The sequence below is a fragment of the Monodon monoceros genome, unplaced genomic scaffold (assembly GCF_005190385.1).
Source record: "Monodon monoceros isolate NGI ecotype Baffin Bay Population unplaced genomic scaffold, NGI_Narwhal_1 Super_Scaffold_15, whole genome shotgun sequence".
NCBI classification, from domain to species: Eukaryota; Metazoa; Chordata; class Mammalia; order Artiodactyla; family Monodontidae; genus Monodon; species Monodon monoceros.
Genome location: NW_021703771.1, coordinates 86,399,081 through 86,470,030, shown reverse-complemented (window position 1 = coordinate 86,470,030; position 70,950 = coordinate 86,399,081). Strand labels below are relative to the sequence as shown.

The 70,950-nt window shown below is 43.4% G+C and overlaps 1 protein-coding gene and 1 pseudogene across 1 annotated transcript; one reads left to right on the top strand and one right to left on the bottom strand.

Annotated features, from left to right (window-relative positions):
- The first annotated feature begins 18,101 nt into the window (after positions 1 to 18,101).
- Positions 18,102 to 19,152, top strand: LOC114896218 (annotated as a pseudogene).
- A 6,003-nt stretch (positions 19,153 to 25,155) lies between these two features.
- On the bottom strand, positions 25,156 to 51,966 carry FGFR1OP (FGFR1 oncogene partner). Its single transcript, XM_029223467.1, is given in 14 exon segments — positions 25,156 to 27,075; positions 28,638 to 28,734; positions 29,634 to 29,673; positions 31,069 to 31,137; positions 32,535 to 32,595; positions 32,597 to 32,648; positions 34,668 to 34,894; positions 42,660 to 42,719; positions 45,120 to 45,200; positions 47,570 to 47,707; positions 48,160 to 48,248; positions 48,728 to 48,782; positions 50,962 to 51,015; positions 51,764 to 51,966. Coding segments are annotated over 14 exon segments (1,200 nt in total). The 5' UTR covers positions 51,866 to 51,966; the 3' UTR covers positions 25,156 to 27,000.
- Positions 51,967 to 70,950: the final 18,984 nt, after the last annotated feature.

Sequence of the window (70,950 nt, the reverse complement as noted above, 5' to 3'; positions counted from 1 at the left end):
GCCCAACACCGATGGCTACTTCTGCTCTCATCTTCACCTCCAGACCAAAGCCATGGTGGATTCAGGAACTCATGGCAACCTTGTCTGCCCAACCCTGGCCCCAAGGAATATGCTGCACACATGACCCAAACCCAACCTGGGTCCCTGAAGAGATACTGCTGATCTGTGACCTCTGTCTGGAGGAAAGAGGGCAGTGGGATCTCGCCATGACCCAGAGCCTCGTATTCTGAACCACACAGAGACCCACACCAAGAGGCTGCTGTGGTCGACCACACTTGGCCCGCAATTTCCATGGTCCCCAAGTTCCTAGATTCATCAAGGACACCCAGTTGTTCCCAGGGATCCTGATTTCTCCACGCTGACCACTGCAAGATACGACTCCTTGTTAGAAGGAGGGGGTTTTCTTGACGTTAGCCCAGGCTGTAGTCTCTCAGCAGCTAGAACGTCCGTTTGCCCCTGGGTCTGGCCTACCCTGACTCGGCTCCATAACCAAGGACGCAGCACCTGTTCCCCTGAGGGTCGCCACCATGCGCTACAGGAGGACACACGTTAGGAGGGTCCATGTGAAACAGGAGGCCTTGCCTCGGGGAGATCCGCAGCACCGGGCCCAGAAGGTTCCATTTTTAAACCAACTCTTCCACATGATTCTGATGTTGGCTGAACTGAAGAACCACTGAACTAAATGATAACAAGTATTTTTTTTTTGTTTCCCCCAAATTTTAAGTCTCAGATTGACCCTCGTACATTATACTTTTCCATGTACAACAAGGTTCATTGATACTAGCAACTGATCTGAAATGACTACTTTAAGCCTACATATTTTGTTTTGAAAATTTCAAAGTATCGTGTCTTAGTAGTTTGCGTTTACCTTATACTTACAACTCCTCCCCCTCCCAACATCTGTGCAACTATTTTCATACATTTTACTTCTACATATGTTATAAACCCCATTTACTATTTTTGCTTTAGTCAACAATCTTTTGAAAAGCTATAAGAAAAAATACTTTAAATATTTATTGTTATTGTTTCTGTTGCTCTCCATTTCTCTGTGTAGATCCAAATTTCCATCTGGTGTAATTTTCTACAGCCTGAAGAACTTCCTGCAACACCTCTTGCAGCACAGGTCTGTTCACATAGTTATCTCAGCTTGTTTGTCTGAAGAAGTTTAATTTTTGCCTTCAGTTTGGAAAAATATTTTGACTGGATACAGAAGTCTGGGTTAATAGATTGTTTCTTCCTTTGGGTACTTTAAAGGTGCCACCACACTATTACCTTCTAGTTTGCTGAACATCTGACAAGAAATCTACTGCAATTGTTTTTCTTCTGTTTGTAATGTTCCCCACCCCCATCCCCACCCCCGGATGCATTGCATATTTTCTCCATGTCTTTGGTTTTTAACAGTTTAGTTATTATATGTTTAGGCAGATTTTTGTGCTTTTTGGGTTTAAGGAGTCTACTTATTTATTTTTGTGTTTCTACCGTCAGGGTTCTCTGAACTTCATGGATCTGGAGTTTGTTATCTTGCACTATTTTTCGAAAATTTTTAGCCATTATCTCTTTAAATGTTTCTTCTGCTCTATTCTTTCCCTTTTATTTATTATACTGGGACTCCAACTGAATGTGTTAGATTATTTGATATTGTCCCAGAGCTCTTGTTGGCCCTGTTATAGTTTTTTTCTTCAGTCTTTTCTTCTTTTTGTGTATCACCTTTTACAATTTCTGTTGACCTATCTGCAAGTTCATTCACCTTTCCTCAGCTGAGACTAGTCTACTGGTAAGCCTGCCGAAAGAATTGTTTTATATCATTTCTTTTTAGTTTGTAGCATTCCTATTTGTCTCTTATAGTTTCTGTCTCTCTGCTGAAATTTCCCATCTGTTCATGCATACTATATATCTTTTTCTCTAGATAATTTAACATATTTATCTTGGTTATTTTATTTTTATTTATCTATTGGCTGCACTGTGCAGCTTGTGGGATCTTAGTTCCCTGACAGGGGATCGAACCTGGGCCCACGGCAGTGAAAGCGCCGAGTCCTAACTCCCAGGCTAACCAGGGAATTCCCTACCATGGTTATTTTCAAGTCCCTATCTTAGACTTCCAACATCTGGGTCGCTAGTTCTGGCTCTGTTGGTTGCTTTATCTGTTGGCAATGATTTGGTTTGGTTTGGTTTTGCTTTGCTTTTTAAAGTATCAACTTTGGATTGACTGCTGAAAACCATGCATAAAGAAACAGTAGAGATCAAAGTAAGTAGTTTTTATGCTCATAACAAATCATTTTATGTGTGGTTCCAGGGGTGAGGAGGTTGTCTATCTAGTCAGGAGTCGGGCTGGGTTTGAGATTTTTGGGTCTTTAATCATTACTTCCGGTGCGCTACAGGCTGCCTTCCCTTACAGTGGGTAACGCGCTGGTGGGTTTCTCTCAGTGTCCCTGCTCCATCCCCCCCCTCAGCCATTCCTGGGTCCCTGTGCCAGACCGAGGTTCTGTCTCCTGCCCCTGCCCCTCCTGCAGAAATAGACGGCTACTGTTTATGATTCGTGCTCAGCTCCTGGTGGTAGGAGGAGGAATTTTCTGTTGTCCTGAGTCTTAGGTAAGCCCTATGAATCTGGGCCTTGACATAAGGCAGGGGTCCCCAACCCTGGGGCCACCGACTGGTACCGGTCCGTGGCCTGTTAGGAACCAGGTCGCACAGCAGGAGGTGAGTGGCGGGTGAGCGAGCCAAGCTTCATCTGTATTTATGGCCGCTTGCCATTGCTCGCATTACCACCTGAGCTCCGCCTCCTGTCAGATCAGTGGCATTAGATTCTCATAGGAGCACAAATCGTAGTGTGAACTGCGCATGCGAGGGATCTAGGTTGCGTGCTCCTTATGAGAATCTAATGCCTGATGACCTAGGGTGAAGCTGAGACGGTGATGCTAGTGCTGGGGAGCGGCTGCAAATACGGATTATCATTAGCAGCGAGTCTGACTGCACAGAGACCATAATAAATCAATTGCTTGCAGACTCATATCAAACCTTATCAGTGAGTGGCAAGTGAAAACAAGCTCAGGGCTCCCACTGATTCTGCATTATGGTGAATTCTATAATTATTTCATTACATATTACAATGTAATAATAATAGAAATATAGTGCATAATAAACGTAATGCGCTTGAATCATCCCCAAAGCACCCCCCCACCCCCACTCTGTGGAAAAATTGTCTTCCACGAAACTGATCCCTGGTGCCAAAATGGTTGGGGACCACTGACATAGGTTTTCAAAGCATTCCTGCCCCTCCTTCCCATGGAAGCTCCACTCTGCCTATATTTGCGGTTGGTCTTGTGTGGGAGAAAGTCTCCTGTCCCACCCCTAGCAGCAACAGATCATTGTCTGTCCTTGGACGAGAGATTTAACAGCTCTTCTCTCAGTAGCTCAAGGCTTTTGCTTCCTGGCAGAAAAGGGTAATGGGAAAGGACAGAGTTTTATGTCTGCTTCCCAGGAGTCTGAAGTCCTCGTGGGAAACTGTGCCACTGAGTGGACTCTCTCCAGGGTCCTGCCCCCAAGCACTCCTGTGATCACCTGGAGAGGCTGAAGAAAAGAGCCTGCAAGCAAGTATGAACGTCCCTGTGTCCCAGGCCCCGCTGTCTGAACCTGATCTTCCAGCCCATCTCTGGCCTTTAAGGATCCTTTGCAGTCAGCTGCTCTCTTTGCCACGGTAAGACAGCCAGCTCTCTCTCCTTCCCGTGCCAAGCCTGGGGTGCTTCATGCATCTCATCTCTCTTCTACGGGGCTCTCCCTCTCTTCGGAATTCGGCCCACAGAGCTGTCTTGCACCTGAAGCTCTCTGAAGGGCTTAAGAAATGCTGTGATTTGACAGATGACTTGGAGTCTCCTTGTTGTTAGGATGGGAACAAATCTCTCCTGAGGCTTCCTTCGTCGTAAAAGGAGGTGGACGTCTAACATCCGGCATTTAATACTAAACACTTGCGTGATTCCAGGGGCTGCAACAAACAAATTCAGCCCCTTCACGGAAGAAGTTCACGTTTTAACGTGTGTCCAAGTTCCCGCATCCTGGGGTCTCGGTAGAATCCAGAAGGGCCCTGAGCAGGCTGAGGAGATGATGCACCAGGGTCAAAGCTTAGTGGGGTTGGGAGGCACCTGGGGTCACCTGGCGAGGGTGACCAGAGGCTGCAACCCAGGACGGGCAGAAGGTGAAACCAGGGGCTAGCTCTCCGGAGCAGGGCCAGATACACGAGAAGCAGCAATGAAAGCTATGAATCAAAGAAAGGAGGTGCGGTCCATATACACAATGGAATACTACTCAGCCATAAAAAAGATTGAAATCCTGCCAGTTGCAGGAACATGGATGGACTTGGAGGGTATTATGCTAAATGAAATAAGTCAGAGAAAGACAAATATTGTATGATATCACTTACATGTGGAATCTAAAAAATACAACAAACTTGTGAATATAACAAAAAAGAAGCAGACTCACTGATATAGAGAACAAACTAATGGTCACCCAGTGGGGAGAGGGAAGGGCGGAGGGGCAAAATAGGGGGAGGGGAGTAAGAGGTACAAACCGTTAGGTATAAAATAAGCTACAAGGGTATATTGTACACCATGGGGAATACAGTCAGTATTTTATAACTATAAATGGAGTCAATAACCTTTAAACACTGTGAATCGCTATACTGTATACCTGTAACATGTAATATTACAACTACACTTCAGTTAAAAAATTAGATTAATGCATAAGATGAAAGGAACAACACAAAACAAAGACAGCCCCCAAGCAGACAGTTAAAGGACTGGCCACGTCCTAAGATGGAAGCCCCTCTCACGCGTGCTGCTTCGGGAGGGTACGCTGTCCTCGGCTGGCTGACTTAGAGCACTGCAAGTGCTGATATGCGGTCAAGACAGAGCCAGGGTGGCCGGAGAGGACGGGGCCTACGGACCCGTCTAAGCAGCAGAGGCGAGAACATTCTCACGTGGTTGTCCTCCGGTCATCTGTTACGGGCTGAGCTGTGTGTCATCTCTCTGTTCCATGAGGAGCCCCGAGTGTGGTCATTAGAGATCAAAGTGTGGAAGAAAACAGAAGACATGTCTCCTCCTACCAGAAGTTTAAGATTCAGGGCTCGTGAAGCAGCCTTCTTTGATTAGCTGTGCAACAGCCCGTTCTTAGATGAGAACCCAGAAAACCATCATTTCTAATTCTGAGAGTCTCGTGCTTCTCAAATTTAAGGAGCACATAAATCCCCTGAAATCTTGTGAACGCACGGACACTGGGACCACAGCCCTGGGGTGGGCCCGAGAGTCTGCATTTCTAACGAGCCCTGGGAGACACAGTGCTGATACAGTGCAGGGACCACTCGCTGGGCAGCAAGTTTCCAGAACACAGACCGGGCGCTGATCTAGGATCCACCGAGCGCTCCTAGAAGGTCTGCAGCCCTCCCAGCTCTCCCACCACTAAATAAACCCTGGGAGGGGCAACTTGTAACTCTGCAAGTTGACTAAAAGGATGTCTCAACTTGAGGACCTGAAACTGAGGCTTTTGTGAAGGGCCTCGCTGTAGCAACCGGGACTTCCCCAGGTTTCCAGGACAGAGCTAACACACAGCAAAAGCGCTGATGGAGTTCCATCAAAGCAACTATCAAGCACCCACTCTGAGCCAGGCACTAAGCATTTTAGGTATGTTGCTACCCACCCCCCCCCCCGTGTTCATTATTTACTTACTTTTCCACATTAATACACTCTACCAATGAATGTATTACCATAAGCCTGGGACAAAATACAAGCCTATTGTTTGTCAATTTCAGTTTGTCTGCACATCTCTAATCCTTCCCCTAACCCCTGGAATCTACCCTCCCAGCAGAAGGACGTACCCTTGTCACTCCATTACTCACAATCCCTGAGTGCTTCTGCTGTGTGTTCTTCTATATTAAGTGACATCTCAGTCAGCGGACACAGTTTATGCTAAAGCCAACTAGACATCTGCTGCTACCGGTGAGATCGTCTAAAGTTACCACTTCCTTGAAGACGTGTACACTGGGCACACATCTTAAGACCAGTTCCCAACGTAACACAGAACTCGTGGGGTCTTATTTAATAACAGATCTGTTGGCATGGAAGTTGTCACCAAAAAAAAAGTTCCTGCTGATACTTTAAATGGGAATATGATCCATATGAACCCCTTGTCTTTTCCTTAGAGGTTTTGTTATCAGCCTCTCCGTGGCAAAAATTATTGAACACTTAATTTCTATTAGGAGCAATGATATTCAGCTTTTCACTTTAGATAAAATCACGGTTCCAGGCTCCAAGTCTCTAGGTCCCAAATCCATCTTTATCTGATCGTTAGTTCCTCAAAAAAGCTATTCCTAAAAATCACTGTAAATTCAACCGTGAAATGGTGGGTCTTGTTTGGAATTTTCCTCTGGGAATCAAAGAGGACCACGTACCCTGCCATCCCCCAGTGCAGCGCTGCCTGAAATGCAGAGTTCTTTCACGGGCGAGGTGGAATTGGTGTGCTCAAACGCCCTGCTTCTCTATACATGTCCGTACACATGCACAGGGCAGATTCCAGCTCCCCACCGAGTTGGTTTCCTTCGTGAACGAGACTGGAGGCGATCCCTCGCACTTTCAGGCAAGCCCCTTAAGTGCTGGCGTCCAAGTAGCCACATCCTCTCTCCTCTCGTGGTGCTCCAAACGGGGGAGCCCTGTCAGCTTGCCTCCCCAAGTGATGGCAGTGTGGGCCACGCCTGGGAGGGACACGGATCTGGGCGAGACATGAGGCTGCCACCGTAGCAGAATCTAGCCTACCCTGAGTGACCTGTTTGGTTTATCATAAGTGACAAGTTTGGAAAACTCAAAAGGTAAACAAAGATCTCCCTGAAGAGAAATGATCTAAAAGTTTCTTCTTAGAACACTTCTTCAGGAGGCGTACTTCAATGGCTCTAAAGCAGGGTTATTTTAGCCCTTTCTTGCCCTTTGAAGAGAGTGGGCTCCACCTCCTAGAGGGTATTAGAAAAGCTGCACTCAATTCTGGGTGCCATGCCTGGGTCCCCACCTCTGCACCCAGCAGCGTGCTAATAAACACTTTGCATGGGTGATCTGCTGTTTCCTCCACACACCTACGAGGAGGAAACATTACAACCGAGAGCAGAGAGGAAACGTGCCCACAGTCACATGGCCAGGAAGTAATGAAACCAGGATCGGACCCCAGGACTCCGTTATGTTCTTAGTAAACGGAGTACTTACAACATACTGACTTATCTCTATCCCCACACCCTACGTACAGAAGACATACCATCTGGAGATGCTGACTTTATACTGGTGGCCCCACAGATCTTTGTTAAAATCCACACATATTGCTTAGGAAGAGTAAGTCTTCGAAAACAGAGGTGAGGGGGAAGACGATGAATTGAGAACCCACTGTGTGCTGGATGCTGCTTTCCTGCTTTGTATTCACAACCTTTATGCCAATGAGGTGCTATCTCCATTTTACAGATGCACAAACTGAGGCTTGGAAGGAGGTTAAATAACTTGGCCCTAATACATGTACTGCATATCAGAATTAGATTTCAATCCAAAATCTGTCCTTTATGTGGCCCGTGCTCTCCCCACACGTGACGGTACAAGGTGTTTCAGAAGTGGATTACAAGAAAGCCAAGTTTTTCTGGAGGTTGCTAGAAAGATCCGGTGCCTGGCCAGCTGCATCATGAGGAATAAGGCCACGGGACACACCAGGGAGGAGAAACGCTGTAAAGGGAGCTGAAGAAAGCTCGTCTGCTTCGTCTTTCCATCCCACGGCCAGGCCCAGGCCAGAGCAGAGCTGCTTTGTCTCCCTCTCCGATCTGACTGAAATCAGAGTACTTTTAAGGGGAGTACTCAAATCGGGTACTCTTAAGGAGAAATCAGAAATTTAACTGGTTTTTTGATAAACTGATGAAGTTTTACTTTGGACAGAAAAAGGCAATTTAACTGATGGCCAGTTTTCCCACTAATTCTATTCTCCCCTTCTTTCTGGACACAAGGCACTCAGCTGGGGAACAAACTTTCAAAAACTGGAGAACCAAACCTGATTTCTATCATGATTACTTTTAACTACGAATCAAGTAATGTTAACTAAACTAACTAAACTAACTAAAACTAAACTTAAAATATGTAAAATCGCTTATTAATATTTTTATACTTTTTGCATGATGAAGTATATTGGGTTATATAAATATGTTTTTGCATGTTGGATCTGTTGTGTTTGAGAAAATCTATTATTAAAATTAGTTTTACCTGAAAAAAACAAGAAGCGTTATTATAGTAGCTACTTTGACGTCTTACTCTGAACATTCAGATTATTAATTAATGGATTTGCATTTTAAACATTTTCTATGTTAAAGTTTCCAAATCTTTTATTTAAAGGTAAAATTTAATTAACGAGAGCACTCCACCTATGAGTCATCTTACTAAGAAGGGCTTTACCTCATACAAGTGTGGCTGAATAAAGGCTGATGGACAAGGATACCTACAGTATGGTTGCTATTATATAACAGAACACGCACTTAGCATATAAATTATTTCTAAAACCACAGAGGCCAAACCACAATGGAAAAGTCAGCTACTCTGGAGAGAAATAGCAAGGTTAACTTCTGCAAAGTTTCCTATTCAGGTATGCATTCTAAGGTGGCCTATATTTCTAATGCTTCTTAAAGCCCACACGATGAGTTAGTCTCTATGAAAAAAATGTGTATTTTTGGAGAGTTTGCCTCTCTGGTCCTGTATTCAGTCTCACAGACAGGCTTTAAATATTGGGAGATATTTAAACTATTTCACAGCACTACAGGTCTCACTCCTTTTTCAACATGCAGAGATAGACCTCAGAGAATCCTGGAGTTTTTTATCAACTCATTTTTTGAGAATTACTTAAGGAGTAGACATCACCTATAAAAATAGCCTGATATCTATATATACCTCCCTCCCTGCCTTTCGGATTCTAGTAACCTCAGAACTGGATGAGGGAAAATCTGCTGGATTTTATATCTTGAAGCAAGTAATTTAGTAGATGATTTTGTCCACACCGCAGCAGTTGAGAATATTTCTTCCCAGGAAGTTTCTGCGGCTAATTGATCCCGAAAAGTCAATCACTGATAGAAGTGATAAGACAACTGTGTATGGTGGGTCATTACTGTATCAGCTGATGGCCCAGTCTCCAAAGAGGAAGACAAAGACAGCTTCACATTCCTTCCCTGCAGGAATCATCGATCCCCCCCCGCCCCCCCCACCCCGCCCCATGGTCACTTTCCCTCCTGGGGTCCAGTCCTTGCGCTTTCCTGCCCCCTCCTCCCGCCTCCCTCCTCCCGACCCATTTCTCTTTTTCACTTTCTCCCTTGTCTGTCTCCTGTGCTCTCCCTCTCCATCCTTACTTGACCATAATGAATCAACCAACATTTATTTCTTTGTTCTTATAAAGCTGGCCATTTTATAGACTTACAGTGTTATAAACTTACAGAGTGTTTACACACTGCATTGCCAAGTTTTTAGAGTCTTCTATTTTCTCAGTAGGAAGTTTTAAAGGTTCTCTGCTCTTTCTTAGGAGACCCGTTGCCGAATGTCTGTATAAGCCCGTGGTGATTCTTCTTTTCTTTTTCAGAGAGCTGGAAGTAGCTGCAGATGAACCGCCCCTCCTCCTCTAGCGCCGAGACTTCAGAACGCATGCTGGGTAAATGAGCTAGTTTGACTCGCTCCTACTACTAGGCATATCACAACAGATGATGTTATTTAATACCTAAACATGACACAGAACAACATGACACAGTTTTAGGTGGGTGGTTTTTTTGGGGGCGAGGGTTGCTTCTAATACATTAATTTTAGTAATTAGTCTCAGTAACTTTGAGCAAGACTCACTAGACAACAGTATGCACGCAATGTTTTCTTAGAATATGCTGGCTGCTCGCTGAGAAGTCCCATCTGCTTTCTCTACAAAACATTGCTTTCTTCTGCCCTGCGGTTACACCTTCTGGGCAGCATGCTGACGGAGCAAGAGAGGCACGCAGCCCAGCAGCTTCCCCCAGGGCAGTTGTTAAAGGGAAATTCTTCTTGTCAAATATTAGAACTTGATTATGTGTCATGGGCGGATAAGTGGCTTTCCATTCCCCCCTCCTCAGCCCCTGAGGCACCCTGAGAGGCCTGGGCTCCTACAGCCCAGTGTGAAAACACGGAACCAAGCGTCCAGCACCCTCAGCTGACTCGTGAGAGGCAAAGTCCACAGAAGGGGCCGAGCTGAGAGGTCCAGAACCCAGTTAGTTTGACTACAGCCCAGGATTCCTTCTTTCAAACAGACCACTTCCAATTTCCAATGAGCATTCGTTCCTCATTATGTTTGTTTGCTAATTCCACCTAAAGTACATATCCTACTGGGCAAAAATGGACCAGTTCTTTTTCCTGAGGCTCATTTGAACACCTATGTTAACACCTAAATATTTTGACTTAGCACTTAAAGCTCAGAATATTTTGGTCACCAACTTTCTAGAAAATGTCCAGATTTCATTAAACAATCATTTGGTAATGGTAAATGGTAATGGATAGGTCAATGAAGCCATTTAAATGTTCATTTACTATGATTTACCTTGATTATATACAAACTCCTTCTCCACTGATACAGAGTACAACCAAAGAAAATTACTAAAGCTTCACTTTTTGAAAGACATTTCAATAAGTTCACTGGCAAGTCAGCAGGTTAACATTCATTTTTTTTGTAGAAACATGCGTACAGAAGTGTAGAAAGCAAGGGGCCAACCTCCAAAAGTCGGTTCATCTCCTAATTTACTATTTCAACTCTGCTTCCTGCTCTGAGGCTCTGCAGCACATATACCACATCACCCTTTGGATTCATAATTCTGTACATGTTCACCATTTCATGAAAGATCATAGACAGCTATGAAAGGTTGCTGCCTAAACTTTATTTAAATTCAAGTGGAGTAATCCAAATTGTGAGAAATCACAGTAAATGAGACAGTATATGACAACTTCAACAACGTTTGAGGTAAAAATGGGAGTACTCTGAGTCACTTTGAGACACGACCCCTAGAACAGGCGGCCTGGTAATAGGTAAGGAATGAATCAGGATACATTGTTGACTAACAGATGCAGGGTAGGGGGGTTTCATTCGTTGCAGAGTTGTCAAGTGGAAGTTCACAGATCCCCCTCTAGAAATAGCTCAGGGTATCCTATCCACTAAGAGAGGCACAGTTCCCTTTCCATATGTTTTCCTGCCTCTCCACCTCACTTTATGGACATGGGTTCTCTAAAAGACATAAAATTGTATAAAGTAAAAATTATAACAGGCAATTCTTGGATTTGTAACACATATAGAGGTAATAACAATAACAGCACAAAAACAAGGGAAGAGGGAATAGAGCTAGGCAGGAAACATGTTTCTATATCTCAGTGGAAATAATTTAGGATAAACCTAAAAAGATTCTTATAAGTTGAGAAGTATATTGTAAGCCCCAGAGCAACCACTAAGAAAATAACTTTAAAAAGATACTGATGATACACATGAAGGTTGTTAAGAGAGCAGACCACAAGAGAAATTCCTCATCACAAGAAGAATTTTTTTCTTTTTATTATATCCATGAGTTGATGGATGTTAACTAGACCTACTGTGGTAATCATTTTACAATACATGCAAATCAAACCATCATGCTGGACTTAGCACCTTACACTTACATAGTGATATATGTGGAAAATACACACACACACACACACACACACACACACAGGAATCACATTTACACTAGAAAAGATAAGGAATCACAGTTACACTAGAAAAGATACACTTAATGCAAAAGAAAGCAGCAAAGAAAGAACAGAAAAACAAAAAATACATGACACATATAGAAAACAAAAAATTTAAATTGCAACCATAAATCAAACTATATCAATAATAATGCTAAATATGAATGGATTAAACAATCCAATCAAAAGGCAGAGGTTATCAGACTGCACTGAAAGAAAACAAAAAAGATCCAACTATATGCTGTGTACATGAGGCAAACTTTGGATCCAGAGATACAAACAGGCTGAAAGGAAAAGGTACATCATGCAAGCAGCTACCATAAGAGCAAGAATGGTTATACTAACATCAGGCAAAACGATTTTAAAAGGACAAAAAAAAATTGCTAGAGATCAAGAGGGACATAATGATAAAAGGTTCATCCATCAGGAAGATGTAACAATCACCTAATAAGAGAATTCCAAACTACAGGCATTTTTGGACAGAATGAGAGAATTGAAGGAAGGAATAGATTGTTAAACAGTAACAGTTGAAGATTTCAATGCCCCTTTTTCAATAATGGATAGAAAAACTAAGAATAAGATCAAGGAAACAGAAAACTTGAACAGCACTACTAACTAACTAGACTTAAAAGACGGCTATAGAACATGCTACCTAACAGCAGGAGGATACACCTTCTTAAGTGCACATGAAACATGCTCCAAATGCAAACCCAAACCACACTGTGATACGACTTCACATCCACCAGAACTGCTACACTTAAAAAGAGAAATAGGGCTTCCCTGGTGGCGCAGTGGTTGAGAGTCCGCCTGCCGATGCAGGGGACACGGGTTTGTGTCCCAGTCCGGGAAGATCCCAAGTACCGCGGAGCGGCTGAGCCTGTGAGCCACGGCCGCTGAGCCTGCGCGTCCGGAGCCTGTGCTCCGCAACGGGAGAGGCCACAACAGTGAGAGGCCCGCGTACCGCAAAAAAAAAAAAAAAAAAAAGAGAGAGAGAGATAATAATGAGTGTTGGTAGAAGCTTTTGACAAAATTCAACACCCATTTATAATAAAAACTCTCCAGAAAGTGGGCATAGAGGGAACCTACCTCAACATAATAAAGGCCATATATGACAAACCCACAGCCAACATCGTTCTCAATGGTGAAAAACTGAAACCATTTCCTCAAAGATCAGGAACAAGACAAGGATGTTCACTCTCACCACTATTATTCAACATAGTTTTGGAAGTCCTAGCCACGGCAATCAGAGAAGAAAAAGAAATAAAAGGAATACATATTGGAAAAGAAGAAGTAAAACTGTCACTGTTTGCAGATGACATGATACTATACATAGAGAATCCTAAAGATGCCACCAGAAAACTACTAGACCTAATCAATGAATTTGGTAAAGTTGCAGGATACAAAAGTAATGCACAGAAATCTCTTGCATTCCTATACACTAATGATGAAAAATCTGAAAGAGAAATTAAGGAAACACTCCCATTTACCACTGCAACAAAAAGAATAAACCTACCTAAGGAGACAAAAGACCTGTATGCAGAAAACTATAAGACACTGATGAAAGAAATTAAAGATGATACAAACAAATGGAGAGATATACCATGTTCTTGGATTGGAAGAATATTGTGAAAATGACTATACTACCCAAAGCAATCTACAGATTCAATGCAATCCCTATCAAATTACCAATGGCATTTTTTACAGAACTAGAACAAAAAATCTTAAAATTTGTACGGAGACACAAAAGACCCCGAACAGCCAAAGCAGTCTTGAAGGAAAAAAACGGAGCTGGAGGAATCAGACTCCCTGACTTCAGACTATACTACAAAGCTACAGTCATCAAGACAATATGGTACTGGCACAAAAACAGAAATATAGATCAATGGAACAGGATAGAAAGCCCAGATATAAACCCACGCACCTATGGTCAACTAACCTATGACAAAGGAGGCAAGGATATACAATGGAGAAAAGACAGTCTCTTCAATAAGTGGTGCTGGGAAAACTGGACAGCTACATGTAAAAGAATGACATTAGGACACTCCCTAACACCATACACAAAAATAAACTCAAAATGGATTACAGACCTAAATGTAAGACTGGACACTATAAAACTCTTAGAGGAAAACATAGGCAGAGCACTCTTTGACATAAATCACAGCAAGATCTTTTTTGATCCACCTCCTAGAGTAATGGAAATAAAAAGAAAAATAAACAAATGGAACCTAATGAAAATTAAAAGCTTTTGCAAAGCAAAGGAAACTACAAACAAGACAAAAAGACAACCCTCAGAATGGGAGAAAATATCTGCAAACAAATGAATGGACACAGGATTAATCTCCAAAATATATAAACAGCTCATGCGGCTCAATATTAAAAAACCAAACAACCCAATCAAAAAATGGGCAGAAGACCTAAATGGACATTTCTCCAAAGAAGACATACAGATGGCCAAGAAGCACATGAAAAGCTGCTCAACAGCTCTAATTATTAGAGAAATGCAAATCAAATCTACAGTGAGGTATCACCTCACACCAGTTAGAATGGGCATCATCAGAAAATCTACAAACAACAAATGCTGGAGAGAGTGTGGAGAAAAGAGAACCCTCTTGCACTGCTGGTGGGAATGTAAACTGATACAGCCACTATGGAGAACAGGATGGAGGTTCCTTAAAAAACCAAAAATAGAACTACCATATGACCCAGCAATCCCACTCCTGGGCATATACCCTGAGAAAACCATAATTCAAAAAGACACATGCACCCCAATGTTCACTGCAGCACTATTTACAATAGCCAGGACATGGAAGCAACCTAAATGCCCATCGACAGACAAATGGATAAAGAAGATGTGGCACATATATACAACGGAATATTACTCAGCCATAAAAAGGAACGAAATTGGGTCATTGTAGAGACGTGGATGGATCTAGAGACTGTCATACAGAGTGAAGTGAAGTCAGAAAGAGAAAAACAAATATCGTATATTAACACATGTATGTGGGACCTAGAAAAATGGTACAGATGAACTGGTCTGCAGGGCAGAAATGGAGACACAGATGTAGAAAACAAACGTATGGACACCAAGAGGGGAAAGTGGCGGGGAGGTGGTGGTGATGGGATGAATTGGGAGATTGGGATTGACATGTATACACTCATATGTATAAAATGGATAACTAATGAGAACCTGCTGTATAAAAAATAAATAAAATTCAAAACTTCAAAAATAAAATAAAATCATATCCACCTTCATCTCACACACACACAGAAATGAGTGTTGGTGAGCATGTGGAGAAATTGCAAGCTTCACAGGCTGCTGGCAGGGATGTAAAATGATGCAGCTGCTGTGGAATGCAGTTTAGCAGTTCCTCGAAATACTAAACATGGGGTTATCATATGACTCAGAAATTCCACTTCTAGGTATGTACTCAAGAGAAAACGTTCTCCCAGAAACTTGTATGCGAATATTGTGCGAATATTCTTAGTAGTATTATTCATAACAGCAAAAAGTGGAGACAACTCAAATGTCCATCAGCTTACGAACTGACATATCAAATATGGTATATCCATACAGAGTATTACTCGGCAGTGAAAAGAAATAAAGTAGTGATAGATGCCGCGACATGGATGAACCCTGAAAACATTATGCTAAGTGAAAGCAGGCAGTCACGAAAGAACACATATTATAACATATCGTATAACTCCATTTATAAAAGAGGCAACTCTCGAGAGTCAGGAAGTGGTTGTCTTGGGGGAAGGTCGGAGGGGTGGGGAAAAGGGAGAACGACTGCCAATGGGTATGCGGTTCTTTTTGGTGGTGATGAAAATATTTTAAAACTGACTGTGGTGACGGTGGCACAACTCTGTGAATGGACTAAAAACTGTTGAACTGTACACTTGACATGGGTGAACTGCATGGTGTGTACATATCTCAATAAAGCTGTTTAAATTACTGGAAAGTGAGAGGAGCTGCATTACGGCATGTTCCGGCCTGCAATGCACACCCTGGCCATTTTCTGGCCCCGAAGTTTGTCTCAGCTATTCCAGCTTGTTCTTTGCTGAGTTACACCCAGCAACTGGGTGTGGGACTGTAGGCTGCAGAGAAAATATTTCTATATTTCTGCATGGTTAGGGCTTACGGAACAAATTTTACTGGGACCTTGGACAAAGGGCAGGTCTTTACTGAATAGAGATTCACCTTTCTCATGATCTGTGCTTACATTTCAAAAGGGTTTGAGACCCTGGAGCCATGGAGATATTCCAGCAATCTCTCCTCCTGGAGACATTTAATTACATTCCAAAGAGTAAGAACCCAGGAGCCTTCCCCCTTTCTTCCTGAGGAGGATTTACTTATACTGGGAGAATCGAGTTGCTTTCCCTCTCTCAGGAGGAGAGAGGAACAATGTGCGTATAAGCCCGCAGATTCTTATTTCCGGGTTTCTCACCTACAGTACAGACCCCCGAAAGGGGTAAGGTGACAGCAGTCTGGCCCTCACCACCTCACCACAGAAGGGGAAACACTAGAGCAAAGGAAACAAATCTGGTTATCGCTCTTAGGGATAATCAGTCCCCACCCAGGAAACCCCAGCTCGACTTTCAGGACAACACAAATAAACATGGGCGTGGAAAAATTACCAAGGTATGTCCACTCCGGCCCTCGCCACCATCAGAATCAAGTCTAGGCCACTGTACAGATTTCAACCAAAACTTCAATGCAAATCACTACCCGATGTGTCTGCAGTGAGCAGCCCCACTCCTCAGACTCCACAACTCGCTCTCTCAACTACGTCCTGGTTCTGCTGGTGGATAGAAGCCCTGCTCATCTTGTCAGAAAATGCTGAGGTCCCGCCTCTACAACTTACACAGTCTTACCTGTAAAAGAGGAATAAGTAACTCCCCCTGAGCTGTTGGGAGCATCTGTCACTGACCTAAAGGGACGGCGGAGACTGAAACAAAGTTCCTGCCTGGTGAACTCCCATCCTCCTGGGAGAGCGCTCCACCAACTGAAAAGGTTGTCTTCAGCTGTTTTTGTCTATTACTACGAATGGCGGTTATTAGTAACAGCCATTAGTAACAGTTCCCAATGCAAATCATTTGTTTTAAGAGGCAAGGTAAAAACAAATGAGAATACATCTATCATTCCTTACATTTCTGTGGTATGTACTAAACAGTCTTGCTGGCTGAGAAACTTTCAGGAAGGGGTCTTTGTAAACGTCAAATTTAATGCAGTCTGATTTCTGATGAAGGAGTAAAGGCAGTTCGGTGGAGAAGGGACAGTTTTTTCTCCAATGGTGCTCGAACAACTGAGCATCCAATAGGTATAGGGTTGGCCAAGAAGTTTGTTCGGGTTTTTCCATATGATGTTATGGAAATAATAAAATTAAAAAATAAAAATCCTGCTGCGGTACCACCAGGCTGTTTCTTTTCCCATCTTCCTAGGCTCCTGGCTGGTTTTACGCCTGATTCTCCATCCTGTATCTTTCCAAGAAACTGCATTTCTGTCTAGGTTAGGGATAGACTGAGACTGTTGTCTGCAACCAGGAAGCTTGCCATTGAACCAGAGGGTACAAAACAAGCAGCTGACGGCAGCAGGCTGCCGAGTGCCTCTGTGACGCTGAAACCCCTGGAGCAGGTGTGATGCCCGGGAGACGACCAGATGTGTCCCTCTGGATGGGTGGCCAGGAGGCCGCATGCCCGCTGCGTGAAGGCTTGTGAGAACGGGGAGAAGATGGGTGCCAACGGCGCTGCGGACTCTCCCACCAAAGGTTCTCAGGATTCAAGTTTCATGAAGAAACTTTCAATATTTCTCATTTGATCTACAGAATCTGCTCAAATTTCAGACGCCTACATATTTTCAATGACCAACGCTCCTTGATAACAGACTTAAACTGTTTTTCCGTCTCCACTGTTTTCTGTTGGCTAGACTCCTAGCCTATGGACTAGGGCAGGGCCTCGCTTAGCAGCCGGTAACATCTGGGATTACCTTCTGCTAGAGGAGGGATACGAAATGACCTATACAAAGCTAGCTATAAACATACATACTCTGAATAGACACAAGAGCCCGGCAAACTATAAATTTTAAAAGTCTGACAGATCGGCCGGCCCGGACCTAGGGGAGGAGGGCCGAGGGCGCTGGAGTGAAAACAAGTCTGCGGCGACGCCAACACGGCGGGCACGGCGGGCGGGAGACGGAGCTCTGTATCCACTTCGTCCCCGTGAACTGCCCGTTGGTGGAGGAGGAAGTTAGCAGCCCCAACTGGCGGGTTCCGATTACTGGTGCCACCAGGCTTCTTGGCAGAGCTGTGTACTAAGAATTTCAGCAGAGTAATCGGCATGCCGTGGGCTGTGGTTTTAGAAGAGCAAGACCAAAATCTGAGCAGCTTAATCTCTTGGAGTCTGAAGCAGTTCATCACATCACTTACGACTTTCAGCCCCATGTCCCAGTACATTGTGCGGCAGAGAGGCCAGATGTCGAAAATCAGCCGGACGCTGCTTCGCAACCTGGTGTCGATGCTTCCGGGAACTCGGGGAAGAAAGCTGCTGCAATCGGAGCATTTCTAATCTACATTAGCTCCGGTTATTTTTTGCTGGAACAAGCCCACCTTATAGAGAGGAAGACGTACCAAGTCCCCTAAATCTATATGGCAAAACAAAACTAGAAGGAGAAAGGGCCGTCCTGGAGAACAAGTTAGGAGCTGCTGTTTTGAGAATTCCTGTCCTGTATGGAGAAGTTGAAAAGCTTGAGGAATGTGCTGTGACCGTTGTTTGATAAAGTGCAGTTCAGCAACAAGTCTGCGAACAGGGACCACCGGCAGCGGCGGTTCCCCACACACGTCAAAGATGTGGCACTATGTGTCGTCAGTTATCACAGGGGAGGATGCGGGATCCATCAGTTAACGGAACCTTTCACTGGTCTGGCGATGAACAGATGACTAAGTATGAAACGGCACGTGCAACTGCACACGGCTTCAAGCTCCCCAGCAGCCACTTACGACTGATAACTGACAGTCCTGTCTCAGGAGCACAACAACGTCAGAGAAACGCTCAGCTTGACTCCTCCAAATTGGAGACCTTAGGCATTGGCCAGTGAACACCATTTCGAATTGGAATCAAAGAATCACTCTGGGGCTTCCCTGGTGGCGCAGTGGTTGGGAGTCCGCCTGCCGATGCGGGGGGCGTGGGTTCGTGCCCCGGTCTGGGAGGATCCCACATGCCGCGGCGCGGCTGCGCCCGTGAGCCATGGCCGCTGAGCCTGCGCGTCCGGAGCGCGGCGGGAGAGGCCGCAGCGGTGAGAGGCCCGCGTGCCGCAAAAAAAAAAAAAAAAAAAAAATCACTCTGGCCTTTCCTCATTGACAAGAGATGGAGACAAACGGTCTTTCATTAGCATTATGTGTGTTGTCGTTGTTGTTTAAATGAGAAGTATGTGGCACTTTTTAAAGAAAAAAGGAAACCGTTCTGTACCAGTGCTCTTTAATTCTGACTCATGATCTCTCAGGTGAATGATGCTCTTGCGCTGGTGAAACTAAGGAAACCAAGGACAATAATGCCTTGTTTGAAGCAATGAGTTTTCTGTTTATCATTTCGTTCTGGCTTAACTTGCTGTTTGAATATAGTAAATTATGATTCTCAAATATTTGGGAGCCAGGATGAAACACGTCTGCTGTAGACTTTTTTTTTGGATGAAATGCATTGTTCATTCCTATAAATAACCTCTACATTTTCAGGACTTTTGCATCTGTTGGTCCTTTTATGTTTTAAAGTATGTTAAACAGTATAAAACTCATTGGTGTTCATTATTTGCTCTGCTTGAGCTCAGATCAAAATGTTTGAAGAAACTTCATTTTTGCAGTTTAAGTGTAGTTTTTACGCTTGAGATGTTTCAACTTGTTATGTATATTGGAACTCCTGCAGCTTGATGCCTCCTGCTTTTGTAGCGGTGAACGGTGAGCAACGTGTGTATGTGTATGTATTTTTTTAATATGTATGAAACTGTCCTTTTCACTCCATGTCACCAAGTGATATTCCATATGTGTGGTTATACTAATAGTAATGGGCCTTGTAAGTCTTTTGACCATTCATGAATAATAATAAATAGGTACTGCTGGCATGGTAAAAATATAAAAAATAAAAATAAGTAAATCTGACAAATACCACAAACATCGCAAGATACAGGAAAATACATACTTTCATTAACTGTCTGCTGTATTTTTGTAATACATTCTTCCTACATTGCTTTAACGGCACACTTTCTGGTATCACCTCTTCATATCACAGTGACTTTTAAAAATATCTTCCTATGGAGATAATAATTTTACTCTAGAATGACGGATCAAAATGGTTTTTCAACTACTGACATATTTTAAGAGTTTCATCGATGGATGAATTCAATTACAATTCATTCTGGAAATGTCATGCATGTTAAGTTTTAGAACTGTCAAATTTTGGAAACCTTTTTCGAGTTCTTTTTTCACATGAGTTTGGAATTTATGGCATTTCAATTTTTTTTCAGTGACTAGTAACATTTTAGTAGCATACATGCTCTCTTTTAATTATGTCCATTCACCAGTTTTTCATTAATGTTCTTGTCATACAGCATATCATAGTGTTATATGGTCTTCATCAACATTTTGTGTCAAGTCAGTAGTAAATCTAAATGTTTTTCCAGTGTATTTGTATGATGCGCTCCTCTTCATTCTTTGGGTTATCGAACAATACAAGAGCCTAGTGATTATTTCTATTCAAAATCTAACTCATGAATTACTACGTTTGGTACGATCTGAGAAAGTATCCTGTTACAATTAGCTTTTAACGTCGGGATAACTTCTGATGTTCCATCATCTTCATCACACAGACCCCCAGCAGTAAGACTGAACAAAGATGCTCATCCTGTAAATTCAAGCTTGAACCTCACCCCTTAACAGCTCAGTCTGTAGTGCACTAAGAAATTACTTTTTAATCCCATAATTCTCTTGTGAAAGGAATTACAACACATTTTGGGGTGTTAAAATCATAGTTGATGTAAATTTTTATGGCAAACTGTGACTTTTCAAACAGTCTGGGTGTTTTTCATTCCATTACCACACCAGGTCTCCTTTAAGTGGTGTGCAGTCACAGCTAGAAACGCCCCTTGGGACACCACTGACAGGGACACAAGGAAAACCCAGACCGTGAACACGTTACACTGCGGGTAGCTCGTGGGTGGGGGCGGAAGAAGGCTTGGTGGGAAGTGGCATCTGAATCAGGCCTCGGGAGAGGAACAGAAATTCATCTGCCATTACCCAAGGCACTCTCTCTTCTCCTTGCCCTCCACATCCAAGTTAAACTACGTCCTGTGACTCTTACCTTCTTAGTGAAAAAAAATTAATATTTACTGAGTATTATTTGCCAAGAACACTGCTCAACACTCTGTATACGTTACTTATGTTACACAACAACCGCCCCGTTTGGTCAGGCAGTATTCACTCCCCCTTGTACGGATGAGCAAACTGAGAACATTGATAATAAATAACTTGCCCGACAGCACTCAGCCAGGAAGTTAGGTGTCCAGGATCCTGATCTATGCAGTGGTTGCAACATGTACACCCAATCCCTCTGCTACTCAACCCCCTGCACCTCTGCTGCCCCCACACTTCCTTGCTGGTGACACCCTTCCTCCTCAGAAGGGCCCTTGGCTCATTCCCCGTGAGTCCGGCAACCCTGGGCAGAACCCATCAGCCCACCAGTTTCCAGGGAACCAAAGTCCAAAGATCATCTCGAACATCATCTTTCTGGTGGTCCTGCTGTAACCTTCTCACAGGGCCCGTGAGAAGCACGCGGTGGCACAGATGTGGTATTTCCCAAGTCCCCATTACCGACTGTGCACAGAGCGTGCGCACACCGGCACAGCACCTGGCACCCAGCACCTTAAACGTTTGCAAACATCTGCTGGAATTCTGGTATACTTCCCCCACAACGGGATGTGCAGGGAGTCAAAGGGACAGAAGACAAGTACCTGGCACACCAAGGAGACAAAACACTTGCTTCCTCTAACCTGGGCCTTGAAAGAGGAGAAAGCGTAAGCATAGCCCAGGTGTGTGCAATGGGGAAGAGGGGTCAGGGAAGGTGGCACCGCAGCCAAACAGCCAACGCACCTGGGGCTGCAGGAGCGCCTGCCATCGAGACCCAACACCAGACTAAGGACGGTGGGTGCAGCACAGCATTCTGTATACCAAAATTTCAACGTAAGGTCAGATAAAAAACCACACACCACATGGACTGAGACAGAAAGGGGAGAGAAATGCTAAATGCCTGAAGTAAAAAGGGAACTCATTCATCAAAAATGTCCATTTCGGAAGAGCTACCATTCAGTTTTACAAACTATAAATGATTTAAAAGAGAGTTTAAGATCCATATCCAATAGTCTAGTGATTTATAAAACATGCCCAAATTGGCTTTTAGCAACTAGAAGTGTTTGAAAATTAAACATTTACGGGAAAAATAATTTCATTATCAAACCGGAAGATTTCATAAACTGCCAAAACAACAAACTCAGGTGAAAATATCCGAAATGACCCCTGTATATAAGGCATGGCCCAGACACCTCTATCCTGCTGCTCCCCTGTCCCTATTCCTCTCCATCCACCCTGAGATGCAGGCCCGGGAACCCCCTGCCCTCTCTTCTCCTTCCTTGGTTCCGGGGAAGCAGGACCGACTTTACCCAGAGTCACCATTCTGCAGAGGCAAAGCCCTGGTAAAGGCCCAGCGTGCTCCAGAAGGTGGGGAAGGGTCCACAGGTCCCCTCCCACTGCCGGTAGCAGCACAGACTGCCCCGCAGAGACGTGACGGGAGCCTGATGCCACATGAGAGGCCAGACCCATCTTACCTTGCTTTGCGATCCATTTCCTACAAGGCAGGAAGGTTGCTTTTTTTTTTTTCCATCAGGGTAGAAATTCTATGCTCAAAATTCATTTTCCCTCCTAACTCTGTAGTTATTGCTCTATTACTTGTAGCATCCGGTCAGGCAATTTCATTCTCATTCCTTTAAAATGATCTTGGAAGAGTCTTTTTTTCACACTAATCAGGATCCACGCAGCCGTGGGCCTGGCTTTCACTCATCCAGACACTCAGGTGTCTCTGAACCTATGCACGTTTCTGCCAATGTTTCCTGCCTCAGTTTTAACCCTGTGGGTGGACACGTAGCTGCTGCAGTCCTTAGTCAATCCTCTGTCCACATCTCCTGACCATTCTGTTTCCACCTTGGTCTTTTTGCTACACATGCAGGGAGTTCTTTACCTTTGAGGTTACTAATTTTTTTTTTTTTTTTTGCATTATCCCATCATTCAATCCGTCCATCGAATGACTTGGAGCAACAATTTTTTAATCAAAAATCATTCTGGGGGCTTCCCTGGTAGCGCAGTGGTTAAGAATCCGCCTGCCAATGCAGGCAGGGGACACAAGTTCGAGCCCTGGTCCGGGAAGATCCCACATGCCGTGGAGCAACTAAGCCCGTGTGCCACAACTACTGAGCCTGCGCTCTAGAACCCGCGAGGCACGACTACTGAGCCCGCGTGCTGCAACTACTGAAGCCCACACGCCTAGAGCCCGTGCTCCGCAACAAGAGAAGCCACCGCAATGAGAAGCCCGTGCACCACAGCAAAGAGTAGCCCCCACTCACCACAACTAGAGAAAGCCCGTGCGCAGCAACGAAGACCCAACGCAGCCAAAGATAATTTTAAAAGATCATTTTGACTGCACCATTTTCATAGTGGCCTTTTTTAGGTACAAACGTTCTCAAATCTCAAGTAGTGCAATTAGGTTTTTACTTTAAAATTACTTTGTTCTCTGAATCGTTTCCCCCAAGAAAAGCCATTCTGCTGGTTCATCTCAGCCTTTGTCACATGCTGTTCACTTTCCTCCTCCGTCCAGTGTGGATGACCCAGGAGAGTGCATTTCCTCTGCACTTGTTTCCACCAAATACGCCCCTTCGTACCATGGGGGCTGGCAGTGTAGACCGTGTCAGGAGGGCGGGTGGGTTAGTGTGCAAGGGTAGAGACCAGGTGGGGTCCCAGGCAGCCCGAGGCCAAGTCCAGGAGGGTCTGCACCTGGGCCGTGGGGCGTGCTCTTCCCCAGGTGAGCGCTGCCCTCCGGCACGTCCAACGGGGCCGTCGGTGCACAACCTCGAACCCCGCTGCTGCCCTGTGCCAGTGTCCACACTGAGCCGCAGACAGGAGGCCTGCCCACGTCCGTCAGGAGCAATGCTCCGACCAGCCGGAGGGGGGGGGGGGGGGGGGCAGCCAGGCCCGCTGTCCCTGAGCCACTCCTCAGACTTGAAGCAGGGGCCTCCCTGGGTTCAGGGTAAGGTCGGCTGTCCCCCTGAAAGCGTGCCGTGTCGTCCTCGGGCGGCAGCTGCCCAGCCCCAGCCTGCACTTCCCAGACCCCTGGATCTGTGCATGTGGTCGCCTTGGATCCTCACCGGGCACGTACCGGGGCTGACTTCTGCTCCAGGCACCAGGGATACACACTGCTTACAAAGTCCCTGCTCCAACGGAGCTTATGGATGACAACCCAGCGCATCTCAGACAGCAATGAGAGATGAATAAAATACACAGGGCAAACGTGACAGTGACGGGAGGGAAAACGGGCATCCCCTTCCGGCTAGAGCTTCTCTGAGAACGAGACGCAAACAAGCCAGCCCGGCAGGATTCTGCGGGAAGGACGATCCAGACGAGAGGCAGATACACCCCGAGACAGGACCCACCTTGGCAGCTCGCAGGTGCTGTGCCCCGCGAGGAAAGAGGGGCGAGGGGCAAAGGCAGGCGGCGGCCATCGGGGCAGGACCAAGGTCAGCACAATGGGGGCCTGGTTACTGTCAGTACGAAATACAAAGGGCGTGAGCTTTCACTCACTTTAGTCATCATCAATAAAACAAGACTTTTATTGACATCTGACACACAAAGAAACATCTGAAAAACTCCACCGTACAATACAGGTTTTACCATAAAAATGTTATTTCCTGGGTTAATGTTTTAATATGTACTTCTCAACAAAAAGAAAACGCTAATCACCCTCAAAACCTTCTATCTAATCAAGGGACACATGTGGAAACAGAGCTCTTTTTCACAGCTGAATTTTAAGCTATTAAAACTATCGGATCAGATGTATGTATTGCTGATGACAAAGCGAGTCTCATAGTTGGCATTTTCTCCCCATCCTCCCAGATGCCATAAAAAGATCAGATTCTGTGGGTAACAGAAAAATGACAGATTTCAGATGCTACTATTCAAAAGTTTTCTGCAAAATTAAAGCGCCACACCCCGATGATCATTCCATTGAAATGATTTCAAATCACTGCACAGAAACCTAGCTCCTATCAAATAATATCAAAAATAAATCACACATTTGACACAGATTCCAGAGGGCCAGAACAGAACCACAATCTTTATAGAAAATGACTTTTTACAGAGATGACATCCAAGGAAATACATTTTACAGCGAGCACATTGGGGGACTTTTAGCAACAGGCTACACCTTCATGCGGCGCTATTTCCTCACATGAAACAAAAAGCCTGACCGAGACTGAGATCACGGCCCACAGACTGAGGGCAGCTTGGCAGAGCGGCTCCCAGGCTGCCCTGGCCCACATTCTGTCCTGCTTCCTCTTGGTGTTCATGGCTCAGCTTCACTTAAATTGTATAAAATCAGATTCTAATGTCACATAACCTTGATCCATACATGATCACTTCCCTTTACATTTCGGAGCCTAGTAAATATTTCTGAAATGTTTAGACTAGTATGCAATGAAAAACTAACATTATACAAACCACAAAGTCTGTTCACTTCTTGAGGTCAATGAATTAGGTCTAATTTGCTCCTTTTATTAATAAAGGTGACAATATAAAGCTTTAATTTAACTGAAATTAAAAAGTACAAAATTTAACACAATCACAGCTTTACTTACATCAACATGAACATGCATGCATCACTTCCAATTGTTCTTTTTGATACTTCAGGATCAGTAATGTCAGCAACCTACATAAATAGCAGCACAATGGATAGAATGTAAACGAGACTGCCTGAAATTCTATCATTGGCTCAACTTTTAAGGGTTACAATGAAACTATGTACAGTGCATAAAGCTCGTCAAACTGGATATGGTCTTAGGCCATTACTACTGTTACAGTCCAATTTGGATTTTAATACAACCAACTTATAGATCTGAAATAAAAGCACTGCTTAATGGTTTCAGATGCATTTTGGTGTTTAATATGTTTCAAGGCATCTTTACAAATAATAAATTATGACTATGACAAGGAGAACCTGTGAATAAAGCTTCTTACATGGACATAGCGTGGCGACTGCAAGTGCTGTCAGAGACAATCCCATGAATCAAAAGTCATAACCACATCTGGATTTTAATCTTTAGAACAAGCAAAACTAAGTAGCACACACGAGTATTTTAATATAACCTTAATGGTCTAACAAACCTTCCAAACGGAAGGAAATATAATAAAATAAAGTCAACCTATCAAATGTAACTTACAGTGATGGGCTTCAGGACGGCAGAAATCCCAGGCCACCTGCCAACTACCTGCAGAACCACCTGCTGCCGAACGCGCTGACTGCAGACGAACCACCTGCTGCCGAAGTGCCTGACCCCAGGCGGCTGCCCCACAGGTGCGCACGCGGAGCTTTGGGACCCTACGGCTTTACTGGCGCCTTCGTTACGCGCTTTATACTGGCATTTCACAGACTCGCTCCTTGTAGTGAATTTGAGCGTAATCAACTTCCACAGAGAAGCACGCACCTAAACCAAACTAAGAATACTGAATCTTCCACGCATGGTCTCAAATAGGAGTATTTTGTTTAGTATAATGAAAAGTTAATTTTTTTTTTTTTTTTTTTTTGCGGTACGCGGGCCTCTCACTGTTGTGGCCTCTCCCGTTGCAGAGCACAGGCTCCGGAAGCGCAGGTGCAGCAGCCATGGCTCACGGGCCCAGCCGCTCCGCGGCACGTGGGATCTTCCCGGACTGGGGCACGAACCCGTGTCCCCTGCATCGGCAGGTGGACTCCCAACCACTGCGCCACAAGGGAAGCCCAACAGTTAATTTTTTTAATATCTGTAATCTTTTTGGAACACAGGCACCAACAGGGAGCAGACATTCCAGCAAAGAGAGATTGTCCAGGATAAAAAAAAAAAGAACTGATCAGAGTCCTTTGTCCCTTTGCCGATTAGAATACTTCCTTCTTTCATCGCCTAGGCAACATCTTCCAGATAATCCGCAACGTCACTGAGCTGGGACACAGTCAGGTCCTGTGTCAGGTCATCAAGCTTCGTTGTTCAAAAGAAAGAAAAGAACTAGTGTCAGGATGCAAGCAGAGTCTTAAACAATGTTTAACATCTACGCTGTAGCTTAAGCGCCGTCTTATGCTCTACAAACTGCTGCACAGGCAGAAGTCCTCGCCCTCACTTTCTTCTTCCTTTTCTGAGATTTTTTTGAAAGCTGAGCTAACAGTTGAACTCTACACGAACAAGAAGACTGGCTGTTAAAATAACCCATCTGTAGCTCTTTTCGTAACTTTAAAGCAACATTTTCAGGCCTCTTTAGGATGACATAAGGTAAAAAGAGAAAGACAAATTATTACAAACTTATACCGTCTCAGGAATTAGAGAAGGCACGTTATATATTATCACTTAACCTTCAGAACAAGCCTGTGAGGGAGGCACTGACACCTCCTCTCACGAATAAAGAAACTGAGGATTAAAGGTTGCAGCTAGCCTGAGAAAGCACATACATAAAAGAATAGGAACGCGGGCCCAGATTCATTATAAAATGCTGCTTCTCTCAAAGGCCTTCTCCCTACATGATAGTCCTTGACAGTCACAAGCACTTGGAGAGTCCTTCCTCATTCTGGAAAGCAAGGTTCACCTCCAGGCTGTAGCGACCTACAACCTCAAAGGCAGACTCACCCCCAGTTTACCGTGGGCACTGATATCTGATCCTGAGATGCTCCCTTACATCTCAGATCTATCATACACCTAGGTATCTGCTCTCTGCCTAAGCAAAGGTCAAATGTGACTCCAAAACGCACGCCTAATTTCACACCGACTCCCCGTTTCTGCTGTCTTGTCTCCCTGCCTGCTCAGAACACTCCACACCCCAGTCTCTGCTTCAGCTCCTGCGTTCACAGGGCTCTTATATACACACAAACCTTCGATACTGACGTCTCTTAAAAGGACCTCCTGCCTACAGTGTCTACACCCTGAGGTGGTCGATTCTGACTCTCATCCTGACCCACCATGGCCCAGTTACACCCACAGCAATTGAAGCCCCAGTAATAACACGCCAGCATTTCACAAGCACTCGGTTAACAAAGCAGGCGACAACTGAAAACAATTTTACACGTTCATTACAGACGTTCTTTTTAGATTTGGACCAGGAAACTCCGTCGTAAACTTTACGGAACTGCTTTCCTCCTCGTTGGTATAATTTTTTTTTTTTATTGGCGTATAATTGCTTCACAACGTTGTGTTAGTTTCTGCCTCACAGCAAAGTGAATCAGCCCTACGTGTACACACATCCCTCCCCCTTAGACCTCCCTCCCCCCCCCCCCCCCCCCCCCCCCAGGCCATCGCAGAGCACCGAGCTGAGCTCCCCGTGCTATACAGCAGGTTCCCACTAGCTATCTGTTTTACACATGCTAGTGTATTTACGTCAAACCTAATCTCCCAATTCATCCCACCCTCCCCCCTTCCCCTCCTGTGTCCCACATCTGTTCTCTAAGTCTGCCTTTCTAATCCTGCCCTGCAAAAAGTATAAAGTTTTGAAGCTTTACAGTAACTCAAGGCAACAGGCACAGATAGCACTCCATGGGAGAAGCACAACATCATACTTTATCACTGCTATTGACGTCATCTATTTCCACAGAGAGGTCTTCCTCGATCTCTTCACCAATACTTAGCTCACTTTTTTCTGAGCGATGGCTGGTACTAATTTCAGGGGGGAAAAAAAAGAAAAATAAGAACTTTGAATATAAACATTTAGAGAGAGTAACTAGCATTCTTCAATCTTTCACGTAATTATTTTAATTCTTTAAATAAAATAGAATAAACTATTACACATCATTAATTCCATACATCTCATCTCACTGGAGCCTTAAAATAACTCAGCAAGGGCACAGAAACAGTCCAGTCCATTTACCAGATGAGAGCACTACGCTTCATACTAGTGACTACGGTCACCATGGCATGAAAGAAGCAAACCCAGATTTTAAAAATTTCATCTCTCAAAAAACTGTATGTTAGGAAGTAAACACAAATTCTAAATTGGGGGAAAAAAACTATCAGTTACATAAAATTCTCAAACTCTGATTTAAAATTTCTAATCATATCTACAACAAATATTACTTCCAAATTAATTATTAGCCAAGTCATAGGTTATATTTTCTTTACATATATAAAAAAATTACCTAAAACAAAATATTAAGAAATGTCACGTGAATCAGAAAAACCACTTGAGGGGGCAATTTGTTTAAGCCGAATGTAGACAATTCCCCCCACTGAGATCAGAAAGGGGAGAACGAAAGCACTGACAATCCAGTGGCCTAACTGCTTCTGCTGGCTTCTGAGTCGATCCTTCAATGTTACTTCCTTTTCTTATTCTTATCAAGTTCCCCGCACATAATACAGATGTTCTGATTCTAATGTAAAATCAAAAACACGCTTCAAAGTCCGATGTATAATTCTGGATTAACTATCTTTCATTCACCTTCAATCAATATGAGCAAGAGAATCAAAGACTAAAATAAGCACCAACGTAATTCTGTCATACTTTCCTGTTCAGAAACTGCTTACAACTTATGTGTTTCTTGTCCAACCATTTTTCTTACCTATTAAAATCGTCAACATAGTCATCTTCCTCTCCAGTCCCTGGTAAGTTTAAGAAAAGACATATGTGTTATATTTATAGAAACACACCTCACAATTTACCTACAACTAGACACACATTCCCTTCAAAAACTACACTACTGAATTATATGGCATCACCAAAAAGAACAGCTGGGCTGCAGTTTGGATTTGGGGGAAACTAACCACCCACTCCCCCACCTTCCTCCGGCTTCTGTAGCCAATTCAAGGACAAAATAGTCACTGAAGAGTGGGCTGGAGCCTAACATTAGCCTCTGACTTCCTGGTCACACATACAAGCCTGTCCTGCAAGCCAAATCCGCCCACAACCTGTTTTTCTACAGCCTGCAAGTTAGGAATGGCTTTTACATTTTTTCAATGATTGTAAAAATACAAAGAATACTCAGAGACTACGTGTGGCCCACAAAGCCTAAAATACCCATTCTGTCCCTTTACAGGAAGAGTTTGCCGACTCGTGCTTTACACATGTGAAGCACCTGTCTGTGAACATGAGTGCCTTTGACTAATATTTTTGTCTCCCAAACTAAACTGTGCTCTAAAGCCTTATTCCAGAAGCGTCAAGGTTCTGAAGGCGGTACGGTGCCCACAAGTGGCCCAGGGCACTCGGAGGCTTCTCCTGCTGCAGGAGTACCGCTCCCGCTGCTGCTCCAGGCCACAGGACGGGGCACAACACCCCCGAGTTCCTGTTACACGTCCATCCCCGTCAGACTGACTCCCTGGGGCCCGGACCACGTTCCGCCAGCCCCAGGGAAGCGCCTCTGCCTCGGCACGCACTATGCTCGCGGTCCGAACGGCAGGCTCTCCCCTCTGCCTGCCCCAGCAGGTCTCACAGAGCAGTCACTTCCTGGGAGAGGCTCCCCCATCGCCAAGGCTAGGCTAAGTCAAACTACTCCCCACTTCCGTAAGGCTGCGGCCTGACTCTTCTAACACTCAAAGTACCCGTAAGGCACCTGTTTGACACCCATCTTCCTGCTAGGTTTAAACCCCACAAGGACAGAATCCGCTGTGGTTACTACTCCCTCCACCCCTGGCCGACACAGTAACCCTGGATACATAAAAACCGTCCAACCATCTGTGCATGAGGTGCTCACGGTAGGCTGACTGACACTTCATTTAAGATTTTATTCTAAAAAATAATCGCCTTAGGGCTTCCCTGGTGGCGCAGTGGTTGAGAGTCCGCCTGCCGATGCAGGGGACATGGGTTCGTGCCCCAGTCCGGGAGGATCCCACGTGCGGCGGAGCGGCTGGGCCCATGAGCCATGGCCGCTTGAGCCTGCGCGTCCGGAGCCTGTGCGCCGCGACGGGAGAGGCCACAACAGTGAGAGGCCCGTGTACCGCAAAAAATAATAATAATAATCGCCTTAAAGCAGTCCATACTGCAACTGGAAATCTACTGACCTAAACCAAGTGATCCGATTTTATCATTGACCAATTTAAGATCTTTCAGAATTGTGTTTCCCCTTTTACCTGTGAACAGGAAAAAACAGTCACATTAAATTGACTTTTAGAATATAATAGTCTCTAAACCACGTCAACTTTTTTTTGCAGTACAGGGCTTGTTGATACATCATAACCAAAAACTGAGAAGAAAATTACAAACTGTGATTAATTACACTACATTATGCATTATTATGCGTTACACAATATAATACGCTTACACTATGTATCACACATCCCTTTTTTAACCACACTATTACATATCCTTTTTGTAGCCATACTACTTTTTATTGGAACCTGACCATCAAAATCATTTTCTACCCAACTATCAGATATCAGCCTTCTATAAGAAGCCCTACTGGGTATGAATTCACGGACTACAGTTAATTATTCTCATCAGTTTTATTTTTCCTTTGAACTTCTAAATTTTGCTTCAATTTAATCGCTATTTCATTTACCAAACTTATCTCCTCATTGGTTTTTATTTCTTCAGTGCCCAGTTCTCAAGGCCCTCTCTAAATCATTATTTCCTAGTCAGTATTAAGAGTGACATGATCATGACACTCTGGATTCCTTCACTGAAGGTGACAATACCACGGGAAAGGAGAAGAAGAGGGAAACTGGGCCGAATTAACAGACTCATGGCTAGTTTACTTTATGTGCCCCAAGAAATCCTACTACAGTGGTATCACATAACACAAAATGGTTAGCAAGTACTACAAGATTATGCAAAACCCCACAGCAATTTCCTAATAAAGATCTACTCAAAGAGGCACAGTTATACTCTAAACACTCTGCCAATTAAATCCTATATTTACTATGATATAGTGTACAAAGCTCATCTGCATGATTACATGTTTAAGGCTTTGCTTTTTAAATCCTTGGTCTTGTCACCATCTGTGTGCAGTAGGAGAGCCATTCCATGTCTAGCTAACAATCCCTACCTCTGCTGCATATAAAAAGATACAGCTGATCCAAATCCCTAAAGGGAGAATAGTATTTTAACATTCTTACAATGATTACCGCGGTATCTACAGAATCTGTGAAACAAACTTTTAAAAATTAATTGTAAGTAAATCCTACATAAGTCAATTTAAATGTCCAAAAAAGAGAGATGGCTTAAAAATTATGTCTATTTATTATAGAAGATGGTTAAAAAGTCAATTTCCTAAAAACGTTTCCATGGCATAGGAAAAGCAGAATACAAAACAATATAGAGAATATGACCATGCTCAAAAGAAATTTTAAATATAAAATATTAACAAAATATCACTGAGTAGTAAAATTATGGGCTATTTTTATGATTTTACATATATTTTCCTGAAAAAACAATGATCATACACTGCTTAATTAATGAGAGAGAAACCTCATCAGCGTTCGAAGCCCACGTCTTCAGTCAGCAAACCTAGGGACTCCCAGACACTCACTTTCAGAGTCTTTCAGTGAGGGAGCTCCAGTAAGGGAGCTGAGTCCACCTTTTAGGGGGGGGGGCGTCCGAGAGCGATGCAAGGCTTCCTACTTGCTTACTAGTTTCACTTCTCCTAGCAAGAAACAAGTGCACAGTTAAATGGGATTCTTACATTCTGCCATTAAAACACAAGCAGCTTGAATATATCTTGTAGGCAACACAGGAGCTGGGAAATAAAGAATACACATTTCACAGATTCAAAATCATGAAGTACACCTGGCAAGGCAAAACAGACTAAGAATCACTGCAGATTCGCGCGGGAAGTTCTCCCTCTCTAGAACTGCGTGTGATGTCTCACAAATTAAACCGCTCCACTTCACGGGCTTCACTGTCGGGGATTTTATCGGAAGCCCCTTCCGTGGCCCAGAGATGCAGGCAAGGGACAGTGCAGAAGCTGACGAGCTCAGCACGACAGCCCAGACGTGCCCCGGAGAGCGGGCCGCAAACGACGCCACCAGCTGACCTCCGCACACAGCCCTGACCGCCAGCCTGCAGCAGACGCGGGGCAGTGCCCAGCAGCCCGCAGGCTCGCCCTCCGGCCCGGCGCCCTCTCACCTCCTCCGGCGCCGGCACGGAGGTGCAGCATTCCAGGAATTCCCCTCTCCCGCTCTTACTTCGTTCATCTTTCCTCTTTAAAAGCGGATCATTCTCATCAACACACGTACGTGCTACTGTTCTTCGTAGTTTAACATTTCTAGCCCCGTGCCCGCTCTCCAGCCACCGCGCATCCCTCTGCACCCTGTACAGGAAAACTCATCAGGAAATCATTCTGCCACATACAGTCCTCTCACCTCAGGCTTTCCTGAACCCACGCTAACCCTTTAACACTGCCCCAGGGCCGCCCGCGAGGGGCATCGGGGCTAAGTGCAAAGGGCGACTTTCAGCAGAACTTAACTCAGCTGCTCACTTGGGCCTCCTCCTCCAAGGACACCTCTCCCTCCGGTTCTCTGGGTCCCCTTCCCGCTGCAGTGCCCCTTCCTTGGTGACCTCTTCCAGTCTCCCGGCTGTGACCTCAGCCAAGACTGATGACTCCCTAATTGTCACCTCTAGCCCAGACCTCTCCCTGAATGCCCACACCCACACCCGAAAACAGGCTTCACCTTTCCACTGACAACCTTCTCAAACTCGCTGGTCGAGAGTGAGCTCTGGACCGCCGCGCGGCTCACCTGCGCGATCCAGCCTCGCTCCCCCTGCTCTTCACCTCGATCAGTTGGAAAAACTCCTAGTTACTCAGCCTGGGAAGAACCCTGGAGCTGCCCTTGATATTGCTTTTCCTCTCGCACACTTACCAGCAAATCCTTTTGGATCCAAACTCAAAATACATCCCCTACCGCCTATTGCTCACCACTTCCGCCATCACCCCTCACCTGGAAAACCCTAAGAGCTTCCCGCCTGGAGACCCAGCATCCAGGGGGCCCTGTCACTGCGCAAGTGGGAGCAGTCACGCTGCTGCTCACAGCCCGGGGCTTCCGGGCCCCTCGGGTTCAGGCCAAGTCCTGCGGTGGCCCCGGCCCCTGGCCCGACTCCACCTCCTGCAAGCTCCTCGGACCCGCCGCACCCCTCACCTCCGCCTGTGCAGGGCTCCGGAAGCCCAGCTCAACACCTGGCCTGCTCTCCCCTCCGTAAGCTCGCCCTTGAGGTGGGGCCTTCTCCGACAGCTACTGAGCGCTGGCCGCCCTCCATACCCACACTCCCGCCCTCCGCCGTTCCGCTCTCTCAGTTCCTGTAACACGGGCTGCATCTACGCGACACAGCACCTGGGGACTCCTAACTTGTTGCTGCTGCCGTCCAGAGTATGAGCTCCCGGAAGCAGAGATTTTGCCTGTTCCATCACTGTTGCACCTGTACCTGAAACGGTACCTGGCATACAGCAGGCACTCAGTACAAACCTACCTGCTGAAATCATTAACATCTAGGTCCTTCAAAACTTGGAATTGTTTGACAACATAAAAGGCTTTAATGACACAAAATCAGACTTACAAATTCACTAATTACAGAACCATTGGTAGCTCATTATTTCTTAAACATAAAACATTTAGAAATTCTATTTTTAAGCCGCTAGTCTGATAATATAAAAGCACAGGTTACTCACCAACCATAGGTTTTTTCTGGTTTAGGAATGGGATCATCAAAGAAAGAATCTCCTTCCATATCATCTTCATCTGGACAAGGACCAGCTTTGTCTTTGACATCTAGACTTTTGTTGCTTAACAAGGCTCCAATTTTTGTTTCATGGGCCAGTAAGTGAAGACTACTTTTGCTCTTTGGTTCTGATGATGAGATACTGGTATCACTCTGACTAGCATCATTGTTGGCCTTCTAGAAAAAGAGAGGGAAAGAGAAAAGGTCTCCTTGGCGAAATAAAACTTTAATAAGACATCTTAAATAATAAAAAAAATCACGTGAACATACGCAATTCTGTGTATGCACGCGCATACACACGTGGGGTCTTGCAACTGCATGAGGTGCAGTGGGACCCCCCCTGGACCTACCAGTTCATCCCCAGGCTTCAGAGCATAACTAACTTTTGAAGGGGAAAAACGTCAAACATGTTTGTACCATTCCTCTCCTCCCTCCCTAAATGGAAATACCTTTACCTAGCCCATTTATACACAAACCTTCCCATTTCCTCTTACATATATATCACTGCTTCATAAATTACCTTAATATGTTTTCAACTCGCAAATAAAAAGCATTACTAATAAAGGATATAAGGAAGATTAGTTCATTATCATTAGTTCATCACATAAATGAACCAAGCATTAAAACAAAGTGGTCGTCAATAAAACTAGTTTTCCATCCAGTGCCAAATACAGTGGACATCAAGGTGAAAGATGCCGCCGCCTTTACCGTTCACATTTCTAAAGTAAAGTTTTGCTAGTTTTATCACTGGTCTTTAGACTTTCAGAGTAACTCCCCATTCCACACCTCCCTTCAACGTCCATCGATGCATGTACTGATGTATATGTTTCTATATATCTGAAACCAACATACAAAATTCTCAAGCATTTTTACTCCTGTCCTACTGATCTGGTGATGTTAGCAGAAAATATACTGCACACTGTATTTTCTTGTTTTCAGGTAGCCCTAACCCTCACAACCTAATTTTATTCTATCCTTGGTCAGATTTCTTTTTGTCTTTAGACACTTCTATGTCAACAACATAAAAATAATAACAACAAAACCAAAATATCATGATAGCAATAATAAAAGTAGCTAACATTTATGGAAAGTCTTCAAATGCTTCCCATGTGTTACCTCATTTTAATCCTCAAAATAACCTTATGGTGTGTGGGGCAGGTTCTGTTTTCTCTGCAGAAATGGAAAAGGAGATGTAGAGACACTGCAGTCACTTGTCAAGCCAGGGAGTAAAGGCGTCGGATATCAAAGTCTGATTCCAGAGGTTAGCTCTAAAGGCTTATGCTCTGCTATTAGGTTGAGTCATATGAAACTGTAGTTTTTAGGGGTTAAAAATGACAGTTTCCCAAGATTCAGCCTTCACACTACAGAGAGCAGCGCTGCCTAAGATGCCGCAGTGTGTGAGATGAGCACTCTCCTGAAACACGGAATGTGTAATGTAGTCCATACTCGGCTACTAACTATGTAATTTTAAGGAATTTAATGTTCTCAGGCATGAATTTCCTCAAGAATTGAACCACAGTAGTCTTTTCCAAGTCAAATTATTACCAGGAGGTAAGAAAAAAGGGATGGGCAGCTGGGGAAAAGTGGTAATAATGCGGGTTAGAAATTACTCAAGGAGACACTAAGGATGACTGCACTTTCAATCTGTGTATAGACAGGAGGTACTATGCAGTAAGATATACACTTAATAGTTTTACACTAATTAGAGGCCATGATTAGTTGACAGAAGGTAAGATATATGCTATACAATTTTTAAGGCCTTGTATAGAGCTATACATTCCATATGTTATTAATACAGATACATCAATGGTTGTAAAAAGAGATGTCTGGAGAAATAAATACCAAGTTATCACCCTTTTAGACAACATAGGATATTTTCAAAGAAGCAGACACATTTTCAAATTTCCCAATAACTTTCTTGAAGTTTTCCTATTATTATCAATTATAGAGAAGCACCATCCACCTATGTATTTCTTAAGTATATTCATGCCCGTTATAATTTCTGATTTGTAAATATTTTAAAAATTGATTTATATCTTTTCAAAGGAATATGCATTTGGAAATAAATACCCTGCATTCTTGTGCTGTTTAAACACATTTATGATTACAGACACTGAGACAGTGAAAGACTGTCTCCTTCAAAACATCCGTGAGAAAATTCAAAAGGACACCTGACATGAAACGGACAAATGCAAATGTAAAGCACATCACAGGAAACAATCATTATTCCAACAAAGTCTCTCCTCCCCATGAATTCACAGCAACGTAATTTAAGTCCATATAATGAACTATCTGAACTTAATAACCAATACAGAACCCTGATTATTTTTGTCAGGTTTTAGTCTTGCTATGGAACAAAGGACTAGTTTCAGGAAGACAAGTTTCATGGAGTAGCACATTACGATGTTCAACACAGTACGTATCTTTTAAAATAATAATTTGTTTTAAAATTATAGCTCCACTTATCTATGGAGTAAACTTTAAAAACACGCAATCTGCTTTGGAAGCGCTGTCAAAATCGATTTCTAAATCACATAGGAATGTGTCATCACTTCGTAACCATGGCTCATTTTTTATCAAAAAGCCCATTACCTAACCGGGTTAGTAATGAATTCACTAAACTTAATTCCGAATATTTTTTACTATTAAAAAAAAAATCCACACTAAGAGGAGAAGCGTTTATCAAAACATTCTGTAGATTGAAACAAAAGTACTGCAAAACTTTAAGAGCAATTTTCCAGGGAGGAAGTCCAAATTTTTTGAGCAACAGCAGATCAACTCACGACGCATATACCCTGGGATCTATTTATTTTTTTATTTTTTAGATTTTTAAATGGTAAGTTTAATAATGGAGATACACATGGGGTACAGAGAGACACCAAATACAAACTTAAAAAAAAGAAAGCTTTAAAATGTCTTCTTGGTGGTAAAGATGTCTAAGCTGAGTTTTAAAAATAAACAGAACTTTGAAGACAGGAGTTAAGGACAGGGTATTCTAGGCAGTGGATTAGCTAGAGTAAAGGCACAAAACTGAGAAACAACGGATATGCACCAAGAAACACAGAGAGCTCAGAACTGCTAAAGTGTGAAGCTAAAGCGAGGCTCAGCAGAATAAAGCAAGACAAGGTCCCAGATCACAGAGATATTTCACGGAGGAGTCATGTTTGCATATTACAAAGATCACGTGACTACGTAAAAAACAAACTTGAAGAGCCAAAACCCTTAAAAGAGGAGAACAGTTAGGAGGCTGTTTGAGTAAAACTCCAAAAAAAAAGGTACAAGGGATTTAACTAGAGCTGTAGAAGCAGCTGGATGCTGTGTGTAAATCCCAACTCTTCTATGTAACTTTACACAAGGCCCTGATCTCCCTATGCTTCCATTTCTTTATCTGTAAAGCTGGCATAATAATGCTGACAAGAATGACACAATATCGTTCCATTTTGCCTATGAGGAAACTGACAGCTAGAATAAGGATTAATTAGACGGGACCGTTCAGACAAGTACATACAGGTTAAGTTAGCAGGACTTGGTAATGGATTTAATACGGGAACTGCGAGAGGAGTGAGATTTAAGAACGGCTCCCCCTGTTTCAGTTTTGGAGACTGTCCACTGATACTGAGAGCACAGGAAGAAGAACTGGTCTGGTGAAAATAAGGTCTATTTCTTATAACTGAAATTGAAATAGACTGGGATCTGTTTAAAACACTTTTATCATGGCTTAAGACAAGTCTCGTACACAAACTTCAGTTACTTAAGTCTCTATCACCTAGATGTGGACAAATTAAGACTCAGGATAAATCTAAACAGCTAAGATTAAGAATTGTTTAAAAGAAAGAAATGCAACCAAAAAAAAAAAAAATTCCTATGACAATGCCTTAGAATTCATTCCCTGGACAACCTCAGAAGCCTTGGAGGTTATTATGGGTTAAACTGCATCCCCCCAAAAGGAAGTTGAAGTCCTAACACCCAGTACTTCAGAATGTGCAGTCATTTACAAGTAGGGTCACTACAGATGTAACCAGTTAAGGGGAGGGCACAGTGGAGGCGGGCAGGCCCCTAACTCAATACGCCTGGTGTCCCAACAAGAGAGGACAGGCACACACAGGGAGAAAGCCCCGTCAACATGATGGCAGAGATTGGAGCGATGTGTCTACAAGCCAAGGAGCACCAAGGACTGCTGCGAGCTGCGAGAAGCCGGGAGGGAGGCCGGGAACACTAGTCCCAGCCTCAGAAGGAGGCAATCCCGCAGACACCTTGATCTCAGACTTCCAGCCTCCAGAGCCGTGAGACAGTAAACTTCCGCTGTTTCGAGCTACCAACTTTGTGGTGCTTTGTTACAGCTGCCCTAGGAACTAAGAGGTAATTATAATAAAACATAACAAAGTCTTGTCTTTCCAGATCAGGAGGCCTACTGCACAGCACTACAGCAGTCACTTACTCCCTTGGATGGACCCCAGGGCTAATAAGCTTTATGGTAAATTACAGCCAAACTGTAAGGAAGTTCTAGTGTGTGTTTAATTTTCTACTAGTATACTTACACATTCAAGATTTCAATCATTTCTAGATTAACAGCAAATCAGCGTCATAAAGAAGTTTCACAGAGAAATAACTACCAATTTTCCAGTAGCCAAAAACTGAATTATCAGTAGCATGTCTTAAAAACCTGGAAAAAATAATTTTGTTTTTCTAAACTAAAGGCTTAATCTGCACTGTTCATAACAGAGGAACAGCAAAACCAAAGAAACATCCCCGTTTTGCAAAAGTATTCAAAAATACTTGTGCAATTCTAATTCTCTTCCCCGCCCATACTTCAGCCTGCAGCTCCCCTCCCCGACTCCGCCAAAGACAGTTTGTGACCCATGACTTACTAATGAATTCTTTAGAAAAGTAGTTTTACTACCATTGTATATGTGTATAAAACACACATATATTTAAAGGTTTAATTTACTTATCTAGAAAGTAAACACTGTGGAATTTGAAAACCACAAAACAGACATACAAGCCCCTCTTTCTAAAAACTCAGTTTTTCTAAAGAAAGGCTATCCCTATGCCGTATAAACAATCTGTAATTCCCACAGATGCACATGAGAACCAATGTCTGGCTGTGAAATCGGCCTGAAGATTACCCTCTGTCCAGCGGCTCTGCTCTCTTACCCTGTGCAGCCAGCTCGCAGGTTCAGCGGACAAGAAGTCTGGGATCTGAAGCAGAAGGCCTGGCACAATTATGGGTTATGGGCCAAGTGCTGGCATCTTGTTCACCCACATGCATTCCTTCATTGAGGGGGTGGTGTGTGTGTGTGTGTGTGTGTGTGTGTGTGTGTGTGCGTGTGTGTGTGTACAGAATAATACTGTTTTATTCATCTAGAAAACCCTAAGGTGAGACTATACTTTCGGGGATCATTTCTACAGCTCGAAAACCCGAAGGCAACCGCAAAAGATGCGGAAACACACGCTCCCAAACGTACACAACACGTGATCCCCATCAATGCCCTAAATCAACATAAAGCTGGGCTTATCCCAGAACTTTGAAAACAAGGAACAAATTTAGAAATGTCATTTATTAAGAACTTGAAGCAAAAAAACACCTCAACACAAATCAGTTTTAAAACACCTAAAAATCGATTATGAAAAGAAAGGATAACCTTCCATGCTACATTTCATGTGATGATTAAAACAGCTTCGTGTTAAAAACAAATGAAAACATCAAATACCTTATTTAGTTTTTTCAACTGAATGGTAAAAACCTTAGTGGAGCCTACCAAAAGTCTGTTGTAATAAATAAAATGCATTTTTTTTTTCAGACAACTAGCACCGTGCTTGGTACAACAAAATGGTTCACACCAAAATAGATTATTACGGGTGATACTTTGGAAGTGTTAATGCACATTTAAAATGTTTAACTCGTTAAAGAAATGCCCTCCCATCTAATATTTATGCATCTTGTATTCTAACTCTTCTAGCATCCTTTATTGTCCTACAACAATAACAAAAAGAAACGTAACTTTTATTTTTACTCAAATTAAATTAGTTCAAAACCCTTAGATTTTGCTTTGCATATTAACGGGCTTACAATACTAAGTACAAACCAGTTAAACATGTAACTGATTTTTTAAAGTTTATTTCTGATATGGATATAGCTTCTCTGAAAACAGCCAGAAGTCTCTGAATGAGCAGTTAATACTTGTGCCTTCCCGCAGGCAAAAGAAACAGTAAGACACAGACACTTCCTACTGGGCGCCCTGGGCTACCACTCCCAGCTCTGCCCACCCGAAGGTGCCACTACCTACCCTGGGAACGGCTCCCCCTGGAGCCTGGCTGTGGACAACCCCCATGACCAGATGCACCTCAGGATTTGGATTATTAAGATGTTAAGAAAGTTAGGATACTAAGGGTACTGGGACCCTGCTGCATGCACAGGGCAAAAGGTGAAGGCAGAGGGAGGGAGAGCTAACGGCTCCTCTGCTGGGCTGGAAACAGGCAACGCTGGGTACAACACGGACTTCTTATAGACGCAATTTGGAAACAAGAACAGGGAAATAGAATGGAAAAGGTTTCCAAGTTGCTGAGGAAGTGTTTTGGGCTCAGGAATATAATCGTGAAATAAAAGGGGCCCGACGTGCAGCCTGCAGCTCCAGAATAAGGCCTGTGCAGCCTCTTCAGTCACCCGCAGAGCACGTGAGAGGGAGGCGCAGAGGGAGGGCGATGTCTGCGCCCTCCCCGCTGCGTCCAGCACACAAAGTGAAATGTGTCTCCTAGTGGCTTTGGTTCTACGTATCAACTTCTTTCAAATGTTTTAACTTCTTTAAAACTCATGACACCAACAAGATTTTTAAAATTTAATATTACGAAATATACTTTAAAATAGTACAAGAAACTGACTTAAAACATCTATAAAAAAACATGCTAGTTTATATGCTTAATTATTTTTCTTAAGGTCTGTCTCACGTCTCCAATTTGACCATAAACTGCTTAAGTGAGGACCCATGTTAAATCTGTCTTGCCCCCAGCACTTAACAAAGACTTTCACTATGTAAATGTTCAAACATACTCCAATACATTTAAAAACGTCTTCTCATGTAGTAGTGCATAAAGAATAGTGTGAACAAATATAGTAACAGGAACTTACCATTGAAACCACTAGAACTAAAGCCAGCTAACACAGCAAATACAATTTTTCAAAAGCCTTTAATTTTGGAAGCCCTCAACTTAGTGAATAAACCTACAGGCTCAACAAGGACTAGTGATATTCTCACAATTGAACGTTAAATAACTTGATCTTATTCTAAATAAGTGTAAGAACTATACAGATAATTAATGCTTCTGAGAACTCCAATACTTAAATTTTATAAGCAGCTCATCTACTAGCTTAGTCGAATTCTCAGATCTTTTGGGAAGGAGAAAAAGCAGCCAAGGCGGTGACACAGCGGCGCCCCCATGAGTCTGCTGTGGGGCAGCGCTCAGAAAGGCTAATACGTGCAGGGGCTGACGAGCTGCTCAACACAAACAGAAGTGTCTTGAAGGAAACCAGGGCTGGCCTTTACTCATCGACTGGAACTTATCCAAAAAGTAGTCTGATGTTCTAGTTACCTCAGATAAAAATCATAATGTTAAGAATACATAGGTGACCATCCATTCAAGAGGAAAGTAAGTATCTTCAACTTGTTTTTGTTGCCAAAAAAACAAGGAATTCTCAAAGCAAAACCGAGAGCAGAGTTTTAAAATACAGCACTATGATTTTCACCTGGATAAAAACTGAAGTCAGACTACTTTTTCTTTTACGTCACCATGACTTTGGCATGTTCTGATCACAGATAAAAGAAAGTGACATTTCGAAGGAAAACGTAACCCTAGGCCAGTGGGAACTCAGCGCCCGAGGAGGCCCGCGTGAGGCCGGTGGTCGGCCCGGCCCAGGCCGCTCTCCTCCTCGGCCGCCCCGCGTTACCTTGGCACCAGACTTCCGCCTGCTTGGCTTCTTCTTACCTTGTCCTTTATACCTTGGTATCTGAGCATGAGAATAAAATGACATTTTACCACAAAGTATAAATCTTTAAAAATAAACTAATTCATACCAAACCAATACAGATTCCTATTAGAAAATTTCTTAAAAATGGAAAATCTAACTAATATGCTTCATTTTGAAATCCACTGTTTTAGTCTCTTCTTCACACTCTTCCTAAAGTGGTTCAGCTCACGTTTAATTTCTCCCTCCGACAGTCACGGGGTTCAACGTAGGGACCAGAGCCCCTGCTCAGCTCCCGTGGGTGGGGACTCACTCCTGTCCTGCTCCGTCCAGCAGCGCGCTAAGAAAGCCAGCCTGCACGCCTCGGCAGCTTCCTCTGGGGCCCGCCCTGGCCTCACCTCTCCTTCCCCGGGAGGACACAAAGCGCGCTTCTAAGGGCCGGGCTGGACCCTGTGCTTGGCCCCAACTTCCCGGAACTCTTAGTGCTCTCCAGACCAATGAGGCGCCCTGTAGGCCCTTCGTAGAGCCCCCAAACCACTCAAAGACCTCAGAGAGAGAAGAAAGCGGGCAAGAAAAGGGTGGGGCAAGGGCTGGAATCCCAAATCCAGACCCTGTAGGATGACAGGGGAACTGAGGTCTAACTGCCAAAAGAATGCCTTGTCTTAAAACAGACCCCATCCAGCCCCACTAGAGACGGGCCACGGTGATCGGAAGTGCTCACTGCGCCCGCGGGCCGATGACGCGACTGAGAGCCCAGGCAAGGCTGAAAACCATCGGAAGGTGGCAGAAGCAGGGACCACCTGGAGACACCTTAAAAATTACCATCACTTCTCTGTATTTAGAGCAACATTTCCTGACTTAAAACTTAAGATTCTCTTGATAATTCTCATGATAGAGCTTAAAACTCTTTTTATGTAGAGAGCATACGGATATGTAAAACAGACATTAACATTTTATCTTGAAGACACACAATATGTGGAAAATTAGTACTGCCAATATGCTTTAGAAAATAATATGCTAAAAAGAGAACTTCCAAATAACTCAATACTATAGGTATTAATACGTATTTTGGAATATGGTTAATTTTAATCCCTCTAAAGCCAGATATTTTCACAGAAAGCAAACCTTTCTTTTTACTAAGGCTCTTATATCTGGCACTTAATTTGAAGTGAATTTTAGATTCACTCACGACCTCGTTCTCCCTGTACAGCAGGTTCCAGCCTCCAATGAGCATCACGGGAAAATGCTTCCACGACCAACCGACCCTATTAGAAAAGGCTAACTAGGCCTCGGGAAAAAGAACAGCTACCAGCAGCGTGAGAGCCTCGTTCCCAAGGCACAGCATTCCTCTGATTTCTAAATCTAAAAAATAAAAAGGAGCAACAAAATCAAAGAACCAGCAATAAACAGCAACAGGAACCATTCACTGGTGTCTACGCCCAGGCATCTGGAAAAGCAAGGAACCTAGCAGCACAACTGCTGCCCTCCAGACGTTCACCTAATTTAAAAAGACACAACTTGTATCTACGAATAACACAGCACCAGGAGCCACCTCGGGGATGTACTCCACGGCACCTCTCCAAACAGAAGTCAGAGGAAGTCACACAACACAATCAGACCCAAGCCCGCCCTGGGGTAAGATGCGCTGGTTCATCCACCGTGCTGTGCTCAGCCAGGCCAGGCCACCACCTTTCTATCCATTCCTCCTATTACAGAGAGCCTTGATTTTAAATTCAAGTGTTCCACACAATTGTTTTCTCCGTTAATCCAAATCCCTGAAATCAGAAGGCCTTAACTTTAACAGCTCATACAAATATAACCAGAGTGCATAGACTTTTTATAAATCCTTAAAATATCTCATTAGTATAAAAAAACCATGGTCATTTACAATTCCAAGTCTACAGTATTCAACACAACAATTCTATATGCTGGAGCCTGGTATTCTCAAATTACAGCAATTTATAAGTGAAAAATAAATTTCCTTGTTAATTGAAGGACAAAACGCTCAAAGTACCAAATGAATCCAAATATCCTACAATTCTGTTATTTAACAGCATATTTCTTTCTACGATACAATATTCAAAACAATATCAAAGCAAAACAATTTTCAAAAATTTAAAAAAAAATTTTTTTTAATAAATATAGTATTTTAAAAATGGAAAGTATAGTACTGAGATCAAAATCTCATGTGGCTCAACATATAAATTGTTGATAAAAAAATTTAAGAGCATATTTACATGGCATTTTAAAAAACCTATTGTCTTGCATAATGGTCCCAAAGGAGCTTATTAAAGTTTTAGAAGACTCTCTAAATAAATCAATAAATAAATAAACATTAAAATATATACTTCATCAAAGACAAAAAAGCACTTCAACAACAACAAAACTTGTAACAAGAGTAGAGACAGAAAGCAGAGCCCCGTGGAGCCTTAGCCCACTCACCTTACTGGGAGGAGTGTGTGCACTTGTTTTTCCTTCTGGTGACTTTGGTGGAGAATGTACATCAGATAGATCTAGTGCACCCTGAAATATTTCACAGTTTAAAATTAAAACATTTAAAAATAAAGCATGAACATACCAATTATACCTCAACAGAATATCAGCATTTAAAACCACTATACAATATTGGCACTTTTATTTCTTCCTATTAATATAAATATCCTCATTAGATTTTCTTCAAATTTTACCAAAACACAAAGCAAACAGATTTGTGATTCTAATTACCTGCTGAGTATTTCACCCAAACACCTTGAACAGGCTATACTCAGGCCACATTTAAACATGCCCCCAAGCTTCCTTTCCAGAGTTATTTAACTTTGCTTCTCACTTTGCTTTCTTCTCACTTTGCTTTCCCAACTCGCCACACTAACACTGTCCGGAGATTCTCAAAGATCTACTCTTTCTACCTTCCCTTGACTTGCTTCCTTACTTCACTGTCTCAAAGAAAAAAAAAAAAAAAAAAAAATCAACTAGCAACTCTCATAAAAACAGGAGTACATTCCAAAAGTGGCTCCTGGTGCTGCGTTATTCATAGATATAAGCGACTCTCATAAAAACAGGTAACTGAGTGGGGGGGGCGGTGGGATGAACTGGGAGATTAGGATTGACATGTACACACTAATATGTATAAAATGGATAACTAATATGAACCTGCTGTCTAAAAGAAATAATAATAAAATTAAATTTAAAAAACAAAACAGGTAACTATTACAACTATGCGGGATGAGGCACTAAATTACAGGGGCTGCCAAGAGGGAGTAAGTAAAAACAAGAGAAAATGTCCCCGAAGTCAGAGTCAAGAGAACATGGATGGTGGGGCTTCCCTGGTGGTGCAGTGGGTAAGAATCTGCCTGCCAATGCAGGGGACACGGGTTCGAGCCCCGGTCCAGGAAGATCCCACATGCTGCGGAGCAACTAAGCCCGTGAGCCACAACTACTAAGCCTGCGCTCTAGAGCCCGCAAGCCACAACTACTGAGCCTGCAAGCCACAACTACTGAAGCCCATGTGCCTAGAGCCCGTGCTCCGCAACAAAAGAAGCCTCCACAACGAGACGCCCGCGAACCGTAACAAAGAATATCCCCCACTCGCTGCAAGTAGAGAAAGCCTGCACGCAGCAAAGAAGACCCAACACAGCCAATAAATAAATTTACTAAAAAAAAAAAAAAAAAAAAAAAAAAGAGAGAACATGGATGGTAACATTGCACAGCTAGGTATGGGAGAGGATGTACCATTTCAGGTGCAGACTAGATGAGAAAAGGGGGAAGGCAAGAAAGCAAAAGCCACTTCACAGGTAAGCTCCACCTGGCCTAAGCACAAGGTTGCACATTTCAAAACAAGGCGTAAGGCTAGATAGCCAGGTTGGTGCCACATCATGCAGGATTTTCAAGTTGAGGAACCTGGAGATTATTCAGTTGCCATTACATAGTCACTGTAATGTTTAAAGAGGAAAGAAATAGAGAAAGAGCTGAATTAATTCAGCAATCATGAATAGAAAAGACTGAAAAGATGTGGGCATAGCAACCTGGTTTTTAAGGGGGGGTTAAAATGCACTTTTGGTAAAAGCTTCACTGAGTTCAGTGGGCTAATCCACATCTAGTTTTCTTTTCCAGCATCACAAGTCCAAAGTCCATTACCTTCCACATTCCTACAGACCAACCTGACCTAAAAGCACACATTTAACCAGGTATCTAGAACAGTCACGACGTTGTCTACATCCATGAAACAGTATCTTTATATAAAACCAATGTTTGTAAAGGAAATCAGACCATTAATCTCATTAGCACGATTTCTAAAAAGAAAGGATAAGAGAGACAATGGTTAATCAAAAAAAGAAGCATGAAAATGTTTAGAACTGCAAAATCAACAGCTTAAAGTTTTAAGCCTAGTTTAAAAAAGCCTTTAAGTTCAAAAAATTGTTAACTAGCCTATAATTCAGCCCTTCTACGTTTAAAAATAGTAGTAAAAGTAACAAGCAACAATTGAGTGTTCGCAGCATTTCACATGCACTAACTCACGCATGGACTAACTCACGCTTGTAAGCCCCATGACGCCTGCAACGAAGGCTACCATCCCATCTACAAAGGAGGACCAAGGCCGGAGGCTAGTTAGTGGAGGAGCTGGGATTGGCTCCACACAGCCCAGCCCCTGAACTCCCTGATCTGAGCATCAGTCCCCAGGACAGGTGCGGCAGCAGCCTCAGAGCTACCGCATCTCCAATTTTCATCAAAATGTGCATTTATACAATCTCTGAGTATGTCTTCTTTTGTTTTGAAGGAATAACCTCTTTTTATTTAAACCCGACTCATTACGTAGGCACTAATCTGCGTGGCCGCACTAGACAGGCAACGACTGGAAAACAGAAACAGGTAACAAAGGGCAGGACTGTACTTACTTCCCCACTGGTTGGCCCTTTTTCTTTCTGTTGACAGCGTCTGATCACTTCTAATAATAAGGGTCCACCCACCGTACCTTCTGCTTCAATAATTCCTAAATCTCGGGCTAAATTCTCTCGACCTTCGAGACCTTGAAACTGGGAAAGAAATAAGATACAAAGAAGTATAAATGCACCAAAATATAGAAAAGTTATTTTCAGAGATTAAAGAAAAATATTTTCAGAACTTAAAGACATCTCTAAACTCAAAGAGGCCATTTTTCTAAGGAATGAAACATCCATTTTTAAGAATTATATATTTCTTTTACCAAGTCTCTGCATTCAAAGTCTCCATTACCAGGTATAGGCTTAAAGCAGAACAAGTCAACTCTATAACAACACTTATGTCAAGTTATGTGAAGCAGGGACACTGATGCCAGCTATCTGACAGCTCAGATGGCTTTTGAGAAAAAGATAATCAACTATAAAATATAATCTTTATGCAAAATTAAACTAAGTAAGTTGTCAAATTTTGTTAACGTTCAGCTTGTAATGAACCCATCAGTATCAAAGGCAGTTTCAGAGACAGACGTAAAAAGCATCATTCTTACTGTGCTAGTTTCAGGTTGAAAAACAGCCAAGGTAAAATCAAGATTGAAAAACTGAAGAAATTCGGCAACGAGACTAGCCACCAGCCGGCCTGCAAAGAGCAAAAGAGAAGGTGGGAGAGGGTCTTTAGGAACCCGAGGCCTCCTCACTGACACTGGAAGTAAGAGAACTACAGTAAAGGGAGAAAAGAAGTTTCTCAATGTTTCAAAGTACGAATTTCTTCTCTTGAATAATACAATGAAGTGATGAACATCTCAGTTCTGCCATTTCTGCGTTAGGACCATTGGTCTGGAACTATCAGTAACACAATGTGACATTTCATAAATGGATGAGTGTTTTGCTTTTCACAGGAAAATCAGCTTTTTACAATAAAATTGGCTGTAACCAACAATTTCCCATGACCACTGATATTTAATGGCAACTCAGTTGTACAACAATATACAATTTAAAATGAGAACCTAGAAGAATCAGATACTTCAAAAACTAATCTGAAATTCCTCATTTCTCCCAAATGGAGTCAAGATTTGAAAATTCAGAGACAGACAAAATAAACAACAACAAACATCTTACCATCTTTCGTATTTAAAAACTTTTTCAGGCTCTCATTGACTAAAGGAGTTTTGTTCTGTTAAAAAATGAAACATTTTAAGTGTTATACATTTATCCCCAAACGACTACAAAATGTAGACTAAAGTTTAATTTTTTGGCAAAGATATTAAGTTAAATACTGTCACTCACAAAATGATGGCTAAAGCCATTCTATAACTACTGATTACTACAGGAACTACTTTTTGCTAAGGTAAGGACTGAGACAGGTAAGGACTGAGATATACTCAATTACGAGATTCTTCTTGACAGCAGCAAAAGAAATTACTTAGGTGTAGTAGTGATGGATTTAAGATGTTAATGAATTAGAGGGTGCCTGGAGCACAAGGAAAGGTATAAGACAGACACAGTCTTTCAAAACTGAGGGGAAAAGTTGCAGAGGTATTAAAAAGCAGAACATGAGTCAAGGGAGTCAGCTTTCTCCTTGAGAGAGATGTAAACATGTTTCCATGCTCAACAGAAGAGCCAGCAGAAAGGGAGAGGCCAAAGATTAACAGCGTATAGAAGAGGCACTGACCGTAACACCTAGAAGGTAAAACCCAGAGAAAGTGATTATTCTTGGACAAGATAGAGTCGCCTCTACTAAAGCAGGAAGGAACGAGAAACAGATGAACACAGATGCAGGGGAGCTTTTTCTGAGATGAGTGACAGATTGTGGGGGAGGACACAAAAAGTTAGGATCTGATGCTTCTATTATCTAGTGAAGCGAGAGACAAGACCGTCTGTCAACAGTGAAGGAATCAGGTGATGTAGGAGGCTAACGTGAAGGCGAAGTGGGAGCTGCTGAGCAGAGACGAGAATCAGGGTCAGCAGCTCAGGGCCTCAGAGACTGGAACCGCCAACCCAGGAACATGAGCAGTCCAGCGCGGGGACCGCTCGAGCGCAGACGGACACAAACAGGGAGGGGCATTAATCGGCTCAACTAAATGACCCTTAAGATTTTTCCCCAAATCAAGTATGGCTGGAAGGCAAGGTAGTGAGGATTTTTTTTTTTTTTTTTTTTTTGCGGTACGCGAGCCTCTTACTGTCGTGGCCTCTCCCGTTGTGGAGCACAGGCTCTGGAAGCGCAGGCTCAGCGGCCATGGCTCACGGGCCCAGCCGCTCCGGGGCATGTGGGATCTTCCCGGACTGGGGCACGAATCCGTGTCCCCTGCATCGGCAGGCGGACTCTCAACCACTGCGCCACCAGGGAAGTCCGAGGTAGTGAGGATTTTTGAGATATGGACCATGGGGTCCAGACCAGCTAAGAACAAGAGGCAGCTAAGAGAAGACATGTCTGGAAAAACACAGAAGTGAAAACCTTCATGAAGTGAAAGAGGAGCAAGGCATCTCGGTCTAAAGTGAGAAGGAGAAGAGGCTGATTTGTCATAGAGGAAGCTGAAGGCCTTGATTATGGAGTAACGCTTGCTGACAGCAGGTTCCAGGATATTTACTCAAGGTGGTGGCAGGACGTGCCGTAGAGAGAAAAAACTAAATACACTTATACAGAGAGAAGTGACAGGACCTTTGACATAAGAAACACTACATGATTTTAAAATAACTGGGTGGGGCTTCCCTGGTGGCGCAGTGGTTGAGAGTCCGCCTGCCGATGCAGCGGACGCGGGTTCGTGCCCCGGTCCGGGAAGATCCCACGTGCCGTGGAGCGGCTGGGCCCGTGAGCCATGGCCGCTGAGCCTGCGCGTCCGGAGCCTGTGCTCCGCAACGGGAGAGGCCACAACAGTGAGAGGCCCGCGTACTGCAAAAAATAAATAAATAAATAAATAAATAATAAAATGAAATAAAATAACTGGGTGACCGGATAACTTGGAGAAAAGCTGCATACGATATTCCTCCCACCTGGTGGGGATTCACAGTGCATATTAGCATATTAAAGGTTCTAAGGGGTCCCGCAGTAAACCCACTTACTGTGAAACAGTTTCTTCAGGTGTTCTGGATTTCCCCTAGGGAAAGAGATCTATGAGATTTACTATTGGCCTCAGAGTTGTGGTGCCTTAACTTTCTTTAGATGACTCCAAACCTCTAAAATATACATGAAAAGAGAATAATCTTGACCCTCTCCCAACAGTAAAGAAGTTTAATCCTTAGTTCAAAATTGTCCCTGGCTACACACTCCTCTAAACACTGTTTTAGAGTGGCTTTTAAGTAATTAGAAATTAAACATAAACAAATACAGTCATTAAACTTTGTAGATTTCGTACCTCTACTTTTTCTTGCTCCTCTAGCGCTAAAAACACAGCTGCTCGGAGTTCAGCCTTGAAAAAAAGCGGGGGGCAGGGGTAAAGGAACAAAAATGATCTCAGGACATTTTCAGGACAAGAAGCTCACCAGCTGAAATTTCAAAAGGCAAAAGGAAAACTAGCAAGATGATAACGCTCAGCAGGCAGGTGCAAAGTGAGACCAGAAGGCGTCCCGAGACGTCCTGACGAAGGGGCGCAAGCTCTCTGTGCCCCGTGCCCACCGTCTGTCCCCCTGGCACTGTCAGCACCCATCACTCTGGCTGCGATCCTGATTTCCGGTCCTTCATGACGCCCATCGGTCGCGTCAAGGTTTCAAAGTACACTCCGAGAAGCAGCCCGCCACCCGCTCGTCACCGCCAGCGGGAGAGGCTCGCTGCCCAGCAGCAGAGGCCAGGGGCGGGGGAGACCCAGGGGCGGGGGAGACCCAGGGGCGGGGGAGACCCAGGGGCGGGGGAGACCCAGGGGCGGGGAGCAACTCGACCACCGGGCCTGGAACGGGACCAGAGTGGGTAGCGGGCGACTCGACCACCGGACGCCGCGGTCGGCCTCCTCCGACGAAGGCTGGCCGGGCCCCCCCCCACCCGCTCGCCGCCGCGCGGCCCGGAAGCTCCCCGGGAGAGACCCTCGACCCGAGCGCGGACGGCCCCGAGGTGGCCCGCGAGCTCGGACCTCAGCCCAGGCGGCCCGCCGGATGCGTCCCTTGCCCCTTTGTGACGCCCGCGGCCGGCCTCCCCTCCGCCGGCCCCCCGGCCTCCCGCCCAACCTTGATGCGGTTCAGGACCCCGCTGTTCTCCAGCGTCTGCACCAGCAGGTCCCGCAGCTCCGTGTCCTCCTCCGCCACCACCGCGGCCGCCGTCGCCGCCATCTTGCTTCTCCAAGACAACCGCCCAAGCCGCGCCGACGGCCGACGGTTGCCGCAGCCCGCACGGCGCGCGGCAACGAGGGTCAGCCCACGCTCCCGGCGCCGGCGCGCAGCCAGCCGTCACGTCGGGGCGGGGCCTCGGGCGCGGGGCGGGGCCTCGGGCGTCTCCGGAGGCGGGGGCTTTGGGCGCGGTGGGCGAAGCTGAGGAGCTTCGGGTGGCCGGTAAAAGCCAAAGCTGACACCAAGTCATCTGAGTGCTGACAGCTGGAGGCTGACCCGGGTGCAGAAAAGGTTCAGCTGAAAGGCATTTGCGAGCTGCCTACAGACCTGCTGTACCCCTAATATCGTGAACGCTGCTGAGTGTTTTCAGTCAATTATGGGCAAAGTTTGAAAGATGTAATCATAATTGCAGAGGTGAATGCAAATTCTTGACAGTATAAAAGTAGAACTCAGACTTATAACGTTGGTGGGGGGGTGAGAGAGAGTAAATATACTAATTTCCTCATCTCCCTTTGCAGGGAGCCAATAGGGAATATGTAAGTTTATAAATAATGACTTGGGTAAATAAAGTCACAAAATCTTCCACCATTAGAACTAAAAGTAATGTAAGTTTTAAAATTAAGAGCTGAAAGAGAAGGTAAAATTTTATCCTTTAAAATATGCTGTTTACGGTTGATGGGTCAGGATGTATATTATTTAGAGTTATAATGAAAAGAACTAGAAGAATTAAAAACAAACTTAACTGTAGCTGAGTCTAGGGTATGGTACCAGGTGGTGCGTAGGGGAACAGGGAGGACTCAGAGACCTTTCAGTATTTTCCCCTTGTGTTTGTAACCACTGATATGAGTAACCTCCACAGCAACAAGACAAATGCAAATGGACCGTAGTCTAGTTACAAAGCATAACTGTGAAACATCCTTACACAGAATGCAGGAGTTAAAGAGAATGAGGCAGAATATATATATATATAGAGAGAGAGAGAGAGAGAGAGATGATTAGGAATTATGAAGTGAAATTAGTAAATTAAAAGACAGTACGTGGGGCCTCCCTGGTGGCGCAGTGGTTGAGAGTCCGCCTGCCGATGCAGGGGACGCGGGTTTGTGCCCCGGTCCGGGAAGACCCCACATGCCGCGGAGCGGCTGGGCCCGTGAGCTATGGCCGCTGAGCGTACGCGTGCGGAGCCTGTGCTCCGCAACGGGAGAGGCCACAACAGTGAGAGGCCCGCGTACCGCAAAAAAAAAAAAAACAAAAAACAGACGGTAACCAAAGGATCCAAATTAGGGAAGTAGAAAAATTACTTGTGTGTTTGTAACATGTCTATGAAAAGAAGCTGTCTGCAAAATCTCTGCTCATCCCAAATAAACCTGTTCTGCCTGCATTTGAGGAAGACCTGAAGTGCCAGGGAGTTTGTACCTCCCGAGAGGACCTGCAGGGAATGTGTGGGTAAGGAGCCCTAGCCCCATCACCCCTGGGGGCAGGAGGCACATCTAAGTTGTGTCCACTAGCTTCCAGTGTTTCGGGTTTGAGCTCTAGTTAAATAGAAACGTGCTTGAAAACACAGCCTTTGTTAGTTCCTTCCCTGCCTGGTCCCCTTTCCCTACTTCCCCACTGGTGCTTCCTGGCATCCTCTCCCAAATAAACTGCACCCAAAGCCTTATCTTAGGCTCTGCTTCTGGGGCACTCAAACCAAGACAGTCGCCCCAGATCGGGTCATGTGAAGCAGACCTGGGAAGGGGGCTCTGGAATCGGGGTACTCATCAGCCGGATGGCCACGAGGACCCACCCTTGGTAGTAAGCGGGGTGGCCATACCCCCCGGGGTGGTGCCACAGCTTTGCAGTTGTGACTAAGCAGGAGGGGATGCACGTGGGCCGGGGGGCTCTGACTTGTGCAATCTCTCCAGCATTTGTGGAAATGGGGGCAATGGTAAATTTTAAAGACTGTGGAGTCAGGTTTTTTTAATTAATGATAGAAAAATGCTGAAGGAAGAATATGACAGCCAACTATCAACCCAAGGCGTGTTCCCATGATATCACATTGGTAGCTTGAAACCCACTATGGTAGGAAACACTAAGGAAGTGGGCAAATACTGTAAATGAGGGCTTTAAAAAAAGAAGAAACAGAGAGCCAGGTGTTAAACGTTTACTAGCACATCTGCCTTCGCTGGGCTTCCTGAGTCTGAGGATTTGTACCGTTTGTTACTTCTCAAGGCCTCTTGACCTTTCTCAGCCTCGGTTTCCTCAGCTGTCAAGTATTAACCTACCTCATAGAGTTTTGTAATTTAAAATAACATAAATGTGGATCTGATTTGTTGCTGATGGGGGTGAGGGGAGATGGACGCGGGCAGAGGGAACTTGTGTGCAGTGAGTAGGCCACGGTGCACTTGATCTTTATTTGGCTTTTTCTAGGTCTGCAACTAGAGTTCCTCTTTCAGCTAAGCTACGGTTCTCCATTTCGATTCTTTTAGCAGCTTTGTAAGATAACTTTCGAAGTCACTAGGGTATTATTTCAATTACTACTCTATCACAAAAGTTAGTATAACTCCTCACTCCCAGGGAGTCGTTTATACAACGGGGGAATTTGCCTTAAAACGCATGCGTTTTTCCTATCATAAAGTCAACAAAGTAGAAGCTCTGTGCAAAAGCACTGACTTCCTTGAGCACTTTAAGGCCGAAGATGTCACTATTTATCATTTGTAAACATGGGATTTTTAATACTACTGCTTAAAGTTTATTTTACTAACTGAAGGAAACATACCACTAAATTTTTAAAATGTCCCAAATAAGCCTTAAATTAAGGAAGAAGAAATGGGAAATGCATTATTGTTTGAGTTGGGAGGTAAGAGAGCTATTCATTTATTAATTTCCCTATCTCACCAAAACTGATGGATTAAAAGTTTAAAAAAATGCTTACAATGAAATGATAGAAAAGATGCCCTTAGATGTGGTACCAGTTTATGTGCTCACATTCCGCTTGTTCTTGTATTTTCTAATTTAGCCTCCGTGTTTTATTTAAGAGAAACCGCACACAATTGATGATTTGACATTATTGAACTCACCTCCTTATGGGAGTTATTCAGTGTATCACTCTGTTCGTCACAGCTTTGTGGAGAAATAATTCATACGTCGTACATTCGTCCATTTAAAGTGTACAAGTCAATGATTTTCATACATCTGCAGAGTTGTGCAACATCACCGCATTCTAATTTTCATCCATGTTGTGGCATTGACTCTGTACTTCATTTCGTATTGCTATTAATACGGGGTAATATTGCATTGTATGGTTATAACATTTTATTTATCTACGCATCTGTCAGTGGACGTTTGGATTGCTTCCTAGTTTGGGCTATTATGAAAAACACTGCTGTGAACACTCATGTACAACTTTTTGTGTGAACGTATATTTTTCAATGTATTTCTGATTGACACCTAAAATAGACAATTTGCTTTAAAAAAAGAAAAAAGAAGAAGAAGAAGAAGGGCCTGGACTCATGCTGCAATGCTGCGGAAGTGAGGGTACAGAGAAGATGGACTGAAGAGACGTGACTATGTTATAGAAACAAACTCTTTTACTAGATTCTGATAATAAGTTCAGGAGGCTGGAGCAGGGGAAATGCCTTCTGACTTCCTACTTGCATATTCTTGGCATAGAAAGTCCCTGTTTCTTTAATATCAAGAAATTGAAAATGCATATTGACTCATGGGGCTATAGTCCCTCCATCTGCACTCAGGAGTATTAATGCTTTCTCTCTTGAGGTCAGCCGTCCTGTGCTTGAGAGGTCGGGATGGTTTAGACAGAGGTGAAGAATGAACGAAGTGCTTCATGACCTGTGAGTTCTCATAAATGCTTCATAGACTGTGCGAACGACACTAACACGCTGGAAAAGAGAAGTCTGTACTTCCCCTGTTGGCATATTCATCATACATTTCTGAAATTACTTAGTTCGTTATTTCAACGAAGATTTTCTGATAACGGGTTTTGTGTCGTGGTTAAAAGTATGGATTTTTGGGGCTTCCCGGTGGCGCAGTGGTTGAGAGTCCACCTGCCGATGCAGGGGACAAGGGTTCGTGCCCCGGTCCGGGAAGATCCCACATGCCGCGGAGCAGCTGGGCCCGTGAGCCATGGCCGCTGAGCCTGCGCGTCCAGAGCCTGTGCTCCGCAATGGGAGAGGCCGCAACAGTGAGAGGCCCGCGTACCGCAAAAAAAAAAAAAAAAATGTATGGACTTTTGAGCCATGTTGCATGAGTTCAGATCCTCTTACTGGTTGTGTTGACTGTAGCAAGTTCCTTAATCTCTCTGTGCCTTGGTTTCCGATTTGTAAACGGGGTAAAATTCTCCGTGTGTGGGAGTATGTATAGTTAGAAAGATTGCTAGATAGTATTGAATGTCTAAAACAGAGAGCACGATAAGAATATTAACTATTATGAGTTGGTTTTATATACAGCCTCATCGCATATTTTCCATGATACTCTGAGCTAATTTTTGTGTTTTCTAAGCTCTGTTTTATGGATGAGACAACTAATGCTCAGAGAAGTTAGGCAGCTTACCCACAGTCACACAGCAGCTAAGATGAACCATCCAAGTCTACTTGGTTCTCAAAATATTTTATGGAAATACTCCTCCCAAATGTAATATCTCTATTACATTTAGATAATGTAACTTGATTAAATCAAATGGAATTAAAGAAATAGAAAAAAAAAAAGATTGGATGAAGACATGGGCTGCAGGAGATAGGAAAGGTGAGTCTACCTTCTCAAAGATGCATTAAGAGCCACCAGGGGGCAGCGTGCACCAGGACAACTGGCAAGGATCACCCTTTTCACTAATTCTCATTAACTGCTCTAAGATATGATAGCTAATACTGTCAGATAATAGATTCACCACTTAGCTGATGCCTTTAAATTAGATATTCTTCAATGCCGAGGACAATATGAAAGTGGTTTTCTTCTACCGCACGACTTCTCTCAGGTTTTATTTACTTATTTAGCTTTACAATACTTAGCCCTCTTTATGAATTTAATTATCTTGCTGCTAAAGTACATGTCTGAGCATAAGTGGCGGGTACAAGAAGCCATCTGTATGGTACCATATCAGTGTATGGTACATTCAAACCTTGGAAACGTACGTTCTCTGTGTTTTAGAAGCTGTGTACTACTCATTCTTGAAGAATTGGGATTTTTAAAAATCACTTTGAGTTGTCGTTACTATTTTGATCCATCGTTTTAACCCATTAGTTAAACACCCTTGATGCTGAAGTTCAGAATTTGACCAGTATGTTAGAGCTAGGATAAATTAATTAAAACCATTAACTTAATTAAATTAAATAGAATTTAATACTATTATAAGTCCAAGATAGATGTGAATTCATTCTCTAAAACGTGGGTGATATAGAAAATTAGGTTCCTTTAATTGGTGAATCTAAAAAATAAACAAGAAGAATAAAATATACACAACACACAAAGATCAGGATATGTCCATTGAAAGAAACCCCAGCCTCTTCAAATGTCTCATATATACGTGTATATAAACATATACCATCTCTCCTTTTTTTTTTGGTTTTTGTTTTGTTTTTGTTTTTGTTTTTTTGCGGTACGCAGGCCTCTCACTGTTGCGGCCTCTCCCATTGCGGAGCACAGGCTCCGGACGCGCAGGCTCAGCGGCCATGGCTCACGGGCCGAGCCGATCCGCGGCATGTGGGATCCCGGACTGGGGCATGAACCCGTGTCCCCTGTATCGGCAGGCAGACTCTCAACCACTGCGCCACCAGGGAAGCCCTATCATAAGACATTTTAAAGAAAATTTTAAATCTTTAAGAAAGGCCACTTCAAGGTGCTATGAGAGCCTTAGACTAAAGAGCTACATCCTGTGTGACTTTCGCGAGTCAGTCATGTTTCCAGGGCTTCATAGCCTACAGCATATTAGGGTTGGAGCTTTTTGTTTCTGTTTTGTTCTTTTTTAATTTAAAACGTACAGAAAGTGACAAGAATAGTATAAAGAACTATTTACCCAGATTTACCGAAGGTCACCATTTTGTTGTATTACTGTCTACGTATTGATCAATTAATTGATCTATCTTGAACTGTTTGAGAGTAAGCAGCAGACATTGGGTCCCTTTACCCTCTGTGGACTCCCTGAGAAAAAGAAGCTTGCCCTACACAGTAGAGTGACCAAAATCAGGAAATTGAATGTTGTCACAATCCAACTGTCACGTGGCATGCTGGTGCACTGCGGGTGAGGCAGGGGGAGTCCTAATTCCTAACACTTGCCACTTCCATGGGAAATGGCTCGCCATGGCTGATTTCAAGTTACCAACAATTTAACACCCAGTTTGCAAAATTCCTCAATATTTAACCGTAAGCTCTGGGCCACCTGGGCCCACTACCACTGGTATCTAATCTGCTATTCATAGTCAAACTTTGTTCCCATTTGTTTGTTCCCATAGCAGACGTTGTTCCCATTTCAGGATTCAGTCCACAGTCATCACTGGTCAAGTCCCCTTAGTCTCCTGTAATCTGGAGGGGCATCAGCCTTTCTTGTCTGTCATGACATCGCCATTTTTGAAGAGTACAGGTTAGGTCTTTTGTAGAATGTCCTTTAATTAGGGTCCATATGTCCTCCCACACTGAACAGGGAGGACATAAGTGTGCAACCAGTGCGTTGAGAGGGAAATGGTGACGTCTGGCTTCGGAGGCTGGGTTCCAGAGGAGGGCCCTCTCTCCTATGTTGCTCGCTGGGATCACTGGCTCTAGGGAAGCCAGAAAGTCATGCCTCCCACATAGGTGGGAACGATAATCTGATATTTTGAAATAAATTAAGGTGGAAATTATTAAAGGGAAACCTCACTAAAAGAGTGGGGTGGCCAGAAGGGGGAGCTCTCATGCACGTACCACTCAAGATCAATACAGACTCCAACAAAAAGAGACGTACCTTGCATCTCCCCCAGGAATGGATGCTACTTTACTATCTCCCGCAGTGGGGAGAAAGACTTTTTTTCTCCTTGTCTGGAAACAGCTCAGCCAATGAACAGCCACTATACTTTAAACTAATTTCCCCCAAGGGAATTTTGTTTATTATAGCCTCCAACGTCCCCTTGTCCTCTAGAAAAGAGTTTTCTCTCCTTTGCTTTACTGGGCTTGCATGTGGTTCACCATAGTTGCCTGTCCCAAATAGCAATTCTTTGCTGCTCCTGAATAAACCTGTTTTGCTGGTAAAATAACTGGCTGTTTTATTGTTTTAGCTTTATAGCAGACATAAAGAATGACATAAGATATGGAAAGCAACATATGTCAGATTTAGAAAAACTCAGAAAGGAAGTGACAAACTCAGGAAAGAATTTAAATGTGTATGTGTTAAAAAATAACGCATGAGGGCTTCCCTGGTGGCACAGTGGTTAAGAATCCGCCTGCCAATACAGGGGACACGGGTTCCAGCCCTGGTCCGGGAAGATCCCACATGCCGCGGAGCAACTAAGCCCGTGTGCCACAACTACTGAAGTCCACGCGCCACAACTACCGAAGCCCGCGCATCGCAATGAAGAATAGCCCCCACTCACCGCAACTAGAGAAAGCCCTTGCGCAGCAATGAAGACCCAATACAGCCAAAAAATAAAATAAAATAAATAAATTTATAAAAAGTAATAACACGAGAGCAAATTAACCAAACTGATAATGCATTAAGAGAAATAAGTGAACAAAATTAGGAAGATATAAAAGATATGTAAGGTGGCCAGAATAATGGGTACCCAAAGATATCCACATACCAATCCCCAGAACTTATGTGTATGTTTTCTTATCTAGCAAAGCAGACATTGCAGGTGTGATTAAATTAACGCTCTCAACACATTACCCGGGATCATCTGGATGAGTTTAATCTAATCACACAGGTCCTTAAAAGCGGAGAATTTTTCCTGGCGGTGGAGGTGCAAATACAGCAGAAGTGAGAAGTAAACAGAAGTCCTGGGAGGACAGGTGTACAGAAGGGTTAGGAAGAAACCTATTTCTACTGGAACGGAAGATGATGCCAAAGAGACTAAAACAATAACTCCCTGGTGTGCTGATATGCTTGGCCATTTGGAAATAGCAATTAGTTTAGTTTTGTTTTTTAACATAATTCTTTTGGCGAGCCTAAGAAGAGAAATGATAGAAGACACCTAAATTTTTAACCCTAGGAAAAGCAAACACTGTAAAAGAAAGAAATAAGAAATAGAATCATGGTATACAACTTGTCTCGCAGGAAAAAGTACTTATATTTTCATAAACGGTAAATTAATGTTGTTTTAATCCTTACTGCATGGCAGGAAAGAGGAAAATTGGGGAAGATGAGTAGAGAAGCCATTAAGTCTTTATCTTCCATTATTGGATGACCACCGAGAATGCCTTAAACAGAGTGAAGTAAGTCAGAAAGAGAAAGACAAATACCGTATGCTAACACATATATATGGAATTAAAAAAAAAAGTGTCATGAAGAACCTAGGGGTGAGACAGGAATAAAGACACAGACCTACTAGAGAATGGACTTGAGGACACAGGAAGGGGGAAGGGTAAGCTGTGACAAAGCCAGAGAGAGGCATGGACATATATACACTACCAAACGTAAGGTAGATAGCTAGTGGGAAGCAGCCGCATAGCACAGGGAGATCAGCTCGGTGCTTTGTGACCACCTAGAGGGGTGGGATAGGGAGGGTGGGAGGGAGGGAGACGCAAGAGGGAAGAGATATGGGAACATATGTATATGTATAACTGATTCACTTTGTTATAAAGCAGAAACTAACACACCATTGTAAAGCAATTATACTCCAATAAAAATAAATAAATAAAAACTTCACTTAAAAGTAAAAAAATAAATAAATAAAGTGATGCAGGGAGAGATGTGAGTACAAACACAGAATGAGGGAAATGAGTATCTGTGGAAACAGCAAAAGAAGCTGAAAAAGGCTGCTTCTGAGGGCAGTAAGATATGACTGGAAACTATTCACGAATCAGTTGGGAAATAATTTAAAATAACTTTAAAAGGATAACAAAATGAATGTTTTAATTAGAAACAAAGTATGCTCTACTTTAAGATTTTCATTTTACTTTAAGAATATTTCTTCATTAAGTGAAACTATCATGACACATGTTATAACATTAAAATGTTATACTTTTTTCATTTACTAACTTCTTGTGTTTAGTATATATTTTATAGGAAATTTCATGTGGCAGACACTGACCTCCAAACGTTACTTAAAAAAACAAAGTATTATTCGGACTGATAATCAGTCATTTCGTGCAGTTTGAAAGATTTTAATTTGGAGGTTTGATTTAGCATTTTTCTATATACTTCTATTCTACTTTGAGTGAGAATTCGATGCCTGATTTTCAGTATTGTGCCCAGTATTCTAGAACAGCTAAGACTTGTGAATTTAATTAGATTGACAAGAAACCAGATGAAGATGAAGTTTTATATTTCTAGATTTTAATTTTTTTAATTATATCTCTGTTTACGAAAGTAGCATGTGGTCATTATAAAACCTTGGAAAATAAACAAAAGAAATTTTTTCAGAGTTTTTCTCTAGGCTTTTTCTCAATACATATATATTATGTATACACATATGTGTTTACATCTATATTTAAAACATCATTATTTAAGACAAAACATTCTTAATGAGAGAACTTCTAGAATGTCATTTGCATTTGGCCAACCCCGTTATAAAGGGACATAAGGTTACAAAGGAAAAAATTAGTTTGCCCGAACCTGAGTTTTATATTTAGGGCTTCTGATACCAAAACAAGGGCTACACCTAGATCCAGATGGATTTCATGGGGTCCTAAGTTTCCCCAAACCCAAAACTAATCGCCAACTGTGAGGTTTTCTTGGGATAATTGGTTATTTGCCAAACTGGATTCCAAATTTCTCTCTTAGAGCCAAACCTCTATATGTTTTACTCAACAGTAACACCGCACACCCAATTTTATGGGAATAACTGGATGACATGGCTTTCAAGGCCTTAAAAGAAAGTTTGAAGAACCCACCTTCCCTTGGGCATCTCAGTTATCACATTCCTTTTTGTACGTGAAAAGGAAGGAAATGCCCTGTGGTTACTCATCCCAAAACATGGGGACCACCATTGACCCATAAGGTTATTATCCCTCAAAACTAGACCCTCTGGCACAGAACTACCCCCTCGCCTTAGAGCCATTATTGCCTTTGCCCTTTTGGTTAAGGCCACCGACAAAATCCTGGTGGATTCTCTGTAACCATTTTTACCCCACACAGCAGAAGCCCTCCTGAATTCCCACCACACTCAACATTTCTCAGCCAGCCACCTCACGTCTTAAGAAGCCCTTCTGTTAACTGCCCCCCACATACCTCTTTTACACTGTAATAACCTTACCATGGCTACTTCTCTGCCCTCCAGCAATGACAAAGTCCCTCATGACCATTTAACACTGATGGACCACATCCTGATTCCTTGTGATGAGCCACAGGAAATTCTATGGCTCACAGAGGGTTCTTATGTAAAAGATGACAAAGGAAGACATTGTGCTGGGTGTGCTATTACAACCCCTTTTGATGTTGTCTGAGGTAAGGACAACAAGAACCTGTGGCTTCTTCAGCCCAACAGGCTGAATTATGTACTCCCGTGCTTTAGCCAAGGACAAAACTTCCAACATTTATACTAATAGTAGGTGTGCGTTCGGAGTACCTGATGATTTTGGAATCTTGTGGAAGCGATGTGCCTTCCTTACTTCCAGTGGAAGTAAAATTTAAAATGTTCCCTATGTCCAGGAATTATTAAATGCAATACTTTAACCTGCCACTTCAGATATTAAGATTCCAGCGCATTCTAAACTTGACCCTCTAGGGATCAAGTTAATATCTGAATAATACTTATTAATAATATATTAGGAATGCCGCCCTTAAAAGGACCTACAGAAGCCAAACCTCTGTCATGGTCCAAAGGGAAATTTCCCCAAATAACAACTTAGAAAAATTGCCTAGAGAAGTCCAACAACTGGCTTCAGAAAAGGAAAAACAAGATTGGAAATTCAACAACTGTTGGTTTGATAGAAAGAGAAACTCTGGTTGGGACCAAAGAAGCCAGTCCTACTAGAGACTCTAAAGTTCCCACTCCCCACTGCTGTACATGCATCAAAACATTGTTCTGGCAAAACGATAGCTATTATGAATCAATATTGGTGGGGAAACTTTTTTTTTTTTTTTTTTTTTTGGCTGTGTTGGGTCTTTGTTGCTGCGCATGCGCTACTCTTCGTTGCGGTACGCGGGCTTCTCATTGCGGTGGCTTCTCTTGTTGCAGAGCACGGGCTTTAGGCACGTGGGCTCAGTAGTTGTGGCTCGTGGGCTCTAGAGCGCAGGCTCAGTAGTCGGGGCACACAGGCTTAGTTGCTCCGCGGCATGTGGGTTCTTCCCGGACCGGGGCTCGAACCCGTGTCCCCTGCATCAGCAGGCAGACTCTCAACCACTGAGCCACCAGGGAAGCCCACATATAGACTTTGACAAAAAGTGTCTGAGAGTTCTCCCTCCCTCCTGGTCCTCCTTGCTACTCAAATGTGACCTCAGTAGGTTTCCAATCTGTGCACTTTCCCTCCAACGTAGGACACTACACGCTGAAAAGTCCTTCCTGGCACTGTGGGACAAAAATCCACTGAAATATAAAAACCTGACTCTTGATCAGTGATGCTTTCAGAGAAAGATCTTGATCAAAAGTGGAAATGTGAAAAATTAATACACAGAAACCTCAGTTAACCAGGGTTGGGAGACCAGAAGGAGGAGCTCTCACTCCCTGTGATGGTTGATGGCAGAGCCCAACAGGAAGAGAAAGAGGCATCTTCTTCCCGCAAGGACTCAGCCAGTGAAAAGCCATGGACACTTTGTTTACTGTAGCCCCCGCCCCCCAACTTCCTTTTCCCTCTGTAAAAGCATTCATCATCCCTTGCTGTGCAGGGATTGCATGTGGCTCACGCCATGGTTGCAGACCCTGAACTGCAAGTCTCTGCTGGTCCCGAATAAACCCACCTTTGCTGGAGAAATATCTGGCAGCCTATTTGTTTTAGGTCAACAGCCCCGTTCAACCTAATTTCTCCTCACTCTCTGTATGAATTCCGCTCTCAGCCACGTTGAGCCATTATTCACGTGCCCTGATCACAGCATGATCTATCAGTATTCTTCATTCTCTCCACCCAGAACACGCTTCCTTGTGTTGTCTACCTGAAAAGTCCTCATCCTCTAAGATTCAGCTCAAATGCTGTCTACTCTGAGGAACCTTCTATGTCTCATAGGCAACTTGGCCGTTTCTTTTTCTGCATCCACATAGCACTTAATCTACACTTTTATTATAACATTTACTACATTTCTGCAATTATTTGTTACTCATCAATAATTTACAAATGTTTGTCTCTTAAGTAGATCATGGACCCTTTTAGGAAAGAGAGCATTTTCTTTTCGTATTTATTTCCCCATAATGGATGCCTGGCAGGGTAGCAAATAAATTTGTTGAGTGAATAGGTAAGTGAAATGACTTCAGCATCATAATGTTTAGAAAAGGTATTTTTCAATCAACACACACGTGGTGCATGTACATATATGTATGTGCATGTGCATATGTGCATGTATGTATATCTCACAGGCAGAGTTTTGTGAGAAAAATCGGATAACAAATAGAAAATCTGTGAGTTTTTCACTCTTAGTCATTTTTATGGCTTTCATTTCTGTTTCCATTCCAGTTTGCTGAGACATCTGAGTGGCTTTCAGGACAGTTGCCTTGACCTTGAGCTTTCTGCACCTATGATTTATATCAATTTTATGTAATTTAAGTAATTCAAAGCTGAATTTCTGAGCTCATAATTAGGATTTTAAAAGCTTATATAAGGCTGTTCTTTCAAAGAGAATTACTTCTTAGATTTAGAAGCAGATATGGACAGAAGCATTTAGATGCTGTCAAAAGATATTTGTGTGTGTGTGTATGTGTGCGTGTGCATAAGCCTCTCATGAAGACTGACATTACTTCCAAACTAAATTACATGACTGTAGCTTCTCGAAATTTAACCAAAAAGAATGTGATAAAAACATAGAAGGATAGATGCTTTCTGTTTAGTGATTAACCTCTATAGTTAATTTCACTGGATAAAATTAAAATACTCTAAGTCAAGATTGTATTTATTCATAAGTCAGTTATGGGAGAACATTCTTGTGGAAAGGATTGAGCCTTTTCACCCTCAATTGGATGTTTAAAAATTTGGTCAATTGCTATTTTTCAGACTCTTGTCCATTTAAATCCTACATAGCTCATTGCTCCATACAGTAAAGGTTCAACGTATGAGGCTGATTCACTATATATTGCTTCACGTGCTATTCTTGTTTTAACTATGAGAAAGTTACTGGAAACAGTTGGAAATTCATAAAATATTTTCAACATTTCTAATAGTTTTAGTTTCTTCTGGTCCAAAATTCGAGCCATCATCCTTTTGCAGAGACATAAGAAGTAACTCTCACATAGAGCTAGAATATAGATGTGATTAAGGCTGAAAGCTTTAGCAGGTGGATGCTGCCTTTTTGTGAGGAGGCTTTAGGAAAAGAGCAAAGAAGCAAATCATGCACATATTGCAACACAGTAGAACTCCTAGGGAGCTTTAGATCAGCCTTCAGGATTTGTGAGAAATAAGAAGGACTCTCAGTAAAACCCTGAGGCATTATTGTCCAGGCAAATTGTTTTTCTTTCCAACTGAACGCAAAAAGGTATTGCCTAGGTTCATCAACTGGGATACTAAAGAATGCACACTGCATAATCAATTACCGGAAAGAATTTGCTTCCATTGGGAATGGATGTTAGTAACATATGAGGGTTAGAAATAACGGGGTGTCAGGGATAATAATGTAGTTTATTGTTCAGAGGTCCTGGACAAGCCTTCACCCTTGGCCCTTAGGTTTTTCTCATTGGTAAAATGGGAGTGTTTCAGGAGGTAGTACAAGGAGCGATGAGACCTTGAGCCTTGTAATCTTCTGTTGCAGGCTGTATGCTTTGAAGGGCTTCTTTACTTATAGGGCATTGATTAATTCTGGGGAGAGATTTTTGAGGGGTCTGTTAGAGCCTCAGCGGGAGCTGTGCTGTTAATTTTGCCACTTGGAGATTTTGCCCGTAAGGTGGTGGTAGCTGACTCGATAGGGACAGATGACCAGTGCTTTCAGCATCAGCTCTAGCACAATGAGAGACAGAGGAAATAAAAGACGCCAAGGGGTCATTTAATTCACTTGGTGTGTTACTTGATGACTACTCCCAAATTCTAGGATTATTTCCACCTTTTGGGAGAAAGAAACTGTGGCATGATACTTCTCTAAGGAGTCTCAGCCTGATAAATGGCTGGAGAGGATGAACTAAGGAGAAAAGGCTGGGTATTTCTCAAAGAGCCTAAACAAAAGGGAATAGATTCAGAGACAGGAACCTTTTTTTAAAAATAATTTTTTACTTATTTATTTTTATTTATTTTGGCTGTGTTGGGTCTTCGTTTCTGTGTGAGGGCTTTCTCTAGTTGCTGCGGGCGGGGGCCACTCTTCATCGCGGTGCGCGGGCCTCTCACTGTCGCGGCCTCTCCCGTTGCGGAGCACAGGCTCCAGACGCGCAGGCTCAGCAGTTGTGGCTCAAAGGCCAAATTGCTCCGCGGCATGGGGGATCTTCCCAGACAAGGGCTTGAACCCGCGTCCCCTGCGTTGGCAGGCAGATTCTCAACCACTGCGCCACCAGAGAAGCCCAGAGACAGGAACCTTTTGAGGTTCATTAGAGATCCCCACTATTTGAACTGTGTTAGTACTCCAAGGCAGGGACTGTTTTCTATCCATAGTAGTGGGGCTGAGCACTGAGCATGTGGCTCCAGCATCAGTTAGGGCTGGAAAAGGCTCATCCCCATCTGGAGAGATGTTCAGGCCAATTAAGAGGGAGGGTTGAGAAGAGCCCCTGTAGTTACTCGGAGCCCCATCACCGGCAACCGGGTGGACCCTGGAGAGGCTGCTTGGAGAGCTGAAGGCCCCTGACATGCTCAAATTTGTAACCCTCTCCTTTCCAATGTCCTGGCTCTTTGCAACAGGAGCAGGAGCTAGGAGGGTCTGGGGTTTGTTCAGGAGCCTTCATTTGCTGGAGGTGAAGGTGAAGAATTTTCGTGGTCTTCCTTGGAGGTGAGTGATCTAGAGTGTGGGAGAGCTGACTTGGCAGGGTGACTAAATCTGGAGTGGACACAGCCTCCCGTTCCATCCTAGCCCTTATTACTAGAAAGATCCCAGTTCAGCCTATTAATAAACAGAACTAAAAGCTACCCAGGTGGAGTCAACATCTGAAGAAAGACCAGAATTTTCTTTAAAAACATTCTGAAGTCAATTATAATAACCATGAACAGTTCATCAGATTTTTGTGTGAAGCTTGAATTTTGTTCCAGGCAACAGGCTTTGGAGAAGCCCTGGGAATTGCTTGAACCTGATCATATAATAAGTTAGAGGGCTGGTCTCCCAGCTGTGATTCTAGACACCTTTCGGGACTTTCCAAATTAGCAGTTTTCATTGAATCTGGGTCTGACCCTCGCTGATAAGCATCTGAACTGGTTGCTATGAGTCAGAGAAACCATGTCAATAAGTTTGAGTGACTATAATAAACTCCTCAGCAAATCTGTGAGGATCTTCAGTTACTTTGAGAAAATCTTTGGCTACAGTTTGCAGTTCAGCTTTAGTCCAGGGAATATGAAAAATGAAGGGTTTAGTCCCTGGATTCTCAGAAGGCTTAATTTTAAAGAGACGGGTTCTGACAAGTTCAGAGGAAAAGGGAGTGAGAAAAGAGAAAGTTTGGTGGGAAAATTTGTGTGACCGGATGGAGGTTATAGCGAGGCATAGGTGGTTTAGAAGGAAAGGAGGAAGGTGGCCCTGGAGTCAGAGCCCGAGACAAAGAAGCAAAGGAGAGGAACCTGAGGCTTCCGGAGCTATTTTGTCTTTTCCTTTGCTCGCTTCAGTTAATCCAGCCCGAGACCCATTTTCATCTGCAAGAACCACTGAGAGACAAACTGGTCGTTTAGACTTCAGTATTTAGAAGACATTTGTCAAGAGTGCATGAAGTTAGTCTGTCACTTCAAGGAAAACCGCTGACAGTATTTGTTGCCCAGGATAAAATTAAAGTTTTCAAGTGAAAATTTTGGATAGCTGCTGTGAGTCCTTGAAAGCTTCCTAATATTTAAAGAGTTTTCTGATGAAATCAGTGTGATATTAATGATTCTCTGAGACTGTGTAATGAACCACGTCAACACTGGGAAAATCTGCACATAACCCAGTGAACCACTACTTTCCAAATGACCAGCTCACGACATTACAAAGTCTACACGGTGTCAGAGTTTCCCATTGCTGCTGCAACAAACCACCGCAAACTTAGCGCCTCACACAACACAGCTCTGTGATCTTGCAGTTCTGCGGTTCTGCCGTCTGACACGGGTCTCCCTGTGCTCCTTTCTGGAGGCCCCAGGGGAGAATCTGCTTCCTTGTCTTTGAAGCCAGCAACGGCGGGTTGAGTCCTTCTCCTGTTGCATCTCTGTCACTCTCTTCTGTCCGTCTGTCTCCCTCTCAGTGTCCCTCACAAGCACATCAGCAAATGTCTCTTTTGCCACATCTCCCAGGTTCAGGGAAGTAGGACAGGGGTGTCTTTCAGGGCCATTATTCTGCCTACACGTGTGGATAAATGATGCTCTTCAACGTTCCAGAAAGAGCAATTGATTCCAAGGTAACAGAGTGCAAAATGTTCACTGATAGAGCTTCAGATTCCACATTGCAGCTGAGCTTTTATCACTTTAGATTATTTGTCCAGCTTCTAAAAGTCTATTAAAATACTCCTCCCCTTTCCAACTACATACCTGTGTGGGCCTGGATTTTCTTTATCCAAGCAACCTCGTGCAGCAGACTGAATACAGAAGCAAATATGAGAATCCGATTTTCTTCCATTAAGGCAGACGTTAAGGACATTTGCAAACATGTAGAAACAATGCCACTCTTCTCACTCAGTTGGTTTTGTTTTGGAACATATGTTAATTTTTATTAAAAATATGTTATCTATGTTAATACGTAGTGGGCTTTTGCCATTATTTTAAAATTAAGTAATAAACTTTTGGACGTTCCCCAGTTTTAATTTCCAATAAGGTAAATATTGTTAATATAACACATATTTACAAAAGTCCTTTGGAGTCCTCAATAATTTTTAAGGGTATAAGGGATTCTGAGAACAAAAAGCTTGAGAACTGCTGTTGCAGAGAATAAAGCGTCCTTGGGGGCCTGTGAGGTGATGTTCCAGGATGACATTCGAAGGACCCAGAAGCATCTTTTTGCATTATCACCAAGATTTTAGGTAACATTTCTTACACATTTTCTAGAACTATTGGGGTACAGGAGGAAGAGAAGTCTGAAGACTTACACTGGCTCTGCCGTTGGCTCACCCACCGAGGAGCTGTGTCTTCGTCAGGTGCTGAGTTTCTGAAGGCCTCACTTTCCTCCTTTTGGAAAAGGGACGTAAATTCTGGCTCTGTCCACCGTCAGGGTTGTTAGAAAACTAAGTAAGATAATGAAAGTAAAATGCTTTCTAATCCAGAAAGAGTATATAAATGTAAGTTGGGTTTGGTGGGGTTTTTGGTTTGCTTGCTTTGTTTTGTTTTTTAGCACATATAGGGGCATATCTTCGGACAAAGTGCGTTTGGCTGAATGGGACTAAAGCAATAAACTAGCTTATTAATAACTATTAAGCACCTGCCCTGTCACAGCACAGCGGAGACATGCAAGGATTGAAAGACCCAGCTCTGTCCCGAGGAGTTTATAATATTGTGGAAGAGAGGGATAAATCAATACACAAGAGTATATTTTCAAAGGCTTTAGCCTACAAGAGAAATTAGAATTCAGGAGCTGGAGAAATTAGGTGAAGGAGGTCAGCTTTCAGGAAAAGGATGAAACCTGAGTTGTGTTTTGAGGAATGGAGAGGATTTGAAGGGCAGGAGGAGACAGCTCCCAGCAGAGATGTGAAAATGAAACGCTAGCACTGCAGGAGGGAGACGACTGGGAAAAAGCAGGATTTCTGGTATTCTGAGCCCACGTACCACGGCTGCCTTTACGTTTGGGGCACTGCCAGGCTCTAATCCTACTGCTGGTCTAGCAGGAAGCAGCCTCCACTCTCTTCCTGGGACCCCCTTTTGACTCGTCTTCCCCTGCGGCATTTGCTGTTGCATTAACAGACCTGGAAGGAGAGTTAACAGCAATGATGTGTCAAATGACCCCCTACTTCTCAAGATCATGGTGAAAGGTGATTGAGGATGGAATCTTGCTTACTTTAAGCTAGTTAAGACAGGTTATGAGTCTTAATCCAGTCCAGGTATACTACTCTGTGGTTTTAATCAGTTTCCCAGGCCAAAAGCAGCCCCAAGGGAAAGGTAAATGACTTTAATGACTAGCTATATTTTGAGGAAGCAAGATAGCATGTAGACCAATAGAGTCCCCTTTTTAATCTGTGGCCAAATAAATGCTTGAAAGACATTAAAGGGAGACACAAAGATACATCAAAATAAGAAAATAACAAAATAGCAAAGCTCTTTCATCCTGAATTTGATTCATAAATGTCAGAATGAACTCATGGTCTATTTTCTTTAAAAAGCAAACAAACAAAAACCAAAGGACAAACGGAAGTTATTTCCTAGCTCTGTCCACTGGAAAGCACTAGGACCAGTGACTAACGCAGTAGCAATGAGCACCAGGACTGTGGTCTCCAAATACAAACGTCCACTGAACGGAGCCAGGGTGCCTTCTAACAAAATAAGGCAGGAATAGCAATGTGGATGTCACTGATGTGAAATCTGAAGCAAGTGCATTATGATACAAAAGGGACTTTTTTTAATGATAAAAGGGAAATTGTATAACGAGAACCTGAGGCTATAGCACCAAATAACCTAAAAGCAAAACACACAGAAAGATAAGATTGTGGCACGGCTGCTCCACAGGCGGTGAGGTGTGTTCTCTGCGTGTCTCTGTGTGACGTCACGTGTGCTTGTCTCTGTGTGACGTCACGTGTGCGTGTCTCTGTGTGACGTCACGT